Source organism: Pelobates fuscus, chromosome 2 (genome assembly GCF_036172605.1).
Source record: "Pelobates fuscus isolate aPelFus1 chromosome 2, aPelFus1.pri, whole genome shotgun sequence".
Classification (NCBI taxonomy): domain Eukaryota; kingdom Metazoa; phylum Chordata; class Amphibia; order Anura; family Pelobatidae; genus Pelobates; species Pelobates fuscus.
The window spans coordinates 150,445,244-150,499,328 of record NC_086318.1 but is presented as its reverse complement, the minus strand read 5'-3'; the positions used below and the strand labels follow the sequence as shown (position 1 = coordinate 150,499,328).

Genomic DNA, 54,085 nt, shown 5'->3' with positions numbered 1-54,085 from the left:
TGTGAAGTAAGTAGCCCCGCCCGGAATTAAAGCAAGCAGGTTATATGGATTGGGTACAACTGGATGTATGCTAACAACCGCATCATTGACTGCTCTTAAGTCCTGTACAGGTCGATACTCATCTGTACCGGGCTTTTGAACAGGCAGCAATGGGGTGTTCCAGGGGGAAGTACAGAATTTTAGGATACCATACCGTATGAACTTATCCAGATAGGATTGGATGTTCTTCTTAGCCTTCTGCGGAATGTGATATTGTCTTAGGCTCACTGGATAAACCCCATGTTTCGTTCAATTTTTATTGGTGGAATATTGCGGGCCAGTCCTGGTGGGTTGTTCTCTGCCCAAACTCCTGGTATGTTAAACAATGTCTCATCACTCCTAGGGTTTTGGCTAGTCAACACTGTATAAAGTCGCCACTCTTCTTCCTTTGGTACGGATAAAGTCATAATACCTGAAGGTCCATTAAACTTTAAGGATGTTGTTCCATTTGGTAGGAACGTAATCTGCGCTTGTAATTTTGATAGCATATCACGTCCCAGCAATTGGACTGGACATTCAGGCATATAAAGGAATTGGTGTTTTACTACGTGGCCTCCCAATGTACAGAGTCGACTTTTAAGAACCGGTTTTTCAGCACTTCTTCCAGTTGCTCCTATCACAGTAATAGTCCTTCCAGATGGAGGAGCAACTAGATTAGTCACCACTGAATGTTCAGCACCAGTGTCGATCATGAACGCACTCCTTTTCCCCCCTATTGATACATCGACCATAGGCTCCGCTCGACCAAGGGGGATGGAGCCCGGTCGGTATCAATAGTCCTCCATGACAGTGTCAGCCAATCCTACAAAGTCCCTACCTTCTCTATCGCGGGACCTTTGCGCTGCTGGAATATACCTGTCTTCCCTAACACTTCCTCTGTTCCCATTACTCCCTCTATAACCATTACTCCCTCCGGGGCCTCCTCTACCTCTCGCTCTACCTCTAAAGTTTCCGTAGCCTGCCCTGGGTTGGTCTCTCTCGTACTGCTCTCTTTGCGGACATTCGTTCCTCCAATGCCCTTCTTCCTTGCAATACGCGCATTGATCCCTACTCAAAGGCTCCCTACTCCATCTATTATTGCCTCTATCTGGGCCCCGTTTATCTACGCCTGCGATCGCTACCGCTAGCATATCAGCCTTTTTACGCATCTTGCGCTCTTCCTCTTTCTTACTTTCTGTATCCCTGTTCATATAGACCTTATTTGCTACCTCCATTAGTTGGGTGATGGACATACCTGCAAACCCTTCTAACTTTTGTAGCTTGCGCTTAATATCTCCGTATGCTTGGCTGACAAAGGCGGAGTTAACCATTCGGGAATTGTCTGCGTCTTCCGGATTAAAGGGGGTATACAAGCGGTATGCCTCCAATAATCGGTCATAAAAGACACTGGGCGCTTCATCGCTTTTCTGGATCACCTCAACTGTCTTCGACATGTTAATGGCTTTCTTTCCTCCGGCTTTCATGCCAGCAATTATAGCGTCTCTATAGGCTCTGAGTTGAACCATATCAGCACCATTTACGTTCCAATCGGGATCGGTGTTGGGATAGTGTGTCGCGGCCCATGCTGCTGGATTGGCTTGGTTCAAAGCACGGGCTCTATCCTCTAATGCTTTAATGGCTGCTTGATTTATTCTTGTCCTTTCCTCATTGTTAAATAAAGTCATTAGTAACTGCTGGCAATCAGCCCATGTCGGATTATGCGTCTGTACTATTGAGGTGAACAGATCAGTCATAGCTTGTGGTTTCTCAGTATACGAGGAATTATGGGTCTTCCAGTTTAAAAGATCGGTTGTGGTAAATGGGACATATACGAAGACTGGGTCAGCGTGTGCCATTTGACCTGCGGCATCGATATAAGCTGACCCGGGATTCAGACGAAGAGGCATCTGATAGTGCTTTAATTGTTGGGCACCAGTCAACTGTCGGGTTTGGATGGGGCTACGTAGAGAGGCGTCAGTCATGGGTTCCGGTCGGGGAGAGATAGGGTATGGGGATGTGGGAGGTCGGTTTTGGGAAAAGGTCGTAAATAAAACACTTCGAGCCGAGCTAGATGAAGCTTGACCGGAAGTCTGAAGTGGCGCCAAATCAGGATATTCGTTTCTAATGGGGGTGGATTCTGGTTCCGGAAGGGGAGATTTAGTACGAGGGGGGGTGGATCCTGTACTGGAGGAGGAAGCGGAAGTGGATGAGGGTAATGAGGGGAGGGGTGCAGGACTTCCTGCGTTTGCGTCACTTCTTCTTAACGGAAAGTAAGGGGGCGGCAAAGGGATCTCGGACTCAGGGGGCGTGTCCAAAATGGGCCTAACACCAGTCCTAGTGGACGAGCAAGTCCTAGCTACCATGAGGCGACACTGCTCCTCGTGGCATGTCTGGAGCCATTTTGGCGAGTCATTTACGGCCTGTCTCCAACAGTCAATATAAGGAAACTGGCCGTAAAGTTCAGGCCTACCCGATACAGCCACGTGTAAGCGCTGTACCAGAGTTGGATCCAAACTGCCACGTGGCGGCCATGCCGCAACCAAAGTAGGCCACTCCCTAGTACACAAAGTGACCAAACGTACAGGAGACATCTTTACCCCAAAATCACAAACTTTGAATCCCTTTTTAAAATTCTTAACCATACATCCTAAGGGATCCGGAATCGTTGACTGCGACGCACCCATACTTAACAATGGAACGTCGTCGACAACGAATACTATACACGCGTACTATTCAACAGTCACACCCGTTTCCTCTGGCAACAGCACCACGTGGTACGGTTACCAAGTGAAACGTACACAATAACAATAAACACTCAGGGAATTCCCGTACACACACAGCTGTTACACCAGTCACTATATAATCAATATTATGCCCTTTGGCGTAACTATACAGTCACCCACGCTATAATTCTCTATATACGAATTACCCGTCTATAACACACCCCAGTAACATCGTCTTTTACAAATAGCGGTTACAGTACGGTTAGCATAGGTCAAAGCACAAGTTAAGGTCACAATACAATTATTAGTGGTTATGGTGTTAAACATGCAATGGACGACAATGATTAGTACTTATTATATAATGTCAGTAAATATACAGGGTTATGGTACCGTGCACTATAATACAGCAACACACTATTAACACTCTCGCTAGACGGCTGAGCTCGCGCTATCTAACAAGATATACACTTTACTAAAACAATCGTTAACACATTTACAATTCCCAACTAAACTATTGGCCAGTACCTTGAATGGACTACCTAAAACTATATACACCCGTTTTGGTTAGCCACACTGCCCAATCACCACATATATATAGCGAGCTAGAGAACCGAATTTACACAGGCGCCTCTTAGTCGCACTATCAAAAGTCTAGTGGGTTCCAAATTTACACGCCTTCCCACTTAGCCCAGATAGGATGAGAACTAGCGAACCGAATTTACACAGGCGCCGCTTAGTCTCCCGGTCCCTCCGACCTAGCGAACGTAATATACACCCTAGAACGCTAGTCTAGACAAGACACCGGTGTCCGGCTAGGGCTATTTACACCAGGACCCCGCCTGACTAACCAAATCAAACGGTCTGACTAAAGAGCGTTCGATCGAGCGGTGCGCCTTCGCTCCTTCCCTCCGACAGAGGGGGCAGATACACAGATTCAAAACCCCTTTGGGCCTACCGCACAATCGGTATACCCCTAGTGGGTCCTGCCGTCTAAAACAGCAGTTGTCTTACCTCCTCGTTCCTGAACCTGAGTTCACACTCATCGACGGGGACACCCCAGCACTTCTCACGTAGAGGCCGATGATCTCCTGGACAACAGACCAGTGGCGCCGAGACGAAGGGAGGTCCACGCAGAAGTTCAGGGGTGCAGCCGTAGAGAACGTGGGCAAAGATAGACCGTCTCACGCCTCTGCCTCTCAGCTACCGTTGAACGATGAGCTTCCCGGCCAATGCACCAAATGATACCGGAGAAACTGACGGAAGCCAAGCACAGAGAGATGGACACAGGTTTCTTCAGGAAGGAAGAGATTCTTTATTGGATCACCGATCGGGACTCAGAGGGACTAGCGTCACCAAAATACAGCAAAGTCTGAGTACTGAATACATAGAGTACATTCCTTATATAGCACTGTAGCTCCTCCCACAATTAACTACACCCACACATACCCTTAACCTATTTAATAAATAGAGTCTAAACTCATCCATCCGGTCTAACCACGTGGCTCATCTGATACAAAGGAGAGGGACGCGTAATTCCAGTTCTTACATTCCTGCACCTGGTCAGTACAGTGATAACAGTATCTTAGCTACGTGTAATTAACTAACTGATACTACAAACACATATACATACATATGCCTTGTGGCAATCTTAGCCTGCTAAACTTGTATTTTACTGGAATTACATCACAATCTCATGCTCTGTTAAAGTCTTCTTGACCTTGTAGAAGACTCTTTTGTGTGATTAAAGGTCAATTTAAAGTGCAGGAGACACCTCTTATTAAAATTATATATATAAAAAAATAATAATCCTTTCATCAAAAATTGAGAGGGAATAGAATTTTTTAAACTAACTGTCAGTTTTCCAACACTGTCTGACCCAAGGTGCATGTATATGACTGAAGTATTCTGTCATATACTAAAGGTATGGGTGCATTTTTCTATTTTTTCTTTTACTGATAATCCATTGAAAAACAAAAAAAAATAAACAATTTCCTTTCAAAACTTGATGTAAGGATTATTATATTAAAAAAGTTAGTTGTGAGATGACAATTGCCCTTTATGCTTTGCTAATTGGTGCCTAGAGTTCCCCTTTAAAAAGGGAATTCAAAAAAATAAAAACAAGGGGAATTAGGACAGAAATTATTTGTTTGAGAAAATAAACATATAAAGTGACAGTACCACTTTAAAAAGACAGGCTAAGCATCAAAATCCCTTTATGTTAATTAAGTGATGTTGGAGCATAGAAGATGTTCCTTGTAAATAAAAACAGTTTTTTTTTCTGAGAGCTGAAAGACAGACAGACAGACAGCCATTAGGGGCTTTGGATTAAATGTCCCATTGAGCAAAATCAATACTCTTGACCTTACCGAATGATTGGGATGTAGTGAGGAGTCTGTCCCGGTGCTATACTACAGCTTAGTTTATTGTTGTTTTCTTCAAAAGAACAACATAAAAAATACTCGGGCGGGGCCCGGACGCCATACTGAGCAGTCGCATGGTCGGTGAGCTCCTCTCTTAAAACTAAATTAAACGACAAAACCACGGGCTCACCGACGCCTTACCGACACTAAAAGGGACCCAAGAAAGCTGAAAGCACACCGGATTGTTGCCGGTGCAATCGAGTGACGCACGGAGAGTGAAAACCAGATGCTGGAAAACTGCGGCCTAGCGAGACCCGGGCAGGAGGAACGGCCGACCTCCTAGACGGGAATCAAAAGACCCTGCAAGGTATTGAGCTTCGAGCTTAACTCTCTCCCCCCCCCCCCCTTTGGACCGGTGGGGGATATCCCGGTCTGCACAAGCTTGCAATCAGTGGCAATAGCGATCCCCCCGGCTGCAACAGACCTTGCCAACCCACTACCGCACACAACACAAGATGGCGGCTGTCTTCTGGCAGAGTGAACCCAGACACACACAGTCTGAAGCGCTCCAGCTCAGCCCCACGGAACAAGCCTGGCGGAGGCTGGAGAAATTCATTGAGAGGCTCTGGGAGCCAGTGGCAATACACCCGCAGCCCACATCACCTCAACCCCGAGGAGTGACTCGTGAGAACGGGACCAGGCTGAAAGAGAAGCCCTCCCCAAGCATTATCACCACGCGACCACCACAACCCACGACGGTGAGCCCACCAGCGCCGGGGGCCAAGGGACGCAAAAACCCAAAGCACCATGCATACAGATCGCAGCCTAACCACTGCAGACAGCGCCGGCACAACAGAGCCACCAGCCACTCCCCTCCACAGCAGAATACGTACCCTCAGCGACACCAAGACTGGTGTGTGCGGAAACCAACCCGCCACCAGAGCGGGAGAAGCGACCCGCGCCGAACACAGGGTGTCCCAGCCAGCCTACAGCATATGCAGCAGAGCCTGACCTCCCATACGCCGGACAGGGGGACCGAGATACCCGAACACGGAATGAACTGTCCACGATGGCATGCACGGGGTATTGGTTGAAGACCACTAACACTGCCTCCCTCTGCGCCCCTTATGTTGCCTGCCAAACGGACTGACCTGGGACAAACCTCACGGGAACCCAAACAGTTCCTTTCAAGCTTGTGGTTTATATTTGATCTCTCATAACCTAGAAAGCAATGTTACCTTGTTAAATTTGTATTTCAGCGTAGTGATGCCTTAGTTTAACCATATATGTTGAAGCTCAAGTAATTTTCAGCATCCCAGAGGCTTACTAGTTCTTAACACTTGGGCAGACCCTGTTCAGTAAAGACGACTAATCATGCTTCCCTAGTATCACAGCGCTGCCTGATAACCAATCTGACACGCTGATATCCTGTGGCAGCCTGCCCTCGTAACACCTAGCAAGACACACAGTTCCCTACCCAACTACTAACCTGTTTATCTTACCATATGCTCTTCCTACATTTAAACATATAAAAATTGTGCAGAACCACTACCGCAATGTTTGCAATGTTATAGTATTCTAACGCATACTACTGTTTTTGTGGCAAGCCAAACCTATTATGTAAGATGTGCACAACAAAAATAAAGAATTAAAAAAAAAAAAAAAAAAAAAAAAATACTCAAGAACGAGGGGGTTCTAAATATGAGAAAGACATCTAATAAAATATATATTTGAGTGTTGGATTAAAATTTAAGTTTCCATCTAGGAAGTAATTAAAACGAATGTTTCAATATGGCTAGAAGCATGCATACCTCTCTAGCAAGACATTTATAAGCCTTGTTTTTTATTCTCTTATTGAAGTATGCATGGTACATTAAATGTTGGCAACCACTACTCTAGATCAGTGTTTCTCAACTTTTTACTTAGAAGTACCCCTGCAGGTAAAAAAAAGAAAAAAAATCCCAAGTACCCCTGCCTCGAGTAAGTAATTTCTATTGATTCAAATTCCAAATGAAAGTTAATCCCATACTGGAGAGCAAGCCTGAATATAGGTAGTAAACAATATTTTTTAATTAAATATGACATAATGTGAACATTGTGTATGTAAGGAGGAGTGTACAAACTATTAATCTGAAGTAATATGTCACAAAATGAAAATATAATACCAACATAATAGTTACACACAGAGGGCACTGAAACCCACACTCTCAATGATTTGACACTGACAGACACACTTACTGACAAACATTCAGTAGAAAACCAATAATAATGGAGCCGCAACATCAAAGGTATATGTCAAAGAGGTTTATTCCACCTGTGTGGAACAGGTCATTTTTAACCCAACTTCAGGGTCTTTGTTAAGACCTCTTTGATATTCAGCTTTGGTGATGTGGCTCCTTTATTGGTTTTCTATTGTATGTGAGGAAGCTGGAATGAGATATTGGAGTGATGGCTCTCCCAGTTGTGTGTACACACACTGGCATTAACTGGCAGATATACACACACACACACACTCTCTCTCTCTCTCTCTCTCTCTCTCTCTCTCTCAATATAATTTCTTTCTTTAAAGGGACACTATAGACACCAAACCAACTTTAGTTTAATAAGGCAGTTTTGATGTATAGATCATACCCCTGCAGTCTCACTGCTCAATTCTCTGCCAGTTTGGAGTTCAATCATTGTTGTTTCTGTTCATGCAGCCCTAGTCACACGTCCCTGCGTGTGACTTGCACAGCCTTCCTAAACACTTCATTTCAGTTATTTAAAGCTTATAATTCTGTGTAATTTAGAATTTATCTCCTGCTCTGTCAATAGCTTGTTAGACCCGCAGGAGCCCCGTGTCTATAAATAAAGCTTTACCTGACCTCAGCTTAGTTTGCTCAGAAGGAGGAATGAAACATGTGAAGGACTCTAACATAGGTGAACAAACCATTTAGCTTTTCTTTGTACTGCAGGCATTTAAAACCAGATATGAGGACTTCAGTAGGATTTATGAGCAGCCCTGCTAGACAGCTCTCTCATGCAGTCTATCATCTTGCACAAAAAGCTTGCCAGGATGACATGCCCTCTGTTTAGAGACAGGCAGGATGTGTATGACATTAATTGACTACACCTCCGCCTCCTCCCTCTCCTGTTATTAGATGGAGATTTATATTATGTTTGGGAAATGAATGATTTATTATTAATTAAATGATTTCCTATCCTGAGTAATGTAATACTCCGTACGACAGGATAGCGCTTTTTATGTGCTGTCATCCATTAGCCTCAGTGATGTCTGTCCAGGAAAACATGGTGAATTTGGCATGTGACCCAAGTATTAATAACTCATCCTGTAAAGAAGCTTTAAATAAACGCGCCATGTGAAAATTGACATTCCTTTAAAACATGTATGATGTATGAACATTAAAAATAAAATGCATTTATTAACTTATTTTTTTGAAGAAAACCATTCACAAGATGCTTCTTGTGCGATTAATTGGTGTACACAAAAAGTCGTGACAAGAGGTTACTTGATTAAAATGGGACATATTTTTAAGAAAAATAATGGACAGTCTCTGTCAGATTTATATATAGAATATTATCGGCTTTCTAATTTAAATAAAAAACAATTCTCTGCGGAATCAAGAGCTTTATTAAAAGAAATACAAAAACAAATTAATCTCAAAGAAGAACAGATAATTAAAATAAATATAAACAAATTAAAATTAAATTATTATCATATGGGTAATAGAGCCTCAAAAAATTTGACAAAAAGATTACAAATGCACCAAGCGAGAAATAGAGTGGAAAAATTAATTGACGGTCATAATATTTATTCCTCTCCATCTCAAATTGGTTTTACAAACAATTATATAATCTTAAGGATATTCCCCTCCAGACAGACATCCAAAAATACTTAGAAAACATCCAGATTCCAAAAAGTTCCTCACAAGATTTAGTGTATTTGAATATGCCATTTACTTGTGAAGAAGTACAACAACAAATTGAAAAATTACCTTGGAATAAAACCCCTGGCCCTGACGGCTTTACAAATGCATTTTATAAATATATGAAATCTGTATTGGTAACCCCTCTAAAGGACATGTTTAATGAGATTATGGAAAATAATTCATTCCCCAAAGAACTTCTCCAGTCTAATAAAATGTCCTATCTTAAAAATCAACAAGGACCCTAGTGATCCAAAAAATGATAGACCCATAGCTTTAATAAATGTGGATATGAAGATCTATTCTGCAATTATTGCCGCTAGATTAAAAACCGTTATTGATAAATTGATACACCCAGATCAAATTGGGTTCGTCCCTGGTCGCATATCTTCTAATACTTGAAGACTGATAGATATACTGGATATGGCTCATAGACATGATATTCCCCTCCTGACCCTGTCTTTAGACGCCGAGAAAGCGTTTGACAGGGTCGGGTGGGGATATCTTAAGGGGGTGTTGCGAGCTTTTGGTTTTCAGGGTAAGATTTGCAACGCAATTATGGCATTGTATTCTAAACCTTCTGCTAGAACAGTGGGCCCTAATATTTCAGCTGGATGGTTTTCTCTTGGAAATGGCACCAGACAGGGGTGTCCATTATCCCCACTCCTATATATTCTTACGCTAGAGCCTCTTGATATCAGTATAAGGAATAACTCAAATATAAAGGGATTTCCTACGAGACATACGGAAATAAAAATATCACTTTATGCGGATGATGCTTTGATCTCACTTACCTCCCCTGAGACATCCTTGCCCTTTCTCATCCGAGAAATTGAAACCTATAGCTTGGTCTCCAATTTCAAGCTGAATATTTCGAAATCTGTTGCCATGCATATTAATATACAAAATACTGTGGTTAAGAGGCTATCTGATACATATAATTTTATTTGGACCAACATGGAAATAGTATATCTTGGGATTGTTATACCGGCATGCATAGACGATATAATGGAGAAAAATATTCTGAGATTGATTAAAGATACGAATTATAAATTAAAAAAATTGAACATTTTTCCAGACAACCTGGATAGGGAGAATTAACATTATTAATTAATATATATTACCGCAGTGGTCCTATTTTTTCTCTTTGGTACCCCTTAAAATACCAAAGATTTGGTTAAATTTGATTCAATCGTCTTTTTCTAAGTTCATATGGAAAAATAAAAAACCGAGACTTGGCCTTAAAACATTGTCTAAAAAATTGACGAAGGGGGGACTAAATTTTCCTAATATTACCTATATATACTATGCCAACATCATAAGACATATTTACTATCTACAAGACCCACAATATGTTGATGAACCCTGGTATATATTAGAATCACAGGCTGTTTTGCCTAATAAACTGCAATACCTTATTTGGAAAGAATTACAGGGTAAATCTCAATTCTATGCTCATATTAAATCTAATATACTTAGTCAATTATTAATTATATGGCAAGAAATTAAAAAAATTGTTGGGTTATGTAAATAAGATACCAAAGACTTGTTCTCTGGCTGTAATTGAACAGAATGTAGCTGACCTCTCGTTAAATAGTTGGATTAATCATGGTATAGACAACATATCAGATATTATGGTAGACAATAGATTGATTCCATTTCAACAGATTGTAGACACTTATCAATTACCATCCAGAGAAATGTTTACCTATTTACGGATTAAACATTATTTGCACTCTTCTATTATTGATATTATATCTCCAATCTCTAAACACTTAGAAACTATATTTTGTTATAGATCGGTAAAAAAAAGTTACATCAATAGCGAATTCTCTATTAAACGAATTATGCTATACACCTATTAAAATTATAGATTTCTGGGAAAAAGAACTAGATATAGTAATATCGGAAAAGGAATGGTGTACCTCAATGTTTCATCTGACAAAATACGTACACAGTCTCAATCTGGTTGAATGTCATTTTAAATTAGTATATAAATGGTATTATGCCCCTTCAAGATTATCCAAGATGTTCCCACATCTACAGTACACTTGTTGGAGATGCGGCTCATCTGTGGGGTCATATATACATATTTGGTGGAAGTGTCCGATTGTGAAATTATTGTGGTCATGGGCCTTTGAAATTCTTTTTAAACTTTCCAACAACAAACTAGAAGAAAACACGGCCTTAGCTCTATTACATCATAATTGGAATTTTAATACAGTAAAAATTAAATGTATAGCATCACTGTTTTGTGGCTGCCAAAATTATAATCGCTAGAAAGTGGAAAACATCCACCCCCTTTCAAAAAAGACATCTTATTAACCAAATCAAATTCCAACTTTCTATGGAAAATAACCTTACAAACAATACTGCAAGCTCAATTTACAAAATGTGGTTAGACAAATTTATATTAATATATGGATGAAAATATGTTGAATTTAAAGGTCTTATGATAACTTTTTTACAGAGAACTACTAATTAATGTATGGGAATTATGGGAGATCGGCTCACACTTTAGTGTCCAAATCTAAGAGGACTAAGAAACAGCTCATTGAAGCATTTTAGTACTTAAGCATTCTCCTTTTTCTGTTTCCTTTTGTCCATGTTGGTATTCTGCACAATAATATTTTATAATATATATATATATATATAACATATAAGATGTATATATTTTGTTGTAAAAATGACTAGGTACATATTGTTATATGGTTGGTAATACGACCATTTTAGACATGACTTACTGATATTATAGAAGAGCGGTGACTTAATAATGTCTAAATGATAACAAGTTGGTTATTTGTTTGTGTCCCTATTCGTTTTATACTTATGAAAGAATATATATATATATATATATATATCCATATGCGTACCTGACTTGTTATGTTGTTTGGTCTTATCAATCTCTCACTCTGAAAGTGTGAATGCTAGTATCTGTGTTATGTATATCGTTTGTAAGGCTGGGCATTGCTTGATATATTTTGATAAAAAATAGATATACTTTGTATATTATGTGAAAACAATTTTAGACTGCATATATTGTCAACCAGAAGTAAATCTTATACATTTTTTAATGTCCTACACGATATTGTTTGTCTGTAAAAATGAAAAAAAAATTGAATAAAGATTATAAAAAAAAAAAAAAATGCATTTAACAGAATTTGTAAAAATGTATTTAAAATTAATTTTTTCCACTTCTTCGTCAACATGCTGCACTTGGCTGCTTGCCAAAGATTTCAGGCCAAAATGTCAACTCGCTTCTATTTTAGGATGCTGACTGATGACCAATCAAGGATGAAGTACACCATTCTCGTAGGAAAGAGAAATGTGATTAATAACTAACTGGTAAAGTGAAATGCCAATCAGAAAGAGCACTGTGCCCTCTTGTATTTTAAGCAAGTGTTTAACAGGCACATGGTTAAACTCAGAAGGTTAAAAATTTTGCATTGCTTCCTGAAAGGAATGTTCCCCTTTGACTTCTACATGGAATACCTAGAAACTCAAAGTGGCAACGAGTCATATGTAGATCAGAGTCTGCACTAGGGGTGGGAAGGGGTAAGACTGGACAGTCAGCTCTGCAATGTATGAGCAGGTCAGATTAACATTGCTTCTACCGGTACTGAAGCTGAAACTCCAGGCCACAAATGCCTGACTTTATTTTTGTGATTTGATGCAGCCCTAATAAATATTGGTTACAATACTCATAGTTTGTGCCTGGGAGGCAAATATCTTCCATGGACTGACTGAGCATTATGGGATACATTGTTTATAAAACCTAATGGTGACAAAGGTAACTTTGCACTATATAGAATTGGATAATTGGATAAAGCTTCATTCTCCGGCAGCCACTGGAAGGGGGAATCTGAACTTCTATAATAAATATTGCACTATGACCAGTGCCCTGTGTTAAAATGCATATTGCAACTTTACCTCCGGCTCAGATTGTTACAACCCAACAGATATCTGCAGTCCTCATGTGTGTATTTCTGAGGATGTAATTGAATAAGTGTGTGTGACGGTGTAATTGTATAAGTGTGTGTTTGTGAGGGTGTAATTGTATAAGTGTGTTTGTGAGGGTGTAATTGTATAAGGGTGGGTGTGACGGTGTAATTGTATAAGTGTGTGTTTGTGAGGGTGTAATTGTATAAGTGTGTTTGTGAGGGTGTAATTGTATAAGTGTGGGTGTGACGGTGTAATTGTATAAGTGTGTGTTTGTGAGGGTGTGATTGTATGTGCGTGACTTTGTATTCTATTCTATTAGTGTGTGTCTAAGGGTTTAATTCAATGTGTGTATGTGTCTCATGGTGCCATTGTTAATTGTATGTGTTTGTGTATGTAGATGATTCAGTGTGTACGGTTCTGAGGCTGCAATTGTATGCGTTTGTGTCTGCGATTGAAATTGTATGAGTGTGTGTCTGAGGGTGTAATTGCACTGAGCAATCACTAGTCACCCAGTGGAGCAGTCAGTTCAGTGACAGAGCCGCTTTAAAAACTCAACAATTTGTGACATATAGCTTTGTGCCCCTTGCAACACCTAAAACACCCCCACACCCCCAAAAGAAACACTAAAACACTCTGCATGGTCCTAGTTCCTTAAACACAGAGATAATTTTGTTGTGCTTGCCAGCGACAGTTCCCTAGTGCCCCAGATGCTGAACATTCCTAGATGCTGGACACCAGGGAACAAACTTGGACGGGACGCTGACATTGTTGCTTTCCCGTCTAAATCAGAACAGTTGAGGGCCTATATTGTGAAATATCAGTAATGATATAAATTATATCTCTATTGTCATATAGCAGTGTGGGAATAGTGGATGTGGTTATGGAAGCTGGTTGACAAGGTTAAAGCTCCTGTAAAGTCCTTACTTGATTGCTCTGCTGAAAACTGTCCCTAAAAATGTTTTTTAAATGTTGGCAACTATAAGTCTGCAACGTTTGTAAGCTGATTTTTCATATACCCCCCAAGGAAAACATACATATACTAAAAATCTAAATGATCATTGTAGTGTTCCTTTAACAAGCATTTCTGAAATGCTGGTTAGATTTATAAATTAGATCTTCTGGGCAGGAGTCTCATGCTGGTAACACCGTTTAGTTGACCAGGGCAGGAAGGCAGATATATAATATACAGCATATATGTATGTGCCTGGTGCCCTCTCCTTGTGATGCTGGCTGCTGGATCCCTATGACAGTATTACCGCACAGACTTTTTTCTGTTACTTCGGTGACAGCGGCACCAAGTGTTCACCAACCTCACTGCAGATAATGTGCTGTCCGGAGCAGGGCATGCAGGGAATTGTAGTTTTTGGGTGTAGTAGGAAGTAGGAAGTGTTTGTTTAGTGGGTTGGGCTGATTATGTTTTCTTACGTATGATGGAAAGAGTGCTTACCGGGTGAGGACATGGAGATCAGTGGCCTGCACCGGGAGGAGCCCATTTGGTGAGATTTGTAATTCACCTTATAATGGCTGTGGATAATGGTCTATAGGCTTTTCTTTATCACATATCCCAAAAGGGCAATAATTTGCACATGATCAGCAACTTACCTATACATGGCTATTGCTATATTGGGGAGACATTTAACTGATGGTTAGTGAGTTCCATTAAGAATCCTCATACAATCACCTGTGTGTATATTTAACATTAGACCACAGGTTATAATCTCACTAACAGGTGAGACCACGAGAAGTAGCTATATACCTGTATCTGATTGTTGGATACCCAGCTTAAATATAGGAAAAATAACAAGGGTCATATCAAAAAGTCATAAACGTTTTTGGTTTTTTTTTATACGTTTTGTTTTTGGCTAAAAAAAATAAAAATAAAAATGATGAGAACTCTAAAATTAAACTTCTAGATGTCTTTGGGTAGTGTGTGTATATTGCTCAGTGATTTTGTTTACAAAAGTTATAACTTTGAAATACTTTTCAACTCTGACATCAATATTAAATATTTGATAGAAGAACATGTATTTGTAATGTTTAGTCAGGTGTTAAAGTGACTTCTTGGATTCCCCGTGTTTGTACAAACTGCAGTATCAACTTATTTCATACTTCATGCTAATTTGTTAACTGATTAGGAGCCAATTATTTTTATGTTTCTTAAAACTATTGGCATAATTTCTAAGGTGAAAATCCAAAGTGAATTTAAGGTCATCCGCTCTGCTGACCTGCTCGCTACCCACGATTACGACCCGAACTTCCCCTTTATCTTTTAACTTTCTCTGTACCTCCTCTGTCTTCCTTTCTACTATACTCCTGTCACTTCTCCTTACTTCTCTTCCCATTCTCCATGGGACTAAAGCTATTCTTCGTTCACTCAACTGGCATTGAAACACATGTACAAGAAACAACAAAAAGAAAAACCCTTATAAGGTGAGTACAAAAACCTAACTTCGAATCACATATAATCTTAGCACAACTATAGTCAGGACCAACATACCCGTTGCCACCTAATTTGTGACTTCCAAAGCCTTATGTACGGCTGTTAATGCAATGTTACTTAGATTCAAAGCTCCAAAGATATCGCAATGTTCTGTATACAACTATTATCACGTAAGTGTGAACTATATTATTGTATTTGCTAACCTCGCTAAAACTAGCAAAAATAAAGAATTTAAAAAAAAAATGGATAACGTCAAAAAACTGCAATTTAACAAATCTGAAACCCCAGTGAATTTTATTTTAATATAACAAATATTATAATGCAGCACCTGCAGCTTGGCTTTCATTTTCAGATTAACATTCTAACAGGAGCAATAAGAGTATTTTATTACAATATGTTATATAGAAAACTGCAATGAAAAATTAAGGTTCCTTCATTTTCAAACATAAAAATAAATTTATGGTCAATATAGGTAAAGTGGAAAATTCACCAAGTGATTTATGCTTTCAATTCAGTTACTCTGGCCTTAAAGGACAGCAACACTCTTCCTGAGTACTGTTTGCTCAGCATCTTATAATTTATCTTTAAACATCCGCTTTGCTGTTTCGACATTCCAAGACTCGAACGCTGAAAGTTCTTTTCTGAAAATGGTAGTAATGAGAGTTCTCGAATTCTCCTTTTTAGTTAGCTAGGCATTAAGGAAATAAACTATATAGTGTTTTTTGCTTTTCTGGCTGCTAACAGTTTAAAGCTGTCCGCTAAGTAACTTCATACTAGCTTGATTATCTGGTTCTATGTGCAGAACTGTAATGAAATATACACACCCTGTTATTTGGATAATTACCATTTGAAGTGACAGCCATCTTGTTAGTAATGTGACCTGCCAGATTCATTTTACTAAAGGACTGAGTAAACCGTGCTTAATCGTGTTTTTGATGATCTTGTGCAGGCATAGGCAACCTTCCACACTACAGATGTTTTGGACTACACGTCCCATGATGCTTTGCCAGCATTATGGGTGTAATTATGGGAGATGTAGTCCAAAACATCTGGAGTGCCGAAGGTTGCCTACCCCTGATTAGTAGGATAACAAAGGAGAACTCTTAATGGTCAAAGTAACTGACGTTTGTTTAAGAAGAACCAGGGCCTTACAGGTTTTTTTTTTATTGCAGAGTTAAAATGCGTCTAGTGTCTGTCACTCAGACAGCCACTAGAGGTGCTTCTATAGAAATAGCAGAGTAAAACTCTGTGGTATCAGAGAGAGCATCTGACTAGCGCAGCGTTTTACCGCGCATGCACATTAGCTTCCTAATACTTTCCTATTGGAAAGCATTGGCTAAGATCATCGATGATCTTGGCAAAAGAGTTAGTGGCACAACGGAGACCAACATTGTGAGGGAGAAAAGGTAAGTAAATTCACCTTTTTAACCTTTGTGGGGCCCGGTCATCTAAGCGTTCCAATTTGCCCTATAGCATTAGGAATACACATTTGTATTCCTACAATTCTAGTGTTCATTCAGTTTGCTAATTTGGAGTTTTGTAAAAAAAAAAAAAAAAAATTAAATTGAATTTCAAATTATAGGCCCCAGTAACCAGATTGGAAAATTATTCAAGTTTGTTATGTTTTCATTTTGGCTTTTTTGGCCTAAATTTGTAAATTCACTTTGAATGATTGACAGTTCACATGTGGGTGAATAATTTTGTCAATATTCTCTCAGGGTTAGTTACCATTTTCAGATTGATGGGAATTAATCAGGAATGTTATATTTTAGGCTAAAATAGCTGTTGAAGAATGTTTCTAATCTCTTGCTTTGGCCTAAAGTTTTTAAAATTCACTGCTGAATTCCCAGCAAGTCATGATTTAGTGAATAACCCTGTTGAAATTTAGACTGAGACACAGTGGCTTGATGTCATACTGATCCCAAAATAAACATGATGCTCCCTCCACAAGGCCTTTCCCTTGACACCTACCTAACTCCATGGATCCACCAATGGCTCCTTCTTTAGTTCAAATAGTAACTGTATTGTAGTTCCCAGAAATTGCCTCTTTAAAAGGTTACACCATGTACCATGACAACTTCAGTGACACTCTCAGCAAATGAATGGCAATGTGTTTGGCTTCTGCAGAAGCCAGATGAACGTGACCAGAGCTGCAAAAAGCCTCTGCTCCCAGCAAGGACCCAGATTAGAGGTTAAACCTTTGCAAAATGGTTTCCCGTTACTGGAAACCGGGCCAGGGTTCTCCTTGCAGCATAACCATTACAGCAGTCTGTAGTGGTTATGATACTTGGAGTAGCCCTGCAAGACATAGTCACCACCTCTATCCAACTCTGTGTTTCCCCATGTTACCCTCTCCCCCTCCCTGTATACTGTTACTATATTTATCTAACACCAGTCACATAACACTCACATTTAGAGTTCCACTGTTCCCTGCCAAATAGTATTGTAATTTATATCCTCATAACATACAACTTCCAATTTTATTTTAACAAAAACCACCCCTCTTTTGCATCCCATTAAAAATCCCCATCTCATGTAATTTTCGATTTGGACCTACTTTTTAGACATTGGTTACTATTTTAAGGTTAGGTATTGACTCAATACTGTATGGTTATGTAAAAATACAAATAAATTATGACTAACGCGTAACAAGCAAGGGTCAAGCAAGGCTGTACTCAATCATTTCACAACCACAATGCATTAACACTAAAATAATCATTAGATTTTCGTCCTTCTTTGAACAATGATTGCAAGATTTGTTACTAAGAAGTGTTTTACAAGTCATTTTATTTGTTTGTTATGTGTCATTTGCAATAAAATAAATGGAAACATTGATGGCATGGGCAACAATTACTCCATCTTGTGTTTCTATAACCATGGCTATATTTTGTTCCTTAAGGACCAAACTTCTGGAATAAAAGGGAATCATGACATGTCACACATCATGTGTCCTTAAGGGGTTAAAGGAACACTGTAAGCACCCAGACCACGTCAACTCATTGAAGTGGTCTGGGTACAGTGTCCCTATTGCCCTTAATGCTGCAATGTTAAACATTGTAGTTCCAGAGAAATCGCAACACTACCTCCAGTGGATGTCTACCAGACAGCCACTAGAGGGCTTCCTGGATTGTAATAGACCTTTGGTCTGATATCTGACGCTGGACGTCCTCACGCTGTGCATGAGGACATCCAGCGTCAGATTTTTTTGTTCCCATAGAAAAGCATTGATTCAGTGATAACCTATAGGGAGGTCTCCAGCGCGCGCTTGTCGCGGGATGGAGGAGGGGGTGGAGGGTTGACACAGTGTCAAGGGACATTTTTACCTGGTAGAGGAGGTGGGGGAGGGGGGAGAGCGGCAGGGCAATCTATTGTGCCAGGAATACCGCTGGAATACAGCTGTGCTTCAAAGAAGAGGGGAATTAAAGGAACACTCTAAGTATCATAACCACTACATCAGCTGGTTCCATGAGTGTGGTGACGCACTCCAAAGGTTAGTAGAAGACTAGTTGTAAACAGTTTGACCGCTTACCCTTGTTACCTCCTCGTCTACTGCCAGAAGCTGTAGCATTGAGGTAAGTCAGCATTTATCTGATGCTCTCAGCCAATAAGACAACTAAAGAGGGCTGTAGTGGTTATGGTGTTTGGAGTGTTCCTTTAAATGTTAACCCAGGGATTAGACGTCATAGTTAACTTACAGTACTTTAAACTACACTCATAACCTGCTAATGGTGCATTACACAATGGTGCTGAATACCTTTCTCTGACTGACTAATCAATGGAAATTCCTTGTTTAATCATTTAAAGTGCCAGAAGAAAAAAGATCTGCAATATATGTCTTTATTTGATTAGGTCTCTTTTTGTACAACTACATTCTTTCAGTGTTTATTTGCCAATGGTATGTTTAGAAAAGTAAAAAAAAAAAAAAAAACGTTCAGCATGCTGAGTGTAAATAGCAAGTCTGTAGACACTGTAAATCCTTTCATGTTCCTGGGCTACTTATTATTCCGGTCTGAAAATAAAATGTATTTTCCCCCATGAGAAATAAAGATTAAACTGTGCATTAATGTTTAACATGGTGCTATGGGAAGTAACATTAATAATAATAATAATAATAATATATGTTTTTGTTTGTTACTTTATGTGTGTTTTTCGTTTTGTTTTTTTCTTCACACTTGTTTTTTGATTTTGGGACTGAATCATATCTTATTTGAAAAGGGACATGCATCACTTTGAGAGGCAACGGTCTCATTCAAAAGTTCTAGCTTTGAAGTAGACAGTTGCCTCACTCTGCAGGCTGAAAAAAAGGTAGTAAATGTGACCGGTCAGTGTGATTCAGGCAGAGCAGGCTACAGTATTGGGTTTCTTTATTTTGCTGCTGCGCAATGATGCACTGTTTCAGTCTCGTGTGAAACTCAGATGGGTGTGTAAAAGAAGGCAGGGGAGGCTAAAGGAATGCTCCTAGCTGAGAGGCGTGCCCAATATTGCAATCTGACCAAGTTTGTAGTAAGTTTATACATTTTTACTACATACTTTTGAAAGTTTTTCTTGCTTTATTTTTGTTTGAATATTTGTTTTGAAGTGTTTGATTTCTGATTTTAAATAATTGTCAAGTGATGCATGTCCCTTTTAATGTCACTGTTCTTTGAGGAAAGAATCAAAATACATTAAAGGATTACTCTAACACTCGATTTTGGTTGGACTCACTCTTTCTGCAGCGGTCTGCTGTCCCCCCAAATGTAATAATAAATAATTAAGAGACCCTTAACTCTGTTCTGTTGCTGCGTCCAAGTTCTCCTTTCCTCGCCAGAGGAGAATGGAGAACAGAGTTGGCATTGAGTAATGGATAAACCTTACTGAGGTGGTCCCCCTATTGTAAAGATATGCTAAAACTTCCATTTAAGTGCCAAGGCCAAATTCTTCTTTAAGACCTCTACTCCTCGGTTAAAGTTGCTCCCTATCGTCATGGAGATTACACAGAGGAGTGAGCAAAGGGGGAAGGGGGGGGAGGGGGAGGGGTAGAGTAGCCACCATTGAGTGTCTGGCTTCAGGATGCTGTGCATGCTGATGTTAGATGGCAATTTTGTACATAATTGACATTAGCCAACCCTCAACTAAGGGGGTAATCTCTGTATGTACATTTCGTAGCAAAACTCTGCACTCACAGACTACTGGCACCAGTGAAGTGGTCATGGTACATAGAGTAACTGTTAAAATAAAACAAAAGATCGTGGTTAGAACAATTAGATCCCAAAATCTCCCTGGGCGGTTGTGGAAGTAGAATCTAACACTGATACAGTAAACTTACTTAAAAATAAGTAAAGAGGGAGGACCTCATCATTAATTTACTAAAATATTCAAAACACATAAATGGTCATGAAGATTCAGCACAAAGTCTTTTAAAACCCGTTTCATAAATATTCTTTTTAGTTTATTTGAACACCGTTTAATTTATCAGTTTTTTTTTTTTCTCCCCTATTTTACAGCTGTCCTCACTTGTTGGTGTTATTCATATGTTCAATGCAAAGCTTAGCTCTGGGGGGAAAGTTATTACCAAAAAGTACACACCGATTTTGCTCATTATATTATTCTCTCTTTATGGTTTCACTTCCACATGTTCTGCTTGAATACACTGAGATTGAGATTTATTCTGTTGATACAGTTGGTGCCAGGTGTTAACAGGAGGAGTTAAATTATAATTAAACCCCAAAACCCAGACTCTTAATGCTCAGTTCAGCAGTAATTAATATCACAGTAATACTGCCAATGTCAAGTTGTGTCATGCAACATAGCCTAAATTAGAATCGCAAGGACTAAAATTGTGACTTGGCTGCAGTGTCAGCAAAGTTGTTATCATCTTTCCTGTTCTTGTCTGTTTTATTTTCCCCATCCACTGAGAAATTCACGGCTGTATATCTGACCATTGCAGGGCTGAACACTGGAGACTTCTGGACAATCTTAAAACCACAGTGGAAGGGTTGGTGTCTGGTAACAGCCGCAATGTGTGGTCAAAATATGGCGGCCTGCAGAGGCTCTGTCGGGATATGAGCAGCATTCTTCAGCATGGCCTAATCAACGACCAGGTACTAATATTATCACTGTCTGCAGCATTGTTATAATGAGACCATCAGGAATTAGTAGGTATAGAGTATACATGTATATGGAGGCAGGATGTTCAAATATGAGTGATATGTTTCCTTCCATAGTGTTAAAATTTTGAACATTTCAGTTAAAATTTAGGAGACCTCTCCTTCCTGTGTTTGTATCATAAATTGCTATTTCCTCTAGTGAAAGGCTGGAGTGACTGATTGCAGGCTTCTTAAAGTACTTTTAATGTCTACATTCGGCACTCTAGATGTTGTGGGACTACATTTCCCCTAATGCTTTGTCAGCGTTATGGGTGTTTGGAGCATTATTTGACATGTAGTCTACATCATCTGAAGTGCCGACCTACCCCTGGTCTAATAGATGGTGATGCTATGTTTAGACTTCCAATTCACAGGTTCAGAGTACTCTATTGGCTGCGTTAGGCTACATTTTTCATATCCCCCTGCCCTAGATTAAATGAGAGAAGACCATGGTATATCCTTCAGTATTGCATTTTTCTACGGCTTTCTAATGAATTGGGGAAATGTTTTCACTCCGTAAATACATAATCATACCAATATAGTGTATATACCTCACGTTGCCAATAATCTTATTTTTTATTGTCCTCATGCTGTCTGTTACTTGTTAAAATTAAATCAAACAAGAAGAACGTTACTTGATCGGATTATCACCTGCATGTGATGATGCACATATTGAGTTTTCTCCACACGGGATTTTCCCCCCTAAATTGCAGTAGTGTAAGAACTGCAGAAATTCTGATGATTATGCACGAATTTATTGAATCCGTAATGCAACGGTAATAAAGCGTAAAATAAGAAGAATGGCAGCATAGCACAGTTCTTTTTGTTTCCGAGGCTCCTCAGTAAGAAAGGGGAACAGTCTGGATAGAGAGGTAAGAAGCTCATTTAAAGGAAAAGAGAGCCAGAGAAACTGAAGCCAAGTAATTTTTTACAGGAGTATAAAGAATGGAATCAATACCTAAAAGTAGGAAGAGATAGGTTTGAATAAGCATGGCATGGTCTATCCAGAGACTACTCTGTATTAATAATTTGGTATGGGGGGGGGGGGGTGGGTTATCTTTTTGTTTTTAGCTCTACAGAGCCTTATAACTATATAGGGTAGCAGCCAACCAATCTTTTTCCAGAGCTGATACCAATTATCGGACGCATTTAAAGAGTTGAAAAAAGTAACACAATTTCTATACAAATCTGTCATTAACCGAACATGCTGACAGCAAACACACTCCGATTACTCTCAGGCAGCCAGTGCATACTGGGATCAGTAAGATCTTAGCGTGTACAGTGCTGTTACTAAAAGGAGTGTGATTGCTGACAGCATTCACACTCCTATTACCCTGTCAGTAAGCCACGTTCCGTGCTTGGTAGATTACTATTTACAAATTAAATAGTACACACATTAAAGGTTGGTTAACTTAAAAAATAATGAACTATACTCTACTAACTATAATTGACATAATTTCCTTCTAAACTGCCTGGGCATCATAGAGACAATAGAAACAATGATTAAATCAGTGGCCCTTTTTGCCCCTTTCTTGACAACCGGGTTAATTTATACTTATTCCCTAGACAATGAATCCGATAACAAGAAGATAAATATAATATAGAAATTCCAAAATATCACCATTCTATTGTATAGAAAATTAAACATTGCACTTTAATTCGATCAAAATTCTAAAGGATTTTGAGTTTCAGGGAAGGCGCCATGGTTGGCGCATTAGTATTATAAATGAAGCAGCAATGGTGATTATGCAGTCCCTAGAGAAGATTTGTGATTTTACATACCAGGAAAACGATATAATGTGGTCTGCAAAGATAGTGAAAAGGCAGCATGACAGAGAGCCCTGCTTAGAGCAGTTGGATGGGCAGAGTAGTATGAGCAAAGAGTGCAATATTGGTGAATACATAAAGTGTTTGAATATAAGCTGTACAGATAAATGCTATTATTCTTGGAAATGTCTTATTTTCCAGTAATACATTATTGAAAACAGTATATTTGATGCTAATTGATCAGTAGGAGACACCTTCTATCAAAAATTAACAGGGCTGCCTGTAACACCATCAATTCACACAGAGCTAGTGGGTTCAAACGTGATAGGAGAATTCTAAAAAGCTCCTTTTTCACCATGAATCATAATGAAACGGTAACACTGTGCCCTTGTATATAAAACTCATGCAGTAGACGTTTTATAAGAAATGTCATAAAAACCTTGCTTTGTCAATCTAGTACAACATCATTTAAACCCAACCTTAAATGTGGGTTTGTGCAGGAGGAGATGGCAAATATAAAGTGTTGTAGTACTGTAATCCTAAAATTTGATTTGCCACTTCCTAGTAGTCCAATGTCTCTGTGTAGATTGCCAGAATGCAGAATATCGGCTAGTTTTATTGACCGAACCAATAATTGATCGATCACTAATATAGAGTATTAAAAACCGTTTGTTAGTGTGATTGGGGAAAACCTGAATAGATATTTTGGTCCAGTAAGTCAGTTCATGGATTTGGAAGTGGTCAATTTTAAAAAAATAAGTAGACAACCGACCAACTTTCAGGCCATTTGAATCTGCTCAAACCTCCACCACTTACTAACATGTGGCTGCGTCTTCACAGCCACTCGAGGAAGTACCAAAGTAGGCAACATTTAATAGCCTAGAGCAGGAATAGGCAACCTTCGGCACTGCAGATGTTGTGGACTACATCCCCCATAATGCTCTTACACCTATAATGCTGGCAAAGAATCATGGGAGGTGTAGTCCAAAACATCTGGAGTGCCGAAGGTTGCCTCTGCCTGGCTAGAGCCTGCAATAGCCTGCTGTGTATGATTAAAGTTCAACTAACAGAGTAGTAGATAAGGCTGTCTAAATCACAGCCTGGAGAGAAGTGGCTAGGGCTGTATAAACAGAAATAAAAGTGATTTATCTTCTAAGTAGTCAGATTAGACTATGCATGATCTACATAGTAAACTGCTTCATTAAGTTACAGTTGTTTTGATGCTTAGAACATCCATTTCCCTTTTTTCAGTTGTGTGGCTACAGTGTTTGATTAATAACTCTCTCCTACCTGGATTCATAAAATCGTGATCCAGGAAAATCTTGAATCTAATAAACAATCTTTCCATCTTGTCAACTGTTGTGTTTCTAATCTACATGATTATGTTAATCTGTTCCATATTGCCTCTGAAATGCAGAGTTCTGTAAATCCTGTTTTGTTCTTCTGGCAGGTTTATTGTAAGCAGCAGGACTACTGGAATTTTGTTAAGAGCAGTCAGCGAATCGGGCCAAATCTTTCTCCCCAAGTGGAACAGGTAGGCCCATGTACTGGGTAAACACAGAACTTTAAAGAACTGTCACTTTCCCAATTTTGGCTAAATATAAGTAACTGGTTGTCTTAGTTTATTTCATTTTTTTTTTCTTGTTCTTAATAGATTACTTTTAGTTTACACGTTTTGGTAGACAACGTATGTAAATTAATTCATTCTGTAGTGCCATGTGTACAGAAATGTATTATTAGGACATGTCATTGTGACAATTTTTTATTTTTTTTTGAAGTCCGCAAACAAAAAATACAAACCAAAATAAAGCAAGAAAAACCTTAAAGTATGTCATAGACATTTATAAAATTACTATAAATTTGGTCAGATGCATCATTGGGCACGCCTCTTTGCTAAGGGCGTTTCTTCAGCCTAGTAGTAGTAATAGCAGTAATAATAATTAATAATGTTGTTGTTATTGTTATCGTCAAAGTCAGTTTGAATCTAGTTGGTTTCCAATTCTGTCCAGGTGTTTATATCTTATCTGATTTTATAACATTCGTTTATTCGAGTTTAGAAGTTCACAAGGCCAATTTGACGCTGCCAGGAGTCAGTCTTGCAACTTGAGATACTGCTGGAGCTCTATCCCCTGAGCTAGCTCACTAAGATTATATTCTGAGAACTTCATAATCATACAATTGAGAGTTATAAAAAATGAGTTTTTTTTGGCTAGCAAGGATTTTTTTTAAAATGTTTTTTATATCCTCGATTTGAAGATGTCAAAGTATTGTCCACTTCATTTTCTTCTGTCTGAACTTTGCTGTGATATTTTGTCTAGTTCCTGCTCTTCTGTGAAAACAGTCAGAGAAATGGTGATGGTACCAGAGAGGAGAATGGCAAGCTCTGGCTGCAGCACAGCCTTCAGTTCCATTGTCTATCTGCTCAGCTAAAAGCCCTTCTCGGGAATAGGCAGTACACCCGGACATTCTACTCAGGTAATGCTGGTCTGTGTGTAGAAAACAAATGGACCTTCATAAGCTAGGCCAACAAAAGTACATGTCTTGCATTGTGCATTATTCAGCTACAGCTGTACAGCAAAAAAACAAAAACACTATCCTTCAATGGAAATGACCTCTTCGTAAGTGCTTAGACCGTTTTATAAGCTAGCTTTAGGAGGCTGTGCACATTGAATTGAAAATTATAAAGCACTATCGTTCATATTAACCAGCTGTGCTTTATCACTTTTTTTTTTTTTCTTAAAAAATAAATTCACAAAGATGTAAATAAGTAAATCACCCTATACAACGAGAAATACAAACTTGGCCACAAAAATTACATTAGGATGAGATACTGAAGGTATTGCATGTGAATTGAGCTATTCATAGATGCCATTGAAATCTGACCAGCAGTAGAGCATTTTTTGTTTATGAAGAATGTGCCGTCTTCTCTATATCTGACTTTATCCTGTGTTATCAACAGATTCTGCCTTCTTGTTGAGTGAGACTCACGTCACAGCAATGTTCCAGTGTCTGGAGGCTGTAGAACAGAATGACCCCAGGTTGTTGGCCCAGATAGATACATCTGTGGTAAGACCCCTGGTTTCTTCCTTGCTCTTTACAACAAAAGAAACGTCTTCAGGATATATAAAAAATGCACACTTTGTTTTGTTTGTTTTGTTAAAGTAATATTCATTGCATACAAAGTGAGATACAACAGACTTGCTTCAAAGCATGCTCCATAAATATAATGTCAGATGCAGTGGGAAAAAAGATAAAATAAGGCTTAACATACCATAAGTCAAAAATTCTTCTTATTCTTAAAATAACACTCTCATGCGGCTGCAGTATCACTGCTCAATTTTCTGCCATTTAGGAGTTAAATCACTTTGTTTATGTAGCCTTAGCCACACCTCCTGTGCATTTGCTAACCTTCCTACACCCTTCCTGTAAGAAGAGGGCTACATTTTTTAAATGTTCGTTCTTTTACATGATGTGTAGTAGAGAATTTTGTAATTTCTGCTCTGTTAATAACTTGCTAGAGCCTGCAGGATCCTCAGGTGTGTGATAGCTCAATTAACAGAGCAGGAGTTAAGTAAACACATTGTGCTGTAAGATCTGGTTGAAATTATACAGTTTATTTCATGTTGGCTGTTTGAGTCTCGGCCAGAGGAGGTGTTACTAGGGCTGCATAGACAGAACGAAAAATTATTTAACTCCTAAATTTGGTGCTTAGAGTATAGCTATAGTAATAATCAAATACAGATTATCTATCTATCTATCGTATAGGATTGATATGTATGTATTAACAACATCCTCTCAGTTTAACTTTTAAACAATTGCTCCTTGAAGGAACACTACAGTGTCAGCAATACAAACCTGTATTGCATAAATAAATCTTTAGGTTACTTGCCCCCACTCTGTGCAGTTAAAAGGTGAGTTTACTCACCTTTTCTACCTCGCCCATGCTGGCCTTGTCTTCATGGCTGAGATCATCAATCTTTGTGATCTGAGCCAATCCAATGCTTTCCCACAGGAAAGCATTGGGAGGTTATTGAGCATGTACGGAAAAACACTATACTGCAACAATCAGGATCTCTTAAAAGAGATGCATTGAGATGCTTAACGTGGTGCTGCACATTGTGCAGCACTGAGATAGGAAGTACCTCTAGTGGCGGAGTGACTGCCACTAGAGGTTTTACTAGGCAGCAATGTAAACACTGCCTTTACATTGACAGCATTTTCATTGCTCAGCCTGAAGGGACATGCCACGGACACCAGAGCCACTACATTAAGCTCTAATGGGTCTGGTTATTATAGTATCCCTTTAGGTGAGGTGCAGAAAAAGAAAGAAAGGAAGCTGCAAAAAGTCTACAGAATATAGGAAAGAATAGAGAAGAAAATAGACGCTAATCAGATCGAGAAAGCAGAAATTCATATATACTACACTTTAAAAATGTTTTTTTTTTTTTTTTTTTTTTTAAATTAAAGTAGATTAAACCTCCTATACATCGGCATGTTAAATTAATATAGAAATTAATAGCTTATGTGTAGGTCACCGACAACTTCTGCAACAGCTATAGAATTAACAAACAAAACACACTTACCGCAAATATCTAGCATGTTCTACCATGCGATTTGCTCACTGGTCTATACTGTATTTTGTAATGTTAAAATACTTCAATTAAACATATTCCTGGGATAAAATAAAGAAAAAGATTATGTAAAAAACCCACACAACTTTGCGCTATAAACTACTGCAATAAATTTAGCTAAAAAAAATATCATTTCATACATATCATTTTTATTTTCCAAAGTAACGTGTAACGAGTACAGATAAAAACAAATTTACATCCATGACACCTATATTTATTTTCCTTCCTTTTTTTTACTAGATTGCTGGCAAAAGAGACTTCACAATTTCAAGGAAGAGTTTGAACCTTCCAACTCTGTCCATATCCCCTTGTATTCCATACACCGATAACCTTCATCGCTCTCTGAATAATGGTTCCAGCAGTCTTCCGTCTGCTGGTAAGTTTGCGAAGGGTGTGACTGCCAGACTGTGTGACTGCAAATTGGCATTTGTCACCAAATTGTTTTACGAGCACAGTAGTCATTTACAATAAATAGACTCTGAAATGCAGGCAAGTACCTTATGACCTATGTATCACCATTTATTTAAGCTACAATATACATGTAATTGACAGATTGCTTCAAATGTGTTTAAATTTGAATGGATCTTTCTTATCCATAGACGATTGATGCAACTTGTTTAAAGTTGTTACTGCCTTGTGTACCACAATGTACATTAGCCCATTTTTATGTGTATATAAAGTGTAGATCTCTGTATTTCTGTATTCTGTATTCTGTCTCTTGTCCTAGTGCTGTATTATTTTCCACACATCATATAATGGATCTCTTCTCCCAAACTTTCATAATCTGCTTTTTCAGAGACACCCCTTCAACCATGGCTATTAAAAATAGTATAATGTTTACCTGTTTATCTACAGGATGGTTGTATGCATTTAAATCCATATTCATTTGAAAAATACTAACCTGTTTGTTTGTTTAGATTTTCTGCCCAGCTTAACAGATCAGCAAAACAACCTCAATAAAGTCTGCTTGTCATTGCCTGAGAATGAGTCCATGATACTTCCAGCATCTTCCTCTTGTGACTTGTCACCACGGGAGCCATTTTCCCCTATCAGTGAAATGAGTGTCAGCACCCTGACTAGTCACAGTGGGGAAGCCGGCAGCCAGGAAGACCCACCAAGTGAAACAGATGATGGTCCTGAATACTTGGCTATCGGAAACATGAGCCGAAGAGCATCTAACAGTAGCAGTGGCTCAAACTTGTTCCCCAGCAGCTCTCAGAAGCCTGATGCCACATGTCCCATTTCTCCCACCTCTTCTCTTCTAACAGTACCTCGCCGCTCAAGTTTTTCTGAAGGACAAACCTGTAATGGGTCAAGTCACACCAAAAAGAGCCACATGCGATCACACTCTGATACTAATGTTGGCATGGGGAAACTTCAAGGTAAAAACTTGGATTATGCTCAAAATAATTTTTCTCTTTACATGTTCTTGTGCTGTAAATTTATCCACACTGTATAATTTTAACCCCTTAAGGACACATGACATGTGTGACATGTCATGATTCCCTTTTATTCCAGAAGTTTGGTCCTTAAGGGGTTAAGTAACTACTGAAACAATGTTACTTAAAAAAGGTGCTTGTCAGTACTTAGCGAATTTTCACAGATCGACTTGGAAGACTTTGTAACTGAGCTAGCCCCCTGATTCTTATGAGAGTCCATGAGAGTAGTATTCTAAAGCAGTTTTTTAGGCTGCCTTTTTTGCCTCTCCAGTACTCTATCTTTGGCAGTGAACTCCTAGAAACTAAGAAACCGATGGCTATCCTATGGCACACTAACTGTGAAATGTGGACAGTAGTCACTAATATAAATGCCAGTATTTTCCATTACCCAAACTGAATCTTGTATATTCTGACATTTTTGATTCTTCGGAATTTCCAACACTGTCAAAAAAAGATTTACATAAATACTCTATCTTTATGAAAAGCTCCAGTAACAGAGCCGCTTTAAGAGTAATTCTTGTGGGGCTGCTTTCTTAAAATAAAACAATTAACAACGTCCATTGGTCTCCTTGGCAATTTTGTTGAATGTTGAGCCTTTCCCCCAAAATTGCTATTACACATTCTCCCTCCAATGTGTTCTTTATTTTGCAGATTGGAGTTTCTTGATACACTATGCAGCTAAACCTACACTTTTTTTTTTTGAAATTTTATATTGACAATGAGTTCCTCTTTAATTTTATGCTTTATAATACTAAAATGGAATGTGGCATCATTTAAATAGTACGCCATGGCATTCTGGGAATTACAATGTGTATGCTCTGGGATTGTTAATATGTGTGAATTATATTGTTATATTTTGAAGAACTTTATTTTGCGACGATGTAAGCTTGCTTATACTCCATGATCGTATCTGGATTCTGAGCCATGTTGCACCTACAGATGTAAACACTGCTATACTGTATAGATCAATGACGGTAACCACGAGACTCCGGATATTTCAAAGCTCAATTTTCTGTAACACTCAGTTACAATATGTTGTAGGTCAGAAACACCTTGGGTGCTAGAATTGGCAATTATTGGTATAGATCTGTATCACAGGAGACAAGGAAGGTGTTCTTTCACAAGCTTAGCTGGTTTATGGCTTAGTTAATCTAGAACTCTGTAGATGTGCTGTTTTTTTGTTTTTTTTAAATGTCTGTCTGACTCAGAAAATTGCAAGTGAAACCCTAGTAGCATTTTTGTTGTTTATTATTGGAGTAACCTGAACATTTCAAACTGTTTTAAGACAGGCTTGTTCTTGCAAGCCATTACACTTACAGTACATTGAGGTACCTTGGGGATATAAGCATATCCGGTCTGGCTGGGTTCCCATTGCTAACTTGTAGATAACATTTTTCCTGTAACATATTTCTTGCTTTAACTCCCTGACTGCTTGCACTAGGAGGTGGCCGGAATATAACCATAATTATGGAAGATCCTGTGGCAGGTCCGGCTTTTTGTACAACGCACTGATCCCTTGCAGAAGCACTGGTGTGATGTTATATAAACAAGCGTTATATATATTGCCTCCATTCATTTTAATTAAGCCCATGAAAATATTGGGTGAAGTAAGTAGATTATGGATGAAGTAGCAATCAATACAAAATGTTAACTAAAGTTCCCAGTTATTTTAAATTGTGTTCTGCAAAACATATTGCTGAACTGAATGATGTTGACCCATCATGTCACATCAATATTTTTGCTTGGTTGCATTGGTTGTTTTAGTATTCAAGCCTGCAGCCAAAATATTGCTCTGTTTAACACCAGTGCTTCTGTCTGTCATGCAGTCTTTGAATGTTGCATGTGCATTTATATCATTGTCCTGGGTTGGTCTTTCCCCTTTACCTTCCATTCGACTTTCCTTCGTCTTTCCTTCGTCTTTCCTTCGTCTTTCCTTCGTCTTTCCTTCGTCTTTCCTTCGTCTTTCCTTCGTCTTTCCTTCGTCTTTCCTTCGTCTTTCCTTCGTCTTTCCTTCGTCTTTCCTTCGTCTTTCCTTCGTCTTTCCTTCGTCTTTCCTTCGTCTTTCCTTCGTCTTTCCTTCGTCTTTCCTTCGTCTTTCCTTCGTCTTTCCTTCGTCTTTCCTTCGTCTTTCCTTCGTCTTTCCTTCGTCTTTCCTTCGTCTTTCCTTCGTCTTTCCTTCGTCTTTCCTTCGTCTTTCCTTCGTCTTTCCCTCGTCTTTCCCTCGTCTTTCCCTCGTCTTTCCCTCGTCTTTCCCTCGTCTTTCCCTCGTCTTTCCCTCGTCTTTCCCTCGTCTTTCCCTCGTCTTTCCCTCGTCTTTCCCTCGTCTTTCCCTCGTCTTTCCCTCGTCTTTCCCATTTTACCTATTCCATTTCACCCTGTACTGGATGTTTTGAACACTTTTAAAGTTTGGCTCATAAGTATTTTCCTAAACTTGCTATACTGTAGTGTGGACTAATTACGTTTATGTGCCACAAATCATGGATTGAGAAGTAGAGAGCATCTCCGTCATCACTGGTTCTCTCTCTGTGTATTTTCTACTAATCTCTATATTTCAGCAGTCACAAGTCAGGTCAGGGACCGAGCGTATCTTGCACCATACCAGTGCAAAGGCTGTATGTGGTTAAAGTTGTAATACATTCATTGTGTTATACGAAGAAAATGAAAAGAATTAACCTAGGGCCAAAATTTAGATATCACAAGGTAGAAGGCACAAAAAAGGGGGGTAACCCCTAAATGGTGAATATCATAGAGAATAAACAAAAAAAGAAAAAAAAATGCCATTCTACCTGTGTATGATTTACTGAGAAGATTATAAGCTTTAAAAAAAAACTTTTAATAAATAAATCTAAAATAAAAATATATCAAATGACATGTAATGAAATTGAACAACTCCCTCCTGACAAACCTATACAAATTAATAATCTATCACATGAAGAGACACATGCTTTAAAAGAATTGAGATCAAACCCCAACCTCGTAATTAAACAATCTGACAAAGGAGGTAATATTGTACTAATGGAAAAAGAAAAATACATTGAAATGTGTATGGTCCACCTTTTTGACACCTCATGCTATGAGAAGCTTCCAAATGACCCTACTGCTTCATACCTGAAAACTCTCAAGTTGTTACTTACTGAAGCATGAGATAGTGAGATAGTGAGATAATCTCTCAAGATGAGTTTAAATTTATCTGTCCAAATAACACACCTGTGGTAGCGACTTTTTATTGCTTACCCAAAATTCATAAAAACAAAAATAATCCACCAGGAAGACCAATAATTTCGGGTAATAACTCACTCACAGAACAAGCGAGCAAATTCATGGAGAAAATACTCCACCCATTTGTATGTAATCTTCCATCTTATATTCAGGACACTAAACAGACATTACTCACTCTTGATAATCTCACTGTCCCCCCATACACTCTCTTCTAGCAAGTATGGATGTAGTATCTTTATACAATAACATCCCTCACAAAGTAGGCCTTGAAGCCACCCAATATTTCTTAGAAAAATCTTCCAAAATCACAGCGTCCCAAAAGGATTTCCTTATGGAACTATTGAACTTTATACTAACTCACAATTATTTTGTGTTCAACGGCACCTACTGCCTGCAAACTAGGGGCACGGCCATGGGAAGTGCTTGTGCCCCTAGTTATGCTAATCTGTATTTAGGGTGGTGGGAAGCCACAATTTTGAAAAATACGTTAGACAGGATTTGATAAATTCATCATTAGTTGGCATCGTTACATTGATGATGTCCTGATATTTTGGACTGGCTCAGTAATACAGTTCGAGGAACTTGTCTCGATACTGAACATCAACACTATTGGCCTACAACTAACTCGTGTCATCAGTGAGGACAGACTAGAATTTCTGGATTTGGTTATTAATCTATCCCAAGGGGGTGAAGTAGATACCACACTTTACAGAAAACCTACTTCGTGCAACAATTTCTTACATTGGAACAGCCATCACCCATACAAACTGAAGGCATGCATTCCCTACGGGCAATACCTGAGGGCAAAAAGAAACTGCTCGAAAGAAGAAACCTTTATAAAATAAGCTAAGAACCTAAGGCTTCGCTTCAAACAGCAAGGCTATCCAAACAAAATCCTTAAAAAGGAATTCCAACGAGTCTCTAGTATGGACAGATCAACTAGTCTCAAAGTGAAGAGAAATTACAAAGTGAAGGATACTAAACCTACAATTAGATGCATAGGCACTTATGATCAACTATGGAATCCCATTTGAAAAATCTATGCAGACAATTGGCCGATACTCACCCACAACAAAGAGGTGGCCACTAACCTTTTATATTCCCAAGTATCACAGCAAGACGAGCTAACAATCTGCGTGACCTGCTAGTTCATAGTCATCTTGAACCAAAACCATCACCTAAGACATGGCTACAAGAAACAAAGGGAATTTTCAGATGTGGGAAATGTAAGGCATGTAGGTTTATCAAACCATCAAAATCAGTCTTATGCACCAATACGCAGAAAACACATCTGATTAATAATTTTGTTAATTGCAGCACCACAAAAGTAGTTTACATCATTACGTGTAGCTGTAAACTACAATATATAGGAAAAACCTTCCAAGAACTGAGAAGGAGAATCCTACAACATGTGAATTCCGTCTCAAACCTAAACATTTCCACTCCTGTCTCCAATCACATAAGGAACTTCCATAACTCGGATGCATCTCCTCTTACGTTTCAGGTTTTAGAACGTATCCACCTGAACACTAGAAAGGGTAATTTTAATCTCACCCTATTAAGGAAAGAATCCAGATGGATACCTGAATGTAAGACCTTATCCCCTATAGGACTAAATGAAGAATTAAATTTTACCCCCTTAATTCACAAATAAATACATAATTATTCATTATCAATATTAATTTAGGTCTATTACAAACATTCTCTTTCCTAAAATCTTAAAATCCTAAAAACTTTTATAAATGTTACATTTTAGTCAACAAGTTTGGGAATCCACTAATATATCTGCTCTAATCAGTAAATAGTTTAGCAGATAAACGTTGCTATGTTCGTCCAACTAACTATGTCACTATTGTTAACCACATATAAGTTAAAATAATGACATTACTGTCATATTGATAACCACTGTTACTTACACTTTTCCACTTTTTTTTTATATAATTAATCATTTTAATATTCAGTAAAAAACCATAAGATTCAGGTAAACATAGGGTTAATTAGTCAATTATTTCTTAATGGTTGAGATTCCCTCCCCAAGCTACTATTGGTCAGAATCCTGATAATCTCCCAATCAATTGAGAGCTTATGATTTAAATACTCCTATACTTGCCTGTATCTGGTTCCCCTCTGATGAGCTTCACTGGCGAAACGTGCACGTCAGGGGCTCTGGACACATACTGACACATTATTGGTGTCGGCACCCAACTCTCTGCTTATCAATTGCTAAATTACCGACATAAAGTTCTTTCATGTCCAGCATCTCATGAGTGCATATTGGAGACTCTTAACACTAATTTAAGTGCTCTGTACATACTTTATTTCTTTCTTTTTCCTTTATTATGTTTATGGGGGGAGATTGATAAGACCAGGCATTTTTATTAAGGGGTGCCCTCGAAGGCACAAGACTCAGGAATCTTTTTTCTATATGCCTTCCTCTGTCACTGTCTGTATTTTTTCTACTACCTAGGCAACCTGGGTTTGCAAACTGTTTGCAAACCCTCTCTTTACACTTTGACCTATTATTTAGATACAGCTAGCACTTAGGCTACTTGTGTGACTTTTAACCAGTTAACTGCTGCCTGTCAGCAGTCCTTCACAGGTGAGCTACTACTTTGTGCTCCACTGTGGTCAAGCATAAGATAACATCATTCAGTGCAGGCAGCCGTTGTTACACTAGAATATACTGCTAGGTATCTTGCAGAAAAAACAGAGCCAGGCCAGCAACCCCTTATTTTTCACTTCATTGCTTGACAGAAACCTTTATTTATTATCAATATGCTGCTATGATCTAGGCAGCTTTTGTGATATTTAACTGGCTAATTGCCGTCTGTCAGAAATCTGTCTTAGCTGAACCATTATCTTTGATCTTTCTGAGGTTAAGTACCATAGAACGTTATCAATTATTGTATGTGGAGTTAACCCATGTCGCTAGTTATACGATCATGTAGGGACTTACTTATCCATAAATCTTTTAGCTATTGACAGCACTGGTTTAGCAGTCGTCTTATCTCCCCCCCCCTCTTGTTACAGCTATTAGTGATATTTAATACAGTATCACCTCTATTACTTGGGAATACACTGATGTTATATTATAGCAAAACAGTATTGCTTCAGCATTCGTGTTGTGTTTACACTTTTACAGCTTGTATAAGTAGTCACAGAGTTTTACTCGCTGTATAGTCTCCACTCACTCCTGCTGTTCATATTATTATTTTTCTTTGATATATTTTTATTTTAGATTTATTTATTAAAAGTTATTTTTTAAGCTTATAATCTTCTCAGTAAATCATACACAGGTAGAATGGCATTTTTTCCCTTTTTTTATTTATTCTCTATGATACATTCATTGTGTTTCATTTGTCCACATTTGGCCCAAAGAATTAACCTTGTTAAAGAGGATTTCTTACAAAGTTGAGTGGCTTAAAGTGTTCATTTTAATGTAAACTGTGTTTAACTCTTAAAGGATAGGGCATCTGGTATTGTATACAATCTATTTTTTGACAAGGCTGACTTAAAATACATTGTCTTTCTTTAGAGTCTCATTCAGTGAAAAGTAATCCTGCCATTTATGGAAAATCAAATACACTGTCTCCTTATGTAGATCATGGTAAGTAAAGATCACCTGCAACAGTGGACCATAATGAATTACCCTCAGCATTGCCAATGCAAAGTCATTGATTGTATAACACGGATTTAGTGCTCCTATTGCTGCAATGGACACATCTGCCTGTATATTACGTGTAACAATATTACACATTTAAACTCAGTAGGCAATATAAAAAAAACACTGCTTTGTCCTTGAGTAGTGCCCCTCTATAATGCATGGCCTAGTTATCTTGCTTTCCATTGGTCACAGTGACTGAAGGTTCCATAATGGACTACAACTCTCTGACTCATGGGCAATAATCATAGGTTTGGACAGCAAGGGAGATTTGTAAGCCACGGTGTACACGGAGGACCTCATTGCACAATAACTTCCAATAATCCTTAATGGTGCCCCTTAAATGTGGGAAATTCATAGTAAGTAAAGTTTACTCCCCCATTAGTGTCTTAATGTGTAGCTCATAGCCAACGTTTTCTCTCTTTCATCAGCTCCTCACTTCAAATGATAAACTTAGATTTTTGTACTAAAAGATAGAAATTGATAAACACAAGCTCTTACGTAGCATTCTTCTGGTGTATCTAGATTTACATTCTGTATGATTTGTGTTTACAGACAACACTCAGTATTTGAGTGCAACTGATGGAATATTTAGGAGACCATCAAAGGGACAGTCTTTGATCAGTTATCTCTCAGAGCAGGATTTTGGGAGCTGTGCTGATCTGGAAAAGGTAAGCTTTCTTGCTTGTAGTCTGTCTTTATTGCACATTTGACCAGTGCCTGTGCAACGCAATAACCATAAACCATAGCAAAATTGCAATGCAATTACAATTAAACTACAACAAAATTACATATAGATTATTTCATTTATAATATATAACCATCTAGACTCAGGGTCTCATTTTTCGAAAAAGATCAATATATGTATCCACTGTATCATTGAGGGCCCATGTTTTGATACTCTAATCCTGTCCAACTTCTTGAAATGTTGCTTATAAGAAGGAGGCTTAGGTTTTGGGGATGATTCCTAGTGATTATGTCCTTTAATGTGGCTTATGGCAGTGGTTCCCAAACCAGTCCTCATGGCCCACCAACAGTCCAGGATTTATGAATTTCCCTGTTTTATTCCTATGGGGATACTATAACAAAACCTGGACTGTTGGTGGGTCTTGAAGACTGGTTTGGGAAATGCTAGCTTATGGCATTTTTTTTATCCAACTCCTTCCACAAACGTCTGATGGCTTTTGGTTACAGAAACAAATTTATAGAAGGTGTAATATTTGGTTACCTTTCTTTCCAGGAAAATGCTCATTTCAGCATTTCGGAGTCTCTGATTGCAGCCATTGAGCTAATGAAGTGTAACATGATGAGTAGGCAGCTTCAAGAAGAGGAAGAAGACAGCGACCGTGAAATTCGTGAGCTGAAACAGAAGATCCACCTGCGCAGGCAACAAATACGAACTCGCCGGACACAGAGCAGCTCGGGAAATGAAGAGTCGAGCAGTAAGAAACTTAAAATTGGACATATACACTGTGTAATGTTTATTCAGAACAGATCCAACCATGTTCAGTTTTACTGTAAAATCTGGAGTTGGTGCTACAACCAGGGTTGTTCAACATTTCTCATATAATTTAAAAAACAAACAAAAGTGAGATGACCCCAGGCCATTGTATTTTATTACCTTATTTATGGCTGCTTCTCTTTTAGGCATGGGTGTAACAGAGAATGGGTCACAGATAAGTTCCCATGACTCCACACAAATATCAGACTCTGGCTCAACAGATGAAGTAGATCAAAACGACATCAAAGGTATGTTGCCCCTGCTGTTACAGATTAAGGAAACTTGCACAAGCTTCACAGTCATGCAAGATTCTGTGACTAGACTAGCTCTCACCCAAATGGGTGTGAATGTTTGGAATATGTATAAAGTAAGTGTTGTTCTAATGTGTGGAGGTAAAAACATAATGACTAAGTAGGAATTAGTAGTAGGTAGATTTCCAGGCAGCAGAATGTCACATGGCCAAATAAGAGCTTGATGAAACTATAGATAGTACTGCTACAACTCTTATCATTTAAACACATATATTAATAACAATGTACCCCTCGTGATCCAGGCAACTTCTCAGAAACAGAAGGTCTGCCTCTCTAAAATACTTGGTCCTTATGGTTTCTTCTTGTTTGTACTTTCAAATTATTGGTCTATGCTGCACAGGCCATACATGCAGGTTACAGAAATCTAAAAACTGGCACACATTTCCAGCTGTTACATACTACATGCAGCTCTGTCCGCCCCACCATCTATTATATTCTAATTTCATACATATATATATATATATATATATATATATATATATATACGCTCAGTGTCTCTCTCTGATTCTGAGTAAGAGGTAGCTAGAGTTCTTCATTATAGCTACAGCGAAATACTTATTTTAAGGTGATCTATTGAGTTGTACTTCAAAAAAAGCGAAAATCTCTGCTTCTGTGGGCTTTCTAAGAGTTCAGCTGAAGGTATTGATTTTTTTTACCCCCTTGTTTCAATATGTGATAATTCCCTATGTCTAATTTGTAATTTCTGCAATGGTGTCCGTTCTTGTTCAGATGCTGACATTAACAAATCCTCAAGCAGCAGGCCCGTCCAGAGCTCTGAATCTATGTGAGTACTGTGTACACATATTTATTTTATAAACCTTTTTATCTATTTGAAGTCAGCTATATTGATAATGACCACTGCAATCTCTTGACCAAATGTATGTGACCACATTAATGTTGAAGAAGCTGTTGACTAACTTTCAAGGTGGAATTTATATAATTATGTCTTCGCAAAACTGATTTAAGGAACTCTGTGGATTCCGGGACCTTGTTCCTGATTGGAAGTGTGGTTTCCTATTGTTTGTCACTTACTAAATAAACCAGCTATGTCTTGTATAACATTAAGTAACATGGCTTATAAAGCGGCAATGCAAACATCAGTGCAAACTAAAAGTGGTCATAAATGTACAAGTAGATCTAAATTCTAAAATTGTCAGAAATTAATGGAGGTTTTAGTTTGACACCTGACTTGGTCTTTAGACAATCTGCAGCCTTTATTAATCACTTTACAGTTATTTTTAACACACAAACGGTTTCTCAGGAAGCCTGGTAAAAAGAAAAAGAAAAGAAAAAAAAGCAACCCACAAATAAGGTGTCTGCTGCCTGTAACATTATTTTGGTTATTATTTTGGTTATTAGTGCCAATACTATGTATGTTATGTTATCACAGTACTTGCATATATGCGCACACACACAAATATGTGTTCTGATACTTTAGTATCCTGTAGTTGATCTCAGCCAATTCAACGCTTTTCCACAAATAAGCATTGGAAGACCAGTTCTCATGCTCACCAATCGGATGGTGTCTATAAGACCATCTGAAATATCTGTGTTTTACATGGCTATTTTGTAGCTATCAGTATGACAGCCACTACAGGCATTTAAATCTTGCACTGTAAACATTGCTGTTCCTGCAGAAAGGCATTGTTTGCAATTTCAGAGTTAAAACTACAGAGATGGCCGTCATACTGATAAAGTGGTGTGGGTGTTTTTTTTTTATCTTTGCTAGTACTACATTTGTTTCTTTGGTGCCATTTTCACTATACTCCACTTTGAATTCTAGTTCCCTCTGTACACTGTTGATTTAAGCACCAACCTTGAGTTCACATGTCTGCCTCTATTGTATATGTTGAAAGAGCACCTCTGGCATCATAAAACGTTTATCTCAAGTGGTAGTGGTGCCTGGAGTCCCTTGATGCCATCTTACCTTCAAGTCATAAACTGTTTAATTGGTTTCAGACAGAGGTAGTGTACCTAGATTCCTGTCACCCTGCCTCTTATTTGGTGCCATTCTATTGCCACCTCCAATTAGTGCACGAGCAAGTGCCTTCGCATTACCCGGAGAACCAGAGGGGGGTAACATGAATGGGTACCTGGGAAAACTGCTTTAGGGAACTCCAGGCATTATTATCACTTCATAGGGTTAAAGTGATTATGCCGCCCAGAGCGTTCCTTTAAGTTCAAACCTTTTTGTATTTAATTTCCTCTTGGTATGTGGATCATTCTCTACATTTCTGGTGCATGTTTTTGTTGTAAGAGATAAGGATATACAACAGATATCAGGAATAAAATTGCACACCGTTATCAGTTATGTGTATATTTTGTAAAGAAATCCAGCTTCCAGTTTTCTTGTAGCTTAGTGTGTTTGGTGTGTTTGGATGGTGCGACAGTGCTCCACACTAACGGCAATAAATAGTTACACTTCCAGTCATGACTGTAAAACAAACCTGTGCCTCTGGCAATTTTTTAATTGTCAAGTTATTTAGTCTTACATTATGGTATATTCTGATTTACATAATGTGTTCTGATTTCCAATGCTTCCTGCTTCATCGCTACTTAAACTGTTTGGTTCATCCACTAAACCCGGAATAGGGGTAAAACTAAGAAAGGCAATAGCAAATATTAGACAAAAATAGCCAAGCAGAAATAAATAGCGGAGATAGAGATGTTTTTCATTTTGTGTCTATTTACCTGAAATGTTCAATTACCTTGAACGTAATGAAAATTTCACATGTTAGTGTATAATCTAACACAGATTTGTGCTGCTGTGGTGGGAATTCATACTTACTCTGCATTGTCATTGTGATGAGAATTCAAAGTGAATGCCAAGTCTAAGGTCTAAATAGCCAAACTGGATACATTCTCTAAATCAGATGTGCTTTCAGGTCAGCTACTCTGGCCTTAAAGGAACACTATAGGGTCAGCAACCCAAGTATTCCCGACCCTGTAGTGTTAAAAAACACAATCTAGCCTCCCATTTTCCTCCTAAATATAGTAGAATCTTATTTTTATTCCAGTCTCCTGCTGCTGGCTCTGCCCCTGATCTGGTTGCTTGGATGACTTCATCAGAAGTTATTGTCTCAGCCAATCAAGAGACTGTCAAGGAAACAGATCAGGGGCAGAGCCATTACAAGCCAAACACAGCCCTGGCCATTCAGTATCTCCTCATAGAGATGCATTGAATCACTGCATCTCTTGGATGAAAGTTCAGTGTCTCCATGCAATGTGTGGAGACACTGAATGTCAGGAAGCACCTCTAGAAGCCTTCTGAGGAGTTGCCAGTGGAGGTATCCCTATGGTGTAATATAAACACTGCCTTTTCTCTGAAAAACATACCCCATATTGAATACCCTGGATTGTCTACTTTTCAAAAATATATGGTTTGATGGGGTAAATTACATTGTCCGGCTTCAAAAATGTCCCAAATAGGAAAACTGGAATGCGCACCCTCCAAATAAGGTCTTTTAGCACCCAGAGAACCTGACGCACCTATACATGGGTGGTATCACTGTACTTGGGAGATGTTGCTGAACACATATTGGGATGTTCTTTGGCAGGAACTCTTAAAGTTCTCAGTACATGTATTCTTAAATTGCTATGTGTGTAAAAAATAAAATAAAATCACCATTTTTTTTTTCTTCTTAAATTGGGCATAGATTGGTGGTAAAATGGTTGCATGAAAAGAGTCAAAATATCCCAAGTTTAATACCTTAGGTTGTCTTCTTTTAAAAAATATATACATGTGAAGGGTTATTCTGGGATTCCTGACAGATATCAGTGTTACAATGTAATTTGTGATAAATAAAAAAAAAAAGGTTGGGAAATAGCAAAGTGCTACTTGTACTTATTGCCCTATAACTTTCCAAAAAAAAAAAGCTAAGAACATGTTAACATTGGGCATTTCTTATCTCAGGACAAAATGTAGAAACTATTTAGCATGGATGTTTTTTGGCGGTTACAGATTTTGGTGGTCAGAGTTAGAAAAAACTTTTTTTTTAATTTCATCATATTTTATAATTTTTTTATAGTAAATTATATGATATGATGAACATCATGGTATCTTTAGAAAGACCATTTAATGGCGAGGAAAAACTGTATATAATATGTGTGTGTACAGTAAATGAGCAAACTGTAAGAAAATTGAAAAGCGGTCTGGTCACTAAGGGGTCAAATGTTGAATTATTTTAGAATTCTAATTTTAGTGACTAATCCTGGTTAGATAAGCTCTTGATTCACAACACCTATACACAAATATTCTCTTTTTCACTCCTGATATTATCTTTTCCTATATTTCTGTGTTTTTACCTTTAGATATAAATGTTCTAGAGAGAATTTCTGTTCCTACCTCTGCTACTAAATCTGCAACTAATATTTCCCTTACTTTCAGTGGTGTAGCCATGAACCCTTCCCCACAGGTGTGCTGCTTTGGTTTTATTATGGACTGTCCTCTGTTTACTCATCACATCCAGTGAGTGTGGAGCCTGCATTGTAAAACTTGCATCTGCAACTGAATCTGTAGCTATGCACTTATCTTGTCCCAGTGGCATTTTTGCAGCCTGGCATAATCCTTGTAAGGCAGGGGTTCGATACCTCGCTTATTACGGCCATTCTGACATTGCCATTGAAAGAGTAAAAACAGTTCTCTGCCTCTATACCGGACAATCCAGAATTAAAGGGACACTCCATGTAATCTAACCATTTCATCACATTACCAAGGGGACTCCAGACACTATAACCACTTCAGTGAGATGAAGCAATTAGTGACTTCCGTGTCCCTTTAATTCTGATGCCAAGCCTGTTTCTTTCTTGTTCTAATACTTTGCATGTGTCTGTCTTTACTCCAGCTGCCTGTATTCTCTCTAGGATTTCAGTTTTGAAACCTTTGCCTTTAATCTTTACAACGGCACTCCTTGCTGGTTTCAATCTTCTAACCAAATGCAGCCTATAGTGTTCCCTCTACTGATGACCTGCATCTATTTTCCTACTGTCTTGTTACCTTTGTTCTGTGCTTGGGTAACATAGCATGTGAACACCGTACATTCACAGATCCAGTGGCCTGAATGAGCAGCAGCGTATTAAGAAACCAAAAATTATTAAAGGACACTGTAGGCACCCAGACCACGTCAGCTAATTGAAGTGGTCTGGGTGCTGTGTCCCTTTTGCACCTAGTGCTGTAATGTAAAACATTGCAGTTCCAGAGAATTGCAATATTTACATTGCAGCGCTAAGTCTGCCCTCAGTGGCTGTCTAACAGACAGCCACTAGAGGCACTTCCAGAATCGAAACGGAAACACTTGACATCCTCACGCTCCGTATAAGGCATGAATAAATGCTTTCCTATGGGGAAATCCTAATGAGAGCGCGGCCATTGCCGAGCATGCGCATTGTGTTTCCCCCCGCCAGTGAAGGAGTGTGGGCGGATTCAGGTAAGTGACTGAAGGGGTTTCAGTCCCTTCAGTGCCGGGGGGGAGGGAGCATTGTAACAATCTATAGTGCCAGGAAAACTGCTTAGTTTTCCTGGCACTATAGGATTCCTTTAATGCTTACAATAACATAATAAGGTGGACAGACATTTTATTTTTGCATGAGCTTAGTTCATTAGGTGTATCTGAATGCTGCATTCATGATGAAGCTGGTAGTTAAAATATATAGCTCATACGGGTTGTATGTTTTTTTTTTTTTTTTTTGTATGTAACATTCTCTTCCCAAGTGTTCTGTATTTATCTTGGTAAACTGTAATTTTTATTTTGGTGCACAAAACTTGATTATATTGGGTTTGGTTAGATGTGAAAGATTTGTGTTTAAAAATAGTTAAATGTAAAATCATGGCTTTGGGACAAAAAACGCAGGCATTTAACATAACCATTTTTTGCATCATGTTGCACCAGCTCTCCAGTTTTACTTTTTCTTTTTTTTTTTATATCTGAACATGTCTGATTATTAACCAAAAAGGAATTGGGGCCCACTCATCAGTGCGATATTATTACTAATACTCCATCACTTTAATCTGTAGATCTTACTCCTTCCTTCATTCAAACTCCGCTGAAGCTGTGGCCATGGGTCTCCTGAAGCAGTTTGAAGGAATGCAGTTGCCGGCTGCCTCGGAGCTGGAGTGGTTGGTACCAGAGCACGATGCACCACAGAAGGTATGTCTACCAGGAAGGAGTCCTCTCTCATGTCTCCATGTTGGAAGAGTGCACAGAATAAAGGAGATACAATGACATTTAGATTTTATGGGCATCACAGTTTATAATAATTAATCAGTTTAAAGAGGAACTCTTCCTTAAGTGAAATTAACACTGCTCAATCTGTCATTAAAATGAGTACCAGGTCTGGAGTATAGATGAGGAATGAAGTACCGTTACCTTCATTTCTGTGTCCAGGCGTGCTTGGGCATTTCCAGAAATATGTCATACAACTTAGGCTTCAAATAAATGTTTTTGAATTAGTTCTTCAAGTGAGATAATAATAGGATTTAATGTTTTTAAAAATATTTGATATTTGAAATATTTGATATATTTTTATTTATTTAAATTGTATATATCTATATATATATTTATATCAACAATAATAAATCATGGCCTTAGTTGAAATACAATTGTGTTTCCGGTGATACAAAGTGGAGCGCTAAAAACATGTGCAGTTTTCCTACCATTATTAAAATGATATATCACAGATATGATATGATATACATTAAACACATGGAAAGGAAAAAAATAATTTATAGTGCAGATGGTAATGTACATAAAATTTAGAATAAATGATGATGGGGTCCACTCACATGGGTCAGAGGCTGTAACTACTGGCTCAGTCAACAGCGCTTTTATGCCTTTAAAGGGACTCTCCAGTGCCAGGAAAACAATCCGTTTTCCTGGCACTGCAGGTCCCCTCTCTCTCCCACCACCCATCCCCGGTTGCTGAAGGGGTGAAAACCCCTTCAGTGACTTACCTGAGACCCCTACAGATGTCCCTCGACGGTGGTTACGGGTCGCCGCCGCTCCTCCTCTTCATTACGTCAGCCGCCGGGGGAGAAAGATCCCGCCCGCCGGCTGAGGAGACCTAATGCGCGGCATGCGCATTAGAGCTCTCCATAGGAAAGCATTGAAAATGCTTTCCTATGGGGAATTGAGCGACGCTGGAGGTCCTCACACAGCGTGAGTACGTCCAGCGACGCTCTAACACATAAAACCTGTGCTATAAAGCAGGAAGTGCCCTCTAGTGGCTGTCTAGTAGACAGCCACTAGAGGTGGAGTTAAGCCTGCAAGGTAATTATTGCAGTTTATGAAAACTGCAATAATTACAGTTGCAGGGCTAAGGGTAGTGGGAGTTGGCACCCAGACCACTCCAATGGGCAGAAGTGTCCCTTTAAGGTAGCATACCACCTCCCATCGAATGGATTTCCAAATGTGAACATAGGGAAAGAAGGGGGGAAAACTCCAATGGCATAGTATATTCTAACTTCATATAAAGTATTGCTTACATTTCTTGAGCTCACCTTGTTCAGAGCCCACAAATCCTGCCTCTGGGGTTGAATACCTGTTGCCAATTTGGGGGCTGGCAAAAACCCTAAGAGGACGACCTCTGGAACTGCAAACCGCGTAGGACTATAAACACTGCTGGGCAAGTTATAAAAGGTTCAAACAAATAGAAATAATATATATATATATATATATATATATATATATATATATATATAATATATATCTTAAAACAATTTAAATAAAAGCAATTAAAGGAGTGATCATTCCATTCTGCACAATGCCTTAGTTTGGCTATGTGAAAAACTTAAACATGATTTTTTTTTTTTTTTATATTATTATGAACACAGTGTTAAATAATGTTGTAAATTAGTAAAGCCTACAGTGTCTCTTTTAAATTACTTAGTCTGCAAAAGTGTTTAAAATAAAAGCTTAAAAAGGCTTGTTTCATTGCACCAGTTCCTCTGTTTGTGATTTGGAAAGTATTTAATTACATGTATATGGACCTTATTTCTGTTTGTATAGTATGCTGAAAGATTATATTGGTAATTTCTCGATTTCATTACTTAATTCTATAGCGTCTTGCTAAATTCAATTTATAAAACACTAGCCTTTTTACTGCTCACTGGGTAGGGTGCTGTTCGAGTGGATTAGATTAGAATTTTTATTATCTTTATACTGGTTTGTCTAGTCATTTATATAATGACTGAAAAGTGAAGCAGTACCAAGAATGTTAGTATGTTAAATGGAGTAATGCTGACATCAGTGACAGAACTAAGGTAGAGGAGAGGGCCATGGTGCAAGAATTTCTTTTGGGCCCCATCTGTCGTACAACTCACACAATGCTTTGCCAGCTGTGGATCTACAATTTGCCAAGCATTGTAGGGTTGTATTTGGTACTGAACGATGTTTGTGTGTTTGAAAGTAAGCATGCTTTTGTATTGTGTGTTGAATTTGGGGGGTGTAGTGTTTGTGCTTTAACCCCTTAAGGACACATAGCATGTGTGACATGTCATGATTACCTTTTATTCCAGAAGTTTGGTCTTTAAGGGGTTAATGTAGGCATGCATTTGTGTGTAGATTTGTTTTTTGTATGTATAATGCTGGTGTTTTAATAGAGAAGTGTGCTTGTGCGTAGTGTTGGCATTTGAATGTTGAGATGTATGTGCATATATATACACACACACTGACACACGTGCAGATATACAAACATGCTGGCCAAACGTTACACATTTAAACACCCTTCAGTTTTCTACCTTTTGAGTTCTTGTAGGGTTCCAACCTGCTGGCTGAGGCTGTTATTAGTGAGACACTATCTCTTGAATACTCCCTCCCCCTTTCTGCCTTTACCTACCTTGTGGCTCCATGTCTAGGAAGAAGCAACTAGCTCTCACTCCCTCTCCGCACCAGCTGCCAATATTAAAGGGGCAGAGTCGCAATGTTAAAGCAGAACCATGTCAGTGATGAAACATGCCAATAGGGTGGCCCTAAGTGCATGTGCCATCCATTGGGCCACCTCACCATGCGGGCGGAAATGGGAAAACATTATATACCTTAATTTCTTTGTCCAGGCATGCTTTCAGTGGAATCACTGCTACATCACATTGAACATGAATATTGGTTTAAATCAAATGGTAATGAGGAGATTTTATTTATATATAACATTATTTGATAAGTATCTGGTCGGGCATGTAAAATTTACTGAACCCACATATTTCTCATTTGAAATAAATATTTTAACAGCCTATAGAAAGTTTTTCAGGCCATATTATATTGGTTGGTTTCTGGAAGAGATATGAGGAGGTGTATTTTCCTGTGCATTTACTGTGTTAATCACTTGCTGGTTTCCAGACATGCCATCGACTCCACAGAAAGCTCTCTAAAATATCCAACCGACTAAAGAGAAAACAACTTTGTAGAAAGCTGAAGGTGGTATGTTCAGCAGTGTGGAATGCATGGCATGCCTTAACTCTTTCACTGCCAGAGAGCCCTGCAACATTTTGCTTTGCTTGTTCAATACGATAGATCGCAGACCCCTTTGGCAGTGAATGGTTTTAACTCGCTGATCTCTCAGACCAGATGTGGATTTTAACCAGTTTGTTAATGTGGTAATATATTGGGCAGCCATTGAGCATAGTCAGAGATAGAATTTGACAAACAGATTACCTGATAATTGTCATTCGCATTTCCTTGTTTCCAGCTCCTGCCAATCCCAGATTCTGTGCCAATTTCTCCAGATGACGGGGAACATGCAGACATTTACAAACTACGTATCCGGGTTCGTGGGAATTTAGAATGGGCCCCTCCGCGACCACAAATCATTTTTAACATCCATGCAGCTCCCACGTAAGTCGACAAGGCATAAATTTTGTCTCAAAAAATAAATAAATAGTTTTCTCTACTTACTCATACTTTCTGTAATGTTTTCCTACAGGAGGAAGGTTGCTGTGACCAAGCAGAATTATCGATGTGCCGGCTGTGGCATTCGAATAGAGCCCGGTGAGATATGTTCCAAATAGCTTTCCCCCCCCAACCCTTCTCTCAGGTGTAGCTTTCGCAATCCTTTACCAAACTGATAAGGTGTGAATAGAATTTTCCAAAAAATTAACCGGACAACCTCCACAGTCTGCTTCTATTTTTACGATTATAAATGGATAACTAGCACAATTACATACCACGGTCCAGAAATGTCAATGTCTGTTTGTGTTTTTCGGGACAGAAGAGACTGCATGTTGTCTGTGAAAACGCAATGAGTGAGATTCAGAAGTGGTGCTGATGGTAAACAGGATAGTGTTTGATTAATAACCATGGAAATTGATAGAAACATAATGTTGGTTTCCTTGGTGATTGCATCCCTCTTCGCCACTATCGCTAATGACAGCATGTTTGCAATATTGTGTAGTAGTGTGATTACCACAGACATAGTTGGCCTTAATAAATGCCTGATACACAAATTTTAAAGTTAAGGAAATGTAGCACTAGGTAATATAGAAAGCTGTGTACATCATCTTTTTTGCATTTTTTTTGTCTGTTTTTCTGAATTCTGTGTGTCCATTTTAGATTACATTAAAAGGCTCCGTTACTGCGAATACTTGGGAAAGTATTTTTGCCAATGTTGTCATGAAAATGCCCAGTCTGTCATTCCTGGCCGCATCCTGCGTAAATGGGATTTCAGCAAATATTATGTTAGTAACTTTTCCAAGGACCTTTTAACAAAGATCTGGAATGACCCACTCTTCAACCTGCAGGATGTCAACAGTGCTTTGTACAGAAAAGTGAGGGCCCTTGAGCAAGTACGAGTAAGTATCATCGTTTTATAATATACTGTGTGCTTAGACAAGGTGACGTGTTGATTTGCTTAGCGACATGACTATTGCTTTCCTTCACAGCTGCTGAGGATCCAGCTGGTGCATTTAAAGAACATGTTCAAAACATGCAGACTGGCCAAAAGGTGAGCAAATCTATCACGTTCAGTTCAGGGGTAGAGTAAACACCAAGGTTTTTACGCCACACATCTTTTGCTAAATATATTGAAAGGGGATGAAAACCAGCTTTGTATCGTGTGGTAGCAGCTGATGGCAACTTTCATATTTAATCATAATTTGTGTTCGTTTAACTATGCACTGCTTTAAAAAAAATTTTTTTTCTAAATATAACAAATCTTTTCTGTTCATTTCATTTTGATGTGTCAATTAAAATGGTTTCTCTGTGTTGGTAGCGTTCTGGAATCCTATGACACTGTATCTGGACACCTAACTGAGGATCTCCACCTGTTCTCCTTGAATGATCTCACGGCCATTAAGAAAGGAGAGTTGGTTCAGCAGTTAGGGGAATTAGTAAGGCTTGGCACTGTACATGTGGATAAATGCATGGTAAGTAATCTATCCCATATTTATACGGTAGCTTTTGTCCTATAAATGTCAAGTCTTTTTTTATTAAAGCTAGGCATTTTGTTGTTTTGCACAATTTCAATATCTGTGAAGAAACATATGATGGGGATACATCTAGACTATGTAACTGAGCTCTAATCATGCACTACGTACAACATTTGCCTGGCAGTATGTAAAAATTAAGTTTGCGTTTTAATTTTTCCTATGTATTTTGTATGGAGTGTCCACTTATTTGCCAGATTCTTGATATCCCAGTTGCTATTTTCTCAACATATTTTTAAAAATAATTTTGTCCCCTGTTTTGTAGTTGTGTCAAGCCAAGGGCTTCATTTGTGAATTCTGTCAGAATGAAAATGATGTGATCTTCCCATTTGAGCTGAATAAATGCAGGAGATGCGAAGGTAAGCTTGACTGAGAACACATCTGGTCCCTTCTCAACAAACCGATTTATATTTTTAGCTTCCATGAGATCATATTGCCTCATTGCATAATGCTTTTGTGCATATTTAGATGTTTGCTCCTGGCACATGCCACAAAAAGCATTACACAGCTAATATTAGATTATTATTAGATTACTATTATTGGTATGTGTGTGTGTATATATATATATAGAAAGCAATGATTCAGAGCACTCCAAAGGACTTGTTTGAAACAAACTTTATCTGTGTGAAAAGATCGACGTTTCGACCCGCAGGTCTTTATCAGGTAGAGTGCCAAATTTCGAATTTGTTTATATATATATATATATATTGCCAGCTTATTCCGCAGCGCTTTACAATAAGAGGGGAATTTACCAAATGAGACAATAACAGAAACAATAGGTAGTTGAGGACCCTGATCAAACGAGATTAGTCTAGAGGAAGTGGGGTATAAAAACACAATAGGAAGGGTATTGAGAGAGACCACAAATAGACATGGTGGGATAATAGTAGAACTTGAGGTGAGAGTGGAGAGTGGCCCTTTAGGAGAGAGCAAGAGGAAGGATTGGGAGATAGAAGTTACTCTTGGAGGCCATTCGCAATCCTGAAAAGATGGGTTTTGATGGACTTCTAAAAGGATGGAAGATTAGTGGAGAGTCTGACAGGGGTAGGCAGGCTGTTCCAAATAAAAGGAGCCACCTTTGAGAAGTCTTGCTGGCGTGAATTTGCAGTAAGGGTGCAAGCAGCAGACAGGAGAAGGTCACCAGTAGAGGGGAGAGACAGAGAGGGCATGCCTATGAAATCATTGAAGAAATGTAAGAGGGGCTAGAGTTGGTTAGAGCTTTATAGGTAAGAGTATTTTAAATTGACACCTGTAGGGTACAGGAAGCCAGTGTAAGGATCGACAGAGGGGTGATGTGTGAGAGGAGCGACTGGAGAGAAAGATCAGCCTGGCAGCAGCATTCATCACAGATTGTAGAGGGGACAGTATGGCTTCTGGAGAGACCAATTAGGAGATGATTACAATAATCCATGGGAGAGATTACTAGGGCATGAACAAACTCCTTGGTAGCATCTTGCTTAAGAAAGGAGCGTATGCGGGCAATGTTTTTAAGCTGGAATCGACAGGTTTTAGCAACAGACTGGACATGAGGGGGAAAGGTGAGGCCAGGATCAAACATTTCACCAAGACAGCGAGCTTAAAAAGGATGGGGTGAGGCAGGTTTTGTCAACGTGCAGGGAGCAACAGACTGTCTGCTAATGTATTGGCATTTCAACTGCAATGTACTGATTTCTTCTGTAGATGCTGCAGTAAACTGTTGGTTGATATTTACTTGAATATCAGCGCATTTTGTAATTTACTCCCAATCTTTTGTCTCCAAATGTACAGAATGCAAAGCTTGCTATCACAAACACTGCTTCCGATCAGTCCAGTGTCCGAAGTGTGAACGCCTGCGAGCAAGGAGAGATCTGCTAGCCACACAGAGACTACAGTCCTACAATTGTGACCAGGAGGATCTGGAGGAAGATACACTGAATGAACAGGGGACACACTGACCGTATCAATATGGCCATGTTGATGTAGCAGGGCTAAATCATGAGTCAATTGCAGCAGCCACATTTTGAGCTTTACTCATGCTTCAGTAGCTTGTAACCTTGCATTGCTTTCCAACAAATAGAGGGAGGCTGTATGAACCCACTGATTGCCAAAACATGTGCATAATATATTGCTGTGCTCATCCATCCGACAGAGTTAAAGGTTCACTCCCAGTTCGTGCACACCTTTTCCTCATTTGTGTTGTATGTGTATTTTTGTCCAAATTCTAAAACCTCTAATTAATAATTCCACTTTGCACAGATTTTTTTCTCTTCTCAGCCTCTACCAAACTGCATGTATATCCAAAACAAAACGAATGGCTCAGCAATGTAGTGCATTATACATTATTCCGTCATATGCCCCAATGAAGCAACCCACCTGAAAGGAATTATCTTTGCACTAACCAGCAGACTACAAAACACTATCCATTAAGAAAAAAAACCCCGTCATTCAAGATTTCACCTTCCGTCCTCTGAAACTGCTTATTTCTGAGCTATTTTCCATGTTGCACTAAAGTAAAATGCAAAGCAAATAGGGCAGCTGGTGCTTGATGGGAAGTATCCTCTTTCCAAAAGATGGAATTGTGTTACCACAGGGTAACTTGTTCTATCTAATACAAGACATTTTCATGTGACGCTTCCTCTGTCGCATGCTTGTTGTGTACCATGCTATGTTGAAAGCTGGGCAAAAGAGGCAACTTAATTGGCTTTAATAATAGTTAAGAATGGGACAGTTTGGATACTGTGGAATTTTTCACTCTCTGTAAATGACTTAAAAGAACTTCCCACATAGTGGTCCACACTTTAAACTGTAATCAGGAAGGTGGTGTGGGGGTTAAAACTGTGATGTCCCCATTGTCATTGCACTAAGATGGGACTTTGGCTGTGTCAGGAATTCCAGACATGGATGAGATGTATTTCATTGCAAACTCAAGTGTAACAAAGTGTTTAAGTGCTAACATTAGACATGCCATTGCAAACATCCTATAGTGCTGCTGCTGTCTGACTTGCCTGCTTCATGGACTACAGGATATCGATGATGGAAAATATATGCAAATTTGGGACACAGCCTTGCCTCTTTGGCCGCAAAGACTTAACTTGATCAGACTGACAGGAGCAGGAGTGTTGTGGCTCTCATGACCTTCTGTAGTATTGCACTAATGTACTAAATGATTGTATAATTAACAATAGTATTGAATGTCCAATATATGAAGCCACGTATTCTCTGGTGCACAAGTGTCTGCACAGTATACATTTCTTGCAGATGACCTTGGTATGGAGTGTTTTGGTCTCTTTACTTATATATCTTATCTAATTGCACTTTGATAATCTGTGTTTAAAGTGGTATATTTATCTGGAGCCTTGCATTGTGCGCGTAAGTATGGAAAGCTAATAATGGAGTGTTCTCTTGATTTCCATTTTTTCTACTGTATTCTGACTAACTATTCGTTGGTATGAAGGTGCAGAGCTCGGCAAAAGCTTTCTGACAGAGAGAGCAGCACTTTATTAATGAAACAGTCCTTTAAGGTTTTGCCAAATAGATATCAATGTATGTCAGTCAATACTCCATCCTCTGTTTGTCATTTTACACTCCATTACTGATTAAAAAAATATATATGTATATATTTATACAATAATACATTTATTTTTATTTTTTTGGTTTTTAATTCGATTTTGGGAGTTGCACTTTCACATTCCTAGTTTGATTTCCAGCATCTATCTTAAAGGACATCATTTATTTACACAAAGTTCGGTGATACCACTGAGCCTTTCTTTTTGTTTTGTCAATGTATCATAGGCAGCTACTTCAAACAATGAGAAGTATCAATCGTGAGCTTTGAATGCTGGCATTGTTGCTCACACCTATGGCACTCTAACAAGGTTATTCACTAAAGTGTGTACAGTTGGGAATTTCACAAATGTGGCTAACAATTAACTTTGAGATATTCCCCTGGTCAGGTAGTTTTACTTTAGCTATTCTGGTCTAAATCCTAAAGTTTCATTTGATTTTCTAACGATTCACACTTTAAAAAAAACAAAAAACTGAAAGTTCAAAACATTTCCTAGAAAGACAGCCAAGGGTTTTTGCAAGGAATAAAATTCCTTGTATTACACACAACTGCAGACTCCAGCCAGTTATCGTGTTAGTATGTTAAAACATGTAAATGTATTGTGAAAATGATTTGTAAATACTAATTGTTCACGTACTAAAATGTACTACATGATGTCAAGGCTTAAGTGCATCGGCCTTCTGTTGCACAAAGAATTGTAAATCTAATTCCGTCCAAAATAAAAGTATTAAGTTAAAAGCGCGTCTGTTATATTTGATTACAGTCACAGAGGTGAACTTCAGGCAGAAGTTGATGACACTTGATTCGCCAGTTTTATTTATTCAAAGATTTTATGCACTTAAAAGTACATTTATTATAGTGTTTTTTTCCCTACACAGTCCCTCCAACTTAAAATAAATTACACTACATAAAGAAAATTCACAGGTGATGTGTTCTAAGTTCCAACCTTCCACACTTTTTGTCAACAAAACATCTCTTCTTAAAAGGTATACGTTAAAAAAAAAAAAAAAAAGTCAATATGGCGACAGATCAATTAACCATTTTACTTGAGGGTTTTGAAGTTTGCTT

The 54,085-nt window shown here is 38.6% G+C and overlaps 1 protein-coding gene across 4 annotated transcripts; it reads left to right on the top strand.

Annotated features, from left to right (window-relative positions):
- The first annotated feature begins 14,381 nt into the window (after positions 1–14,381).
- RUBCN (rubicon autophagy regulator) lies at positions 14,382–53,041 on the top strand. 4 transcript variants are annotated; one of them, XM_063442820.1, is made up of 22 exons: positions 14,382–14,465; positions 21,336–21,489; positions 24,752–24,835; positions 25,620–25,776; positions 26,261–26,367; positions 28,173–28,308; positions 28,850–29,314; positions 30,813–30,857; positions 36,126–36,197; positions 36,807–36,922; positions 37,492–37,693; positions 37,899–38,000; positions 38,793–38,847; positions 42,451–42,531; positions 44,077–44,209; positions 47,742–47,887; positions 47,976–48,040; positions 48,602–48,840; positions 48,931–48,992; positions 49,260–49,413; positions 49,739–49,832; positions 51,241–53,041. In XM_063442820.1, the coding sequence occupies exons 1-22, from the start codon at positions 14,428–14,430 to the stop codon at positions 51,405–51,407; spliced, it is 2,874 nt and encodes a 957-aa protein (XP_063298890.1). In that variant the 5' UTR covers positions 14,382–14,427; the 3' UTR covers positions 51,408–53,041. The 4 variants fall into 4 exon arrangements, with proteins under 4 accessions (XP_063298890.1, XP_063298891.1, XP_063298892.1 ...); XM_063442821.1 differs by lacking the exon at positions 30,813–30,857; XM_063442822.1 differs by lacking the exon at positions 42,451–42,531.
- Positions 53,042–54,085: the final 1,044 nt, after the last annotated feature.

What these genes read in the sequence shown, in the direction of transcription:
- RUBCN (XM_063442820.1), top strand. Translation starts at nt 14,428, where the DNA reads ATGGAGATCAGTGGCCTGCACCGGGAGGAGCCCATTTG. An exon ending in CACCGGGAGGAGCCCATTTG is followed by an intron (nt 14,466 to 21,335) that starts GTGAGATTTGTA and finishes TGACCATTGCAG; the next exon opens with GGCTGAACACTGGAGACTTC. An exon ending in AACATCCATGCAGCTCCCAC is followed by an intron (nt 47,888 to 47,975) that starts GTAAGTCGACAA and finishes GTTTTCCTACAG; the next exon opens with GAGGAAGGTTGCTGTGACCA.